We start from the raw sequence: 72,089 nt of genomic DNA, 5'->3' as shown, positions 1-72,089 counted from the left end.
GCTAATATACAACAGCAGGAAATCACTTCTTACAGAAAGAAATTATGTTTTAGTTCTTTACTTTTTGGCATTGTTGTCAAAGGGGGAGAAGACCTACCAAAGGGGGAGAAGACTAATATATGGGAGAAGACCTATCAGGGGAGAAAACTGAGCAGACTACAAATTGAAATGAAGACTAAAAACAAAAGAGAAGTCTAATGTATGGGGGAGAGCATTTCAGCATTTTAGAATCACAGCAATCTGAATCTTTTAAGGTCAAATCAATTGGTTTTGCCATCAATGCCAAAGGGGGAGATTGTTGGCAATATTGCATTATAACAGACAATGAAAGATTGTTGGCATTTCAATAAGGATATTGAGAAGGTTGTTGATGATTATGGATATAACTGATTAAAGATGTTTTACTATCTTGATATTATTATTTTGTCATTGATGTCAAGAGATTGATTTTCTAATTCAGTATGATGTTTCCATATCTTGAGAAGTATGATATGAAGATTATAAAGATGTCGGTGAAAGACACAGGAAAGAATATGATGAATAAGGTATTCAATGGGCAGCTACTACCGAGTTAGACAATGATGAGATCATGATGTTTTAGATTGTTTTAACATCATACATATGTTGTAAATTGTAAAGGTTAATACTATACTATACTATGTTATCAAGCAAAGAACCTAGTCAGTAAACCCTAAGGAACCTAGTCGGTAAACCCTAAGGTTATCAGTATCGGTTAATGAAGGCGGAATGTCTACCGAGTGAAGTTTAGTATTTACCGAGTTGTAACCGAGCTATAATAGAATGCATTAAATGTTTACATGCGGTATTTAATGAAGAAAGTTGATGAGCTGGAGCTGATTAAATGATTGGTGAGCCATGCATGAAGTTTGTTAACGAATCTAAGGCATTGGAAAGTCGGCATGAAGATCTACAGCTCATATTGAACCGCAATACCCTGGCACAAGTTCCAAGACTATTATGCAAGTTCCGAGGCAGGGTAAGACGTTTTCAGATCGAAAGATGCATTGAACCTAGACAAGATTGAAGATCTGATGGCTATGATTGATCATGGGAAATGTGATCAAGGAGATTATGCGGTTACCTAATTGTTTATAAATAGGAAACTATTGATAAACAATGCATGCGGGCAAGTGTATGCATAGGGATGCTACATAGTGATTACCGAGCACAGAAGCTTGAAGACCTGTTAGAATAACAGAGTATAGAAGCCCAACAGATAGACAAGATTAGTTCTATGTCTAGATTGTATTGAACAAATAGGAATCTGCTTTAGCATTTTAGATGTGAAGTTGCAGATAGATTTTTATTACTGTTATTTTGTGAAAGTGACAGAAAATCTCTTAACCGAGTGGACTTAACAGTCTTATATGTAAAACCCTCTAGCAAGGTGACATTCTGATTGAGTGTTTGAAATCCTTTGACAAGGTCACTTCTAACAAAGTGAAGATCCTAACAGATCTGAGGGAAATCCCTTAACTGGGTCACATCTAGCAATGTGTTTGTAATCTTTAACAGGATTTTCTTTTAACCGAGCATACTCTAGAAGAGTATATTTCTTAGTGGGTCTGAAATCCCACAGTGGTTTTTCCCTATTTGGGTTTCCACGTTAAATCTGGTGTTATGAGGTTTATGATGCTTTTGAGTTTGCATGTTTAACAGTTTTGGTTATATTACTGATATATATGTTACCGAGGTTGAATCTGATGCTTTTATGGAAGATTAAGTTTGTATGATTCACCCCCCCCCCTCTCATCTTGTTGGCTATTGGATCTGTACTTATATTAAGTATCAGTACTATCAACCCGCTCATATTGGAACAAATGTCGTGGTGAGCTATCAAATATGATCAGCCAAATAGGATGCCCTACTCTCTTCTTCACATTGAGTTCTGCAGATACAAAATAACCAGATTTACGACTATTTGTGAATGACATGTCGATCAAACTGCAAACTAGCAAAGATCACACAAACATCATTATCAATAACCCTCATATAACATCCCTATATTTGCATCAACGGTTCACAATATTTCGTGAAGAAGTAATAGATAAACTCATGTGTGCAAAAAATTATTGGTATAGATATGAATGGCAACATCGAGGATCTACACATATACGTGGATTCATTTGGCTTGACAATGCACCAGACATGGACAAACTCGACTAGGACAACCCTGTTGTTGTAGAAATAGCTAAGACATTCTTTGATAAATATGTTAGTGCATCCAATCCTTGTGCATCATTAGATAGAAATGACACAAGGCATCGATCTTGAGAAGAAGATCCTTGTTTGCTAAATACAAGTGAGAACTTCTCTAGAAATACACTTGTTGACTATGAAGACTTGATCAACCGTGTTCAAACGCACACAAAATGTACTGAGGCAACATGCCTACGCAAGCGAGGTTACCTTATAGAGTATCATTACAAATCTCCTTGGACCGAATGTGATATCTCTTCCCTGTCATGCGATGAATCAAGAAAAAAAATATATACCCCTGGATGAAATGATGATAGGTTGAATATACATTGCTCAAAAATAATTTCAATATGGAGAGATAATATGGATTGCCAACCAATTGTATCGAAATCACTTGTTCTTAAATATATTGTGAAATATGCATCCAAGGAAGAAAGAAAATAAGAGTCTTGTTTTGATATGTTAACATGAATTTGTAAAAAACAAGCAATTGAGGACCAAGCAATAGTAGCATATCACAGATTTATAGTTGAAAGCATTGCAAATTGTGATATAAGTGCATAAGAGACATGCCATATGCTTCAAAAACTAACGCTTGTTGTTTGCAATCGCTCATTTATGACACTAAATGTTGGAATCAAAAGAAACCAAAATGAAATTGCATTACAATTGAACTATCTACACTCCTACATATAATTCCCTCTTGAGATGGAAACAATAACATTGATTGATTCTGCTGGATCATTTTCATTTTTTGCCACTTGCAAAGGATTCAAATGGAAAAAAAGGAAATAAAATGCAATTGTCAATGTCTTTCCTCGATTCTATGCTATTCCAAATGAGGATTTTGAACATTTTGAAACATTTTGTTAGAGTGACCTACTTCTATACAAGCATTTTCATAACTTTTAAGTGGAAATAGGTCTCACCAAAGATGACATTGTTGCAAATTGGAAGCAAATTAATGTAAATAATTTTTTTGTGTGGCATGTTGATCGCATAGTTGATATAGAGGAAAACCATGAATAGGATGAGGACACTGATAATGAGATAAATCTACAAACCACTGTACATATGAATGAATGGGAGTTGCTATCACAAACGGGGCTTTGTATTGGTGGAAATGAAAATGTCCTTGAAATGCTTGGTAGAAGTGACTTTGACAATATGAACAAATGAAATGAATTTTTTGTTCTCCCACAATTACATGACACTGTTGAACATTTCATAAGCATAAACATGATGTATGAACAAGATGAAGAAACCACATTACAATTCAATGATTCACCATATCCACTATTATCCAAACAAGAACTTGAACTTACCATTATTCAAGAATATTATAATAAAAAATCCTTCAACCAACCCTTGCACATGATCATACAAGGAAATCCTACCTAATACATTGCATTAGACATGCACTTTCGAGTTTAGCATCAAAACATTATAACTTGCTCCTTGTTGTTGCTCCTATAGGAATTGCCTCATTCAACATACATGCCTCAACTATACATTTTGCCCTTAAGATTCCAATAAAAGAAATTCAACCACTAAGGGGCCAGTCACTATTAATATTTTAAGAACAGATGAGACACATAAAATACCTCCTTATTGATGAGATGAGCTTCATAGGACCAAAGCTACTATTGAAAACAGATAACAGACTGCATGAAGCTTTCCCCCAGCAACAAAACTTGTGCTTTGGTGGGACATCAATCATACTTGTTGGTGACCTAGCACAACTACCACCTGTTATGGACAAGCCTGTCTATGCATCACACTCCAATGCCAAGTTTTTATGGGAGCAATTCACTAATTGTGACACTTCAAACAATATTTCATCAACAGGATGATTCTCAAGATCAAATTGACTTCCATCGAATATTACAAATCATGTGTGATGCACAACCAACTGAACAAGATTGGGAATTACTAATGATCCGCACAAACAAACTACTATGTATTGATGAACAAATTTTTTTTGACAAAGAAATGCACCTATACTCTACTAATTATTTAGTTACAATGCACAACAAAAAAATGGTTAAGCTACTAAATCTCCCTGTTGCAATCAAAACACACATAAAACCAAATGTCGATAATGATGCTAACCAACTTCCCCATGAACTCCTGCTATGTAGAGGCCAATGAACAATGTTAACAACAAACCTATAGATACAAGCAGGCCTTGTCAATGGATCACTTGGAGAGGTGCTAGATATTGTATACACAATTGGTTCTAAGCCACCAGATTTACCTTTGTATGTAGTTGTTCGGTTTTTTTTATTACAATGGCCCACCTTGGAACCAAGATGACCTGAAAAGTATACCTATAACACCAATATCCCTAGGTAATCATAGACAAATTCCACTATCCATGGCCTAGGCGATTACCATACATAAATCCCAAGGATTAACATTACCAAAAGCTACAATTGATATAGGTAAAATAGAAAGACAAGGGTTAACTTTTACAGCTATATCAAGGGTTAAATCAATAAAGGACCGTCGTATAGAACCACCATTCTCTTTTGACCGATATTCAAGAATGAAGAATAATCCATACACAATTATCAGGAAAAAGGAGGAGTCTTGACTACAACAATTCTCATTGTAATGAGTAAAAGGTATGCAATTTCACTTTTATATTCTGTACAAAAAAAATTAAAATAAAATCTATTACGTGCTATTCCAAAATTTCTATATCAAATGCTTAATGCTTCCTTTCTTTGCTTCACAAACTTCCACATTTATATACTTTTAAATCGTCTATATAAAACCATGCATGCATTCCTCCTAAGAAACACTAACTACTTGTTTCACTGTGGAGAACAAAATCAAAGAAAAAAAGACAAAGCTAACCTCAAACTCATTATCCAAATGTATAAGATTGATAGTTTGTTTATGTCTCAACCAAGATTATATATAAATACTTTGATTATTTATCTTTCAAAATAAACTATTTTGTGCACAAATCACATATCAAAATAACCATCTAGAATTATAAGTTATTGTTTCCTATTGACTGAACCCTTACACCTCCTTAGGGTGAAGTGCTAGTTAATAATATCCTTTAAGACAAGGCGAATCATGCAAATATATAAGTTATTGTTTCCTATTTCTCTACAGTACGAAAAAGATGACACCGTCTTTATAAACTTTTACTCTGCACACAGTAACTGCCATTTGTCAGCAAGTGTAATTTGAGTAGATGCAGAACAAATGATAAAAGAAATTACAACGCCATTAAAAAGTTTCCATTTTAATCTGAATAGCTGACAAATGGGCAACCAAAAATAATGATCAATATGAAACGCTGGAAGGACGGATTGTGGAATGTGGATAAAATATGGGATTTATTTATGTAGTAATTAACCGTTGGCCTGTAGCAATTAAACGGCTTTGACGCGCTCACATATGAATAACGCTCTGCCAAAGGAAAGGGACAGCAAAAGGTGGAAGCTTGACTAGTCATACATATACAATGAAATATATATAAAAGCAATATATCATAATCTAATGATTTATGTGAGAAAACCTTCTTTAAATAAAAATCCCACATTCTAATGCAACTCAATTTATTATTCAACTAGCAATTGCACCTTGGTGTGCAATGGGTACACCGAAAAAGGTGTGAAAGGCCGATTAAAAAAAAGGGTCTATTTTTTTGTACATTTGTGTAATAAATGAGGTAAATTAATAGGTCATTTATAAAATGATATTATTATGAAAAAAGGGTCCTAATAGATGATTGTTAGATTCAAATAAAATATGCATCCACTAGCATGAATCCAAACACGACTAAAATAAAAAAAACTCTAAATCAGGAAGATAATGAGACTCAATTACCAATAGGATCATACTATGTTTACAATAGGGAGAGAGGGAGAGATCCAAAAATTAAATATTAATTCATATATATTCATTAATCCGCGGTTAATAAAATATACACAATTAATAATTAATAATACACAATAACCCAATTAAATATTAATCAATATATATTTATTAATATTCATTAATAAAATATATATTAATAATAATTAATATATTGCACAAATTTCAAACTAAATATTAATTAGTATATATATATATATATATTAATAATAATTAATAATTAATTAAAAACTTTATTAAAAAAAACTTTAAATTTAATAACTTTTTTTTAAAAAAAAACCCTAAAAAAACAAGGGGGCGGCGAAAAGGCAGCTAGGCCCACCTCCCTTTCACGGGGGTTAGGGGGCGGTCGTTCCCTAGCTGCGGGCGGTGCCACTGCGGTGGACGCAGGTCCTGTGGCGTCCACGCGGCCACCGCGGGGGACCCTACAGCCACCGTGGGGGTCGCAGTTAGCTGCAGCTGCCGCTGGTTGCAGACCCGCGCAGGGGGGGGAGGCGGCGGGTTGAGCCTCCGCTCCCCGCTCCTCCAATCCCCAAATAATTTTTTTTTTTTTCAAACAATATTAAATTTTGATTTTAAATAAAATCGATTTGTTATGCAAAAATATTTCTTTGTTTTATATTTTCTCTTTTCCTTAACAACAAACCCCATTTTGTTTAAAACAGTCTCATAATGAGACTTAGAATAAAAATTTCCAGCATGATAGAGGTTTACAAAATTGGAAGAATTTGTGGGATAACCATCCAAATAAATAATCTTTTTGGGCATAAGAAAGCTCATTTTCATGCAAGATACAAGCAATCAGCCAATCTTAACTAATTTCCACAATAGTTCTTAATCTTGGGGCAATCAATGGAGAATTTGAAACCAAAATTGCATGAAGAACATTCAAGCCCATTTTTTTTAAAAAAATTAAACAATAACTAAATTGATAAACAAAATTCCTACCTCAATAAGCATTCTTGGAAAAGATCTGATGGAGAGCCCCAACCTGCAGCTCAAGAAATCCTTCTCCTTCCAAAATCCCCAAATTTTCCATCCAAAAATATTTTTCCCAAAAAAATCCATCTCCCAAAATAATTTTCAAACCTAGGTTAAATGGGAGAAGTTTGACCAAAAATTTTATTTTTGGATTTAAAATTTTTATTTAAAATAAATCATCAAAAATCATTCTTTCAAACTATATCAATAAATTAACTTGCTTTTCAATTTAAAATTGATTTTTCCAAATAACTGAATTTAACCTTTCTATTTCCAAAATGCCAACAAGATAAAATTAATTTTATTTCAATTAAATCTAAATCTTTCTTTTCCAACAGCATAAACATATTAAGTTTAACATTAAAATAACTATCTTATTGAACTTGCTCCCAATTTAAATCGAGCAATTCAATTTAACGATAATCGCATAAAGAAGCCCTATTTAATTTAGTCTATTAATCTTTAATGCACAAACACATTTTTAATCAAATTAAATACTAAGGAGTAATTGCTCAATTTAACCATACGCACAAAACACGCAACCCAAGAACGCCAAACAAATAGACGACCCGCAACCCAACCAAAAGGAAAAATTGATGACGACTGATGACGCTCACTTGAGCATGACTATGGTCAAACGAGGGTCTTACGACCACCTAGTCCAAAATCTAAGAACCAAAGAGGTACACTCAAACCTGCAAATTCAGGCGGAGACAAAGCTCGCACCCATGCGGCACTATACCTGAAATCTCCTGCAACCAAGAGTCATACATGCATACATATATAAACTTAATGAAAGCGTTAGCTCGAGATAATAACACGAAATAGGACAATTAATAACCTGCATACAAATTGGTGCAAAAACCACATTAACAGCTATGCACTAAATCAAAACATCTAACTATAATCATTATATTATGATAAACTAACCAAGGTTAAACCAAGAATAGAAATTGATTAGGGCAGGGGTACTACATTCTTCCCCCCTAGGTTCCAACTTACTCCCGAAAGTCGCAAGACTAGATGGAGAACATGTCGCACACATTAGCCCTAAAACTCATTCAACAAAAATCAAATTGCACGTAGGAATCTTTCCATAAATAAATGAAATATTATTGCTAAATCCTTTACGAATGTCATTACCCATTGGCAAGATACATCTAAATCCATACATTTCTTATAACATTCTAGGAATTATCTACAATCATAGTAGAGATACAAGAATCTTCTCCCTTTCATTACACCAAGTTAAAGCATTAAAAGAGATAAGCAAATATTACCATACTCATCTATCAAACATGACAAGAAAACATGCCATCATGATCAATTTCTTTTACCAATACCTCTTTTTCACACAATTTTATCGCAAAGAACTAGCTTCAAATATCAATTTCTACAACCAAGTTAACTTTCAAGAATAAGAGCAACGTAAATAACTCAATTGTTTACACTTGCCAGGCATAAGAAAACCTTTCCAAAGACTATGTCCCATAACATAGTGACAAGTTAACACAATTTACTCCATTATACACATAATAACCATCCACAACTAGAATGCATAACTCAAAAGGCCACATATGAGCATGTCAAATGCCCGGTCAAAGATAATATGCACGATCAACATCTCTATGCCTGATCTCATAAAAACAATATGATCATAAATATCCAATATCTCACTCAAGGCTCGATGGTGCTAGGCACACCATAGCAGTGCTACCTTCCATACAAGACCTTCGTGAACATCCCTTGTTGAGTAAGGTGGTTAGCCTCCAAGAGCTCCAAGAGATAGTCACCACACATAGGTAGGTAGTGGATCCTAGCTGCATCACAGCCTCACATACCCCCATCCTCGAGGTTCCTTACGTCTACTTCCTCGTACACACTCTACTAAAACCATCTCATACGTCCTTGGAGAGGAATTTCACATTTCAACACAAGACCCACATACGAAAACAATAAGGATAAATCAGTTTAGCCACCAAAGTACATATGAATAAAGATAATAAATCATCAATTCCAACAGTAAGGCAAGAAAATAATCCAGAATTTGCAACACCAAATCAAGAATGCAAAAGATCACAAGATCGTGGCTAAACCTTCAAAGTCAAAGTAAAATAAATTGTTGTCCCCAAAGAAATATAAAGAATATCACATTTGCACATAACATCACTGTGTGACTAGCATCTAGCCACCAACGAGGAAGGAAGGAACAATCGTCTAGCCATTGCAGTAGCTCATCATGTGGTGTGACATAGTCACACTACCCACATGGCATGTCGGTGTGCACCTCGACATCACCCGCATCACATCATCACGCGGCATGGCAATACCCCAAGTGGAGAAGACATGCAATGGATATCCCGCATGGTAGTGTACCTCACGGAAACAAGCACGCGTAGGTCACATCCCGCATAGTGACGTATCTATAAGGATACTCGTCGTAAGCCAGAGGTATACATGACTAAGGTCCACCCACATGCCCACCAACACATACTAACTGGAAGCTCATGTGGATAAACCCACCTTTCATGAAGACAAGGCAAAGGATCCTCGAAAATACACTATCACTATGCTCAAGAAATGCCATCAAAATGCTCAAATAAAGGAAAGGAATAGGCTGCCACACATAAACCTATAAATAGATTCATCAAAAGGGAAAGTATTGAGTACACCTTTGATACAGTTTTATAGTATAACTATATCATTCCTCGAACTAGAGAAGCTAAAGTCGCTTCGCGCCGACATTACTTGTATGCCAATCCATACTATTCAAGGAATGGTGACTTCGAATACTACCCCTTAACATACTGAATTACCCATAGCCCAAGGTTTGGTACTCAATAGGGAAACAAATAAGCAACATCACATAAACAGTATGGTTTCCCATACTCATAAGCAACATATCCTCCATGGTTGATTACTTCACCAACCCATGGGGACATATAATAAGTACTGGTTTCTTACAATACACATGAATATACCAGTATTGGTTTAGTCACATTTACGGGGAGTACTTTTCAGTACGCTATCATCTACTCAAGGAAGATTTTAATTATGCTTTCCACATGAATAACTGAATAAAGCTTATTCTAGAAATAAGTACTGAAATTATTAACAATTCACAATTACAAAAGGAAATAACATCGTTCCTATATCTTTCTCGAATTTTAATAAGCATTCGTAACTAAATTACTAACTATGCAAATTTATTTATGAAGCTTAAGACTTTCATCTTTCCATAAGAAGTCCAAAAGCAAACATACAATTTCATATGCGTTATAAACATTCTATTTAAATCAATGCATTCTTCGTAGCATCTCTAAAAATCTTATAATCTAGGCACAGAGAACAAAAAGAGAGTTTGATAATCAAGCTGTTTCCTACAAAGACACAAGATCAATAAGATCACACTATGATACAAAATTTCTCACTATAAGCCTATCATTTTAAATGCACGGTTTTCATTTCGCTGTCATTTTTAGAAGAATGCCAATTGGACTACATGACATATCCAATTACTATGGTTGCAACAAAATGTTCTAGTTTTCCAAACAACAAAGATCAAAACACACAATCTTTTCGATAATACCAGACCTCTTGTGAACACTCACTACTTTAATACAATACAGACACGTATCATAATTTGCAACCTATCATTGAAAATCAAATTACGATCAAAAGGTAAGCGAGGAGCTATCACCAAAATAATACATATTAATGCATGCACATCAGACAAGCTTTTCATTCGCACTTTCTAAACATAATAAGGTAATTACATATACCCAAAAGCAAGTTCAATGGAACATTGCTAAAATAAATCCTCAATCAAGCTGGTTTAATGAAACACATAAAACAATCTTTCGTGGAACACATTAATACACTCTCGAAGCTACTATAACATGTTCCCTTTAATACTTCTTTTTACAAACAAGGTAGTTTCACATAACAACTATTCGCATATTAGTGCACATTGCTTAAGATATAATTTAATTATGTTACTCCTACAATACACATGGAGAATTCTTTAAATGTAAACATGCAGGTTTCTCCCAATAACCAATATGAATTTTCAACCCGAAGCCCTTTCATACTCTAGAAGCATAGAAGCATCACAGGTTCACACAAGGGTTCAAGAAGTCACAACCTTTCCCTCGCAAAAAGAAACCTCACATAAGAGATTATTATACATATCACAAATATTTAATTTCTAGAGAGAGATAGGAGGAAGGATTATAATCATTCAATTTGCCACTTAATAAGCATTCAATATCTACCATACTAGTCCTTCAAGTGGACAACACTAAGATAGATCATATTATTAAACAAGCACATTTCGTACTTTCAAATTCCAGACAAGCACTGACCAACCCAATTGGATTAGTCTAAAGAGTACAACAATCAATGAGGAAGGTACATACGACTCTCTTGCAGAATATGAGTAATCGTAGACCAAGACATCAATAAGCACATAAAGCACATATAATCACTCAAAACACCAACATCATGAAGGTGAAAACAAGGTGTGAACACACGCGTTACACACAAGTTAAGGTCTTCTCAATCACTCACATACAAAGAGGAGGACACGCATGCACATAAGGTCGATACATCTCACACCAACTAAGGGCACATGCGACACCAGAGATCCCAGTGTTTGCAACATGCGTTCTAATACCAAATGTAATGCCCCGCCAGGAAACCCTGAAGGGATTAAGCCATAACACCAGAATAGAGTGCAATAAACTTTTTTTTAAGGATAAACACAACATTAAGATACAACGAGATATCAAAAATTCAGATTACATAGCGGAAGACATCAACTAACACCTAAAGAGTTTCCCAACGTGATTACTTAATTACACATTTAACTTAACTCACACTAATAAATCCAATAAGTTGATTATCTTATAACGAGATAATTCTTAAACAAGAATAATTTCTTTCAGATAGATGAAAATATAAATCACAAAATAAGGTTCATCCATTAAGATTTATCTATACCCTTTGTTCAAACTTTTCATTAAAATATAAGCCATGCATCTAATTTAATAACACACTTTAATTTCATCATAAACTAATGAGTTCTTTCCATGCATATTTAATTTCATTAACAATAACTGAATGTATACCATTATACTAAGCTACATTCATTCACGATCCAATTTACTGCATCTAAGAGAGGACTGCATACATGCATTTAAAATTAATTTCATCTTATCCACTTATACATTCTATCAAAATGTCATTCATACATGCTAACACTAAACATGAAACATAAGAACAAAAGCATCACATAACACCAAGATGTTCTCGGAGTTCACCCCTAAAGGGCTACATCTCTAGTTCTGCTCAACTGCAAGACCCCTCTGATAATTAATAAAGTTAAGAATACATGAGGTTCTCATTATTTACAATCCTGCCATCAAAGCGAAACATAACCAATATACAAACGACCACATCGGTCAATAAATACATAAACGATCCCTGAAAAGGAAAGGATCCAGTTGAACCTAATCGAAGCTAATACAAAGGTCCACTAGAGCATCCACAGAACTAAGACATTGCAACCCAAGATCTAGCATGAAATCAGGTTCTCACAAGGGCATAAGCAACATGACGACTCCATAAAAGTGCTCCTATCCAGACAATACAACAACACACTAGCGAACATAGGGACAAGTGTCATCACACAACCTGGTATGGTTACCATGACATGTCTTCATAGGTTCCAGCCCCATACACTGGGTACCCTGGCAACCTAATCTGAACCTCCGGCCCATCCAAGCCTCATGTGGACCCACACATCCTTTTGCGAAGACAAGGATGATGGTTTGCCATTTCAGGCCTTCTCACAGCATGTCGAGTCTGTGTTAGCACTCGTCCCACGTGTGAGGCACAATTATCTTACTTAGAGATTAACATTCTAATCTACAATTAGGTTATCACTTATTAGACTCACTTTCGATGGGTTACCCAACAACCACTTTGGGCGTGACCACCAATCGAAAGCCACTTTCCCATACGACACTAGACTATACTCAGACAAACTCAAAAACCAAGGAATACTCATGGTCAAGCAAACGGAGTTCAAAATGGAGAGAACAACCATCTGGTCAAACACGACTCAAAGAGAGGTACACTTACAGACGGTACTCTAACCAGAGACCTAACCAACTATGGTCAACCACGAATCATCATTCGACACCCACATAAAGGATATGACCAATACAACACCACATCAAAATAACAGTCAACTCGAGACAAAGGACACAAACAGGTACCCAAATCAACCATACGGTAGGGTCCAATCAAACAAATCAAGGCTTGCCATCACATAAGCAAAAGCGAATACAGAAATGAAATTTGCATAGACAATAACCGGTAGATACAATCTTTTACCAAATTGCTTTAAACATTAAATGTCGATCAAGTTTTCTAAATGATCTAAGTTTCCATTATACACTAACAGGAAATCATCATTACAAGGTGAATACAATACCACAAATTGCAATAGTACCATTTGTCTATTTCTCAAAACAGAGGAAAAATATAATTAAACCATTTATTTTACTAAATAAAAATATCAGTAACTTAACAATTTTTCCAAAGGATACTTAATTACATTTCCAATAATGCCAATAGCATATCGTTTTAAATTCATAATGTCCAATGCTAAAATATCTCATTTTCAATTATTCAAATACTATATTATTTCATCTCTAACATTTGCAGATGACCTATTAATATTCAATTCTTCAAATAGAATATTCCTTAATAATATATTTTATCTTGAAAATGTTCCAATTAAAGTAATACTCTAACTTTTTCCAGAAAGATATTTTCCAATGATTACAGATCCAAAAATTAAATATTAATTCATATATATTCATTAATCCGCAGTTAATAAAATATACACAATTAATAATTAATAATACACATAACCCAGTTAAATATTATTAATCTTCATTAATATATATTTATTAATCTTCATTAATAAAATATATATTAATAATAATTAATATATTGCACAAATTTCAAACTAAATATTAATTAGTATATATATATATAAAATAATTAATAATTAATTATAAACTTTATTAAAAAAAAAACTTTAAATTTAATAACTTTATTTTTGTTTTTAAAAACCCTTAAAAAAACAATTAAAAAAAAACAAGGGGGCGGCGAAAAGGTAGCCAGGCCCACCTCCCTTTCACGGGGGTTAGGGGGTGGTCGTGCCCTAGCTGCGGGCGGCGCCACCGCGGTGGATGCAGGTCCTGCGATGCCCACGCGGCCACCGCAAGGGACCCTGCGGCCACCACGGGGGTCGCAACTAGCTGCAGCCGCAGCTGGTCGCAGACCCGCGCAGGGGGAGGAGGCGGCGGGTTGAGCCTCCGCTCCCCGCTCCTCCAATCCCCAAATATTTTTTTTTTCAAACAATATTAAATTTCGATTTTAAATAAAATCGATTTATTATGCAAAAATATTTCTTTGTTTTATATTTTCTCTTTTCCTTAACAACAAACCCCATTTTGTTTAAAACAGTCTCATAATGAGACTTAGAATAAAAATTTCTAGCATGATAGAGGTTTACAAAATTGGAAGAATTTGTGGGATAACCATCCAAATAAATAATCTTTTTGGGAATAAGAAAACTCATTTTTATGCAAGATACAAGCAATCAACCAATCTTAACTAATTTCCACAATAGTTCTTAATCTTGGGGCAATCAATGGAGAATTTGAAACCAAAATTGCATGAAGAACATTCAAGCCCATTTAAAAAAAAAAATTTAAACAACAACTAAATTGATAAACAAAATTCCTACCTCAATAAGCATTCTTGGAAAGGCTCTGATGGAGAGCCCCAACCTGCAGCTCAAGAAATCCTTCTCCTTCCAAAATCCCCAAATTTTCCATCCAAAAATATTTTTCCCAAAAAAATCCATCTCCCAAAATAATTTTCAAACCTAGGTTAAATGGGAGAAGTTTGACCAAAATTTTTATTTTTGGATTTAAAATTTTAATTTAAAATAAATCACCAAAAATCATTCTTTCAAACTATATCAATAAATTAACTTGCTTTTAAATTTAAAATTGATTTTTCCAAATAACTGAATTTAACCTTTCTATTTCCAAAATGCCAAGAAGATAAAATTAATTCTATTTCAATTAAATCTAAATCTTTTTTTTCCACCAACATAAACATATTAAGTTTAACATTAAAATAACTATCTCATTGAACTTGCTCCCAATTTAAATCGAGCAATTCAATTTAACGATAATCGCATAAAGAAGCCCTGTTTAATTTAGTCCATTAATCTTTAATGCACAAACACATTTTTAATCAAATTAAATACTAAGGACTAATTGCTCAATTTAACCATACACACAAAACACGCAACCCAAGAACGCCAAACAAACAGACGACCTGCAACCCAACCAAAAGGGAAAACTGACGACGATTGATGACGCTCACTTGAGCACGACTATGGTCAAACGAGGGTCTTACGACCACCTAGTCCAAAATCTAAGAACCAAAGAGGTACACTCAAACCTACAAATTCAGGCGGAGACGAAGCTCACACCCATGCGACACTGTACCTGAATTCTCCTGCAACCAAGAGTCATACATGCATACATATATAAACTTAATGAAAGCGTTAGCTCGAGATAATAACACGAAATAGGAGAATTAATAACCTGCATACAAATTGGTGCAAAAACCACATTAACAACTATGCACTAAATCAAAACATCTGACTATAATCATTATATTATGATAAACTAACCAAGGTTAAACCGAGATTAGAAATTGATTAGGGCAGGGGTACTACATTCAGTGTCATTGTTTGTTTCGTCTGGGAGGTTTTGAGCTCCAATAGCCAATATGTTGCTCAAATCATCTCATGCTACACATCTTGCACTAGAGGGGCCCAGGTTGCCTCTTGAGGCACCATCAAAGTTGAAATTTATCCATCCTTATCTCAGTTTTTTTTTCCATTCAATTGGTTCTGATTGTTTTGAAGACATATTAGGCCATAGAGGCCCATTAACAAGCAAATCTATATAGTTATTATCAATAACAAATAATTAAAATTAGATTGAACCAACACCTCAATTATTTTATATTAGATAATTAGAATTATCTATTAATTAGAAATATATAATATAATAATTTTTTTTGGGTACATAAATCATTGCTAAGGAGCAACACTCATATGTTACGAAAAAAATAAAGTTTATAATATAGTCCATTAGCATTCCACATTTTGCAGTTCTATTCTCCTAAACTTCTACCCTAGTTCATCATATACATGTGCATATATATATATATATATATATATATATATATATATATATATATATATATATATATATATATATATATATATATATATATATATATATATATATATATATCCCCCCTATATTAGCCTCCATGCCACAAAATTGGAGGCGTATAAACACATATTTCCATTACCAGTCACTGCAGACAAAATGGTGAAATATCTTCATCCTATCTTATTACAATATTAAACTATACTATAATTGAGTACTCAAAAAAAAAGTAGGGGAAGACATTGCCAAAATGATGAGGCAACAAACCAGAAGGAGGGAAACCTTGAACCAGTCAACCTCTAAGGCTCACAGACTCAACCGATAATCCCTAAATTCCAAAGATCCTTACACAACACCAAGTCAAGAAATGGTTCAAAGACACCAAACAACACCTTGGAAAACCTCAAGGATCCACTATGACCTCTTATAGAAACTAATACTTCTAAAGTTCTTGTGTGACTACACACACCTTTGCATTCATGAGTGGGCTACTACTAGGCTTTAGGGTTTGAATGGCCCATTTGACCAATTCAACACAATGATCCTTGAAGGAGTGTTATCAAAACATCTTAACACAAATGAAATAGGATTTCATGGTTTAGAGCCACCAGAACATCAGTTTTGACTCACTTGCCCACAACCAGAACCGGTTGCTATTAGGCCTCCATTTGAGGGATCAGGTGATAACTTTTGACACCTTGAGGTTCTAGGCAAAAAAATTATATTTTCAAATACCCTTTTGGGAGTTCTCAACAATATATCAATTTCCAGTAATAGGTCAACTTGCAGATATCCCAACCGATATTGCACTAACATACCTAATAGGGCTATTAGACCTATTTGACTGAACGCCTTCCACAAAATGGTTTGGTTCTCTCTAATGGGTGACCATCACTGACCATAAAATGTTATGTAAACCTCCAAAGTACTCTTCTACCACATTCAAACCCTTCTCTAGTGCTCTACCACTCAATCCTCATGCACTGCACTTATCAAACCAGTCTGTCACATAGAGATACCAAACCTAGGGCTAGTTTTCCATCCTCTTCACACTATTGTATCCTCTTAATGGATTTTGGTACTTACATATGATACAACGGCCTATCATCTCCTATAACTACAAAGTGTTTAGTTAAGGATTGATAGGCTAAAACCCATTATTGTAGACAAACCCTAGGGGTTTAGGGGTTTTAGGCTCCTCGGTAGAGATTTGCTTCTAGAATGGGGCAGAGATCACTTCAAGACTTCACACAGAAAGCAAGACAAAGGTAACAAAATCTAGTTATAAGAACTATGGCATGAGCATTCTTGCCAATCCACCTTCACTATGCAAACAATAGAAATTAGACGGTTTTCCCGAGTTTCCAACAGTTCTTGATGTTTCAATTTCTTTTTCAATCAACCAAAATACATCCTTCGGTGTTTGGGGCCTTTAAAGATATTTCCTAAGTGACCACAACCTCCTCCAACTATTTTCAAACTGAACTGACCATTGGAGAATCATAACTTACAAAAAATGCAAAATTGTCATGACAACAAATTGACAATATGACAACTTTTGCATAATTTGACCAACTTAGACTCTAGACTACCATAGTTGATTACATTGGACTCTAGAACATAAAAAAATGACTCAAATAGACTTGTGGTCACTTGATCTCTCAATTTAGACCATTGTGACCCTTATTGACTTAATTTGCTCTACTAGACCCTAGATGACAATTTGACCTAAACATGGACAAACTTGTCACACTCCTAGGACATTGAATTATAAAAAGTACCCATGGGGTCTTATCACATTCATTATATCTAATAGAAAATCATCTTATTCTTGGTTCATGTCTTCATAGGTAGGTGCTCCTGCACCATAAAAATTGATTCCACATGGCTTGACATGCTATTCTTCTTCCCTTAGTATTTTAATTGCTAAGGCTTTGGCCACCACAAGGCATTCTATCTTGCATGCATCATGGGCAGTAGTGCTTGACATCTTTAGGGGGACACACCTATCGTTCTCTACCCATTCGCCTTCTTGGATGAGAGTCCCAAAATCTAGGTCCACGTCTGGTTTCAACTCATTCTCTTTCAACAAACCTCCATCTCCATGTAAACCTTCATCCACCCTTCCTTTGTGATCATTCTCATCCTAGTCAACCTCTGTAGAAATATAATGTTTCTACCAACCTACTCCCACACCCTTCCAGAATACATTTGGCTCTAGGGTTTGAATAAGGGAAATTTCCTCACCTCACCGCCTTGGACATTTTGCATGTAGTAGTTCTATGGTAGCAGAATATTCAAAATTTCATCCACATTATTTAGCACTGCATTAATCTCTCCCAGGAAGGTATGCTTGAACACCTTCTGACACAACACCTTGCCCCCAGCTTTTGGTTCAGTGGTAGGTCGTAATGAATTCCTTCCCTAGAATGGCCTTTCATTGCGTGGATAACAAAATGATGGCTCGTGGCAAGTATAGCCATCAATTTTTTATCAGTTACCTCCCTTAAAAAGGACATTTGTTGCTTAGTCGACTCGAGTTGTATCGGCGTGCCTATTTTCTCACCTTATTGCTCGTAGAAAATGACACATGCTACTGCCTACTGCTCCCACCCTTTTATAATTGTTTGCCTTGTGTCATCATCAAGGCCTTTCAAATTAATGATATTTGCTGTCCAGGATGATCTTTCCAATCTAACACATAACCTTAATAGATTTGCAACCAAGTTGTACCACACAATTCCTCTTGTTTTTGTATTATCGATATTGATGGCTAACAGTATCATTAGATTGTTTGCCATGTCTTTACTCTTGGCACCTGTCATACATGCCCCCATACTTGCCTTAATCTCTTCCATCCTGTCATTTATTGAGGCTCTCCCACTCATAATTCCTCGCCTCACATCCACCATGTCACTTGCTAGCCATTCCTTTTTCGTTTTCACTCCCTAATCGCTACCCCTTGTTGCCTATATGTTGCTTTCTTGGAGATTTCATTTGCCAATGTGTTCCCTTCCCTATACATGTGTGAGCTTGAAATCCATAAATTTTCTTATCAATATTTTGATTAGCGCCAACCATCTATTGAATTTCCAAATTGACGCGAATAATATAATAAATAATATTATTTAATAATAAATATTTTAATTTTATAAAATTGAATAAAATATAATATTAATAAATATTATTTTGAAATATTAAATATTAATATGTTGAAAGATATCTCAAATGAAATTGGAACCTTTTTGAATAATGTTTGTAGGCAAATTTCTACGTCATAAACTCTTCAATTCTTTTATATCTCTTTATAAATTTTTAAAAATTTAGTATGGTACTTAAAGAGAAGTACGTATAAAAATGAATTAAGACATTTTATTAATAATTGTAAAAGAGAAGTACGTATACCAATAATTTAAGATATTTTATTAATAATATCCTTTAAGCCGCGGCGATTCGTGCAAATATATAAAGCTGGGGTTCCCTCAAACCGAAAGTTTATATCTGTACGGTACTAAAAAGATTACACCGTCTTTGTAAGCTTTCACCCTGCACACAGTAACTGCCATCTGTCGGCGAGTGTAATTTGAGGAAGTAGACGCAGAACAAAGGAGATTATTGCGCTGTGATAAAAGAAATTACAACGCCATTAAAAAGGTTTCCATTTTAATCTGAATACTTGACAAATGGGCATACCAGAAATAATGATCAATATGATATCCCCACCGACCTGGAGGGCCCTCTAGTAGGTACCCACATGACTAAATCCCAGATTTTATCCACACAATTCGTCCTTCCAGTTCCAGCGTTTCACCCGCGTTCGAATCGTATTGACCGTGGGCCTGTAGCAATTAAACGGCTTTGACGCGCTCACGTCATAATAACGTTCTGCCAAAGGAAAGGGACAGCAAAAGGTGGAAGCTTGATCGTTTAACTGTTCTACAAAATTGAGTATCGTTAGGTATCTGCAGAGAGCTTTACAGTGGAGTTTGGGAGATTGAAAGGGAGAACTGATTGATCTGATTAGGATGGCTAAGAAGGCTTTACTGGTTGGATGCAATTACTCGGGAACCAAGGCTGAATTGAAGGGATGTGTGAACGATGTGAAGAGAATGTACAGTTGCCTGACCGATCGATTTCGATTCCCAGAGGAAAACATAACAGTGATGATCGACACGGACGATAGGTTCAAGGAGCCCACAGGGGCCAACATTAGGAGAGCCCTGACGGCCCTGGTGGAAGGTGCAGAGTCCGGAGATGTGCTGTTTTTCCACTACAGTGGTCATGGTGTTCGCCTGCCTGCTGAGAGCGGCGATGAAGATGATACCGGCTATGATGAATGCATCGTTCCTACTGACATGAATCTTATCACAGGTTTGCTTTGTTTTCTCATTTCTTTATCATCTTTGATTGCATTTTTCACGTTTTAGCTTTTGGATTGGTTAGTTCTGCTGGTTAGATGTTCTTCAGCTTAGACGCCACAATTTAGAGGTATCTGATCTTGTTTGTTGGGGGAATATGCTACACCTACAAGCCTAGATGGCGCCATTGGGGGTATTTCTGTAGCCTGCCTCGATCTTGGGGTGTGTCTTGTACAAAGTTGGATGTACTTCTACATATTTCAACATTTAATATTTTTCAGTCTAGATGCCCCGACGAGGGGAGGGGTATCTCACCTTTTTTGTTGGATACACCAATTGGTTTAGATGCCACAACCCAAGGTATCATTTTAACCGTTTGTGTCCATTGGGCTATCTCACTCCCGGAAATGGATCCTGCAGTTTTGCTTATTTCAACATTCATTATTTTTTAGGTTTAGATGTCATGACCTAGGGGCATGTTGCCTTGTTTGTTGGCTATGCTACACCCATTGGTTTAGATCCCATGAGTGGGGTGTCTTCAGTCAGTCTCGTCCGTTGGGCTATGCCACGCAAAATTGGATGCATCAGTTTTACCTATTTCAAGATTCAATATTTTTTGATTTAGATACCATGACCTAGGGATATCTCACCTTGCTTGTTGGGGTATGCAACATTGGTTTGGATACTATGACTGGGGTATCTCTTCAGTAGGTCTTGTCCAGTGGGTTATCTCACACCCAAAATTGCATGCTGTAGTTTTACATATTTTAACATTTAATGTTATTCAGTTTAAATGTCACGATAGAGGGGCATCTTGCCTTGTCTGTTGGGGTATGCCACACCCATTGGTTAGATGCAACGATTGGTGTATCTCTTCTGCTATGTCACACCTAAAACTGGATGCTGTAGTCTTACCTAATTCAACATTCAATATTTTTTACATTTATTCTTGAGCTCATCTTATTTGACCTCTTATAAATTATAAATATGTTCATGTGCGTTGTCCTATAGGCTATATGCACGAGCTAAGCTAAATTGGGCAGCATATATAGTTTAATTGAAAATGATACAATGAATGTTTTAATTGTTATACTCGCGAAGTATCTTCTTTTGTCTTGGTTTATCACTGGGCATGTCATCCCACATTGTTTTCACCATTACAAATTGGGAATATGGGCTTCATCCCTTTAATAAACCATTTCAACGGGTGATCTAGGTGTTGATGCCCATGTCTTAAGCAGAAATAGATTCCAAATCCTTTTTAGAAATGCATGATAGCCTCTAGACTAGGTCTCGGTCAATGCTTCTTTTCTGATATGGATTAATAATTATCAATTTTGTGGGGGTACAAGTACCAATTTTGAGTAAAATGTTAAGGAGGACCATGTTTGCTCAAACCAGAAGACCTTTCTAATATTGTATGGAAATTCCCAAAACGGAACTAGGTTTGATTTTTGTCTAGAATTGTTTGATTAAATTGTGTTTGCCCAAGTTGTACATGGAACCTACTAGCAGCTCAGTTTATTAAGGATTGACAAAATAAGCAAGCAACCGTGAATAATTTAGAAGTGTGAGGTTAGAGCAGTTCTATCTTTTAGTCACACTCACCTTTAATAATTGAAATGATGAACATTCTCATTTATGGGAGATTGATTAGCTGCACTTGATTAGCAGGGCCTAGTATTTTTAGGAGATGCCTAGTAGAGTGTTTCTTAATCCTCTTTAAGTTTCTTTTTGTCTGTATCTCAGTATCCAGTCTCGATTTGCACAAGTGTTCCAATAATTTTAAACTGCTTATTTTAAGCTTTTTGTACAACCTTTCTGCCATCATTTGGTAGGTCAAGCAACATATGTGTTGAGTTTTTTCTAATTTCAAGTTCACAACCTTTGTATACAATGGAATTATGCCTTCAATCCAGTCTCGATTTGCACAAGTGTTCCAATAATTTTAAACTGCTTATTTTAAGCTTTTTGTACAACCTTTCTGCCATCGTTTGGTAGGTCAAGCAACATATGTGTTGAGTTTTTTCTAATTTCAAGTTCACAACCTTTGTATACAATGGAATTATGCCTCCAATCAAATTGGGAAATTAATTCTGCTAGTAAATGACAGTCTTTGATTGCTCTAGGCACTGTGATTGATGATTTTACTCCAACTAACATCAAGGAGAAGAATAACAGCACACAGATCCCAAGGTAGAAAGAAAAGGAGGATGATAAGAAAGGTCAGAGGGAGAAAAAGGATGACGACACCAAGCTAGAAGAGGTCAAAGGAAAGGTCCATCAAAGGCTTGCCAAGAAATCTATTTGGCAACGTGAGGGCAGCTATAAAGCAAAACTTTGAGAGTCGTCTGTGATTCTCACTCTCCACTTGAAGATACAGCAGCAAATGATGACGACGACACATAGCAATTAAATAGGTTGTCTGCCGTTCATAAGTAAGAGATTAAGCCAGTGATTCAGCAGTTTGTCTTCTTAGACTGGATTAGTAGAAGTGTCAAGTTGGATGAAAGCAAGCAAAAAGTGGACACAATGGTGGCAGCTGCAAGGCCTTAACACATCCTTCACACTTCACAATCTTTCAGAACCAATTGGTGGAAACCACTAACCTCACAATCTTTAAGAACCAACTGGTGGAAACCACTAACAAGATCCAACGGAATGCCTTTAAGTAGGGAGGCCGTAATGTAAACTTTTGAACATTTGGAATTGTTAATATTTTAGCAACACAGAAATCTGAAACAAAATACACTGAATTTATCCTGGGAAAACCCTCCATTTGAGGGTGAAAACCCAGCCCACTCAAAAATGAACTTTAATATATCTCTGAAAATGAATACAACTGTTGATAGTTTCAGATTACTATCAATCTCAATAAGATAAATTTGATTCTCCACAAATCAATCTTGACAATGAAGTCAAATGATACATTTCTTATACATTCTGTAAACCTTCGTAAGTCTGAAAATTCAGAACACAGAAAACATATAATATATCTGATCTGACAGACTACATACACAATATTCTCAACTTGCTACAGACAAACGAGAGAAGCCAGCAATATATATCTATCCATCTGCCGAAGAAGAAGAGCAATGAATATAAAGAATCGGAATTGCAAGTGATGAGACACCACGAAGGAAGAAGAAAAGACACCAACAGTTACATCTTCACCGACAGCCATATGGACATGAAGAGTCACCGACAGCCACAACTACACCATCAGCCACATAGACACGAAGAGTCACCGGCAGAGAAGTGAGGAGACTCCATGGTAGAGAGGAAGAGTCACCGACAGGAAAGTGAGAGACTCCACGGTGGAGAGGAGTTATATATTATCTTAGATCTCTATTGCAGCTATAAATCTTCAACAGGAATGCCTTCAAGTAGTGGATGTTGGTATGAAATAAGGTGTAATGTCCCCTACCAGTACAGGACCTTAAAATCTGCAATAGATGGCTTGATTGATGATAATCCTGCAATCACAAGGATGCACACAATACCTACAACCATATATATATATATATGTATATATTCTACAGATCAGCCTAAACTATCAGCACTAACATGCAGACAGAGAAAAAGTAAAAGTATCATAGGCTAAAAAGGACAGCAGGGGACTGCTTGTCTACCAAATCCAAGGGCTGGTTGCCTCTAACTCCCTTGCTAGATGAGTAGTCTCCCTATGCTTCTCTTCTAAACCTTAATACTTTCAAACACTCAAATAACTTCTCTGTCTTCAGAAGACTGGCAGGGAGACTGTAACTGGCTCCTTGACTTCATGGGTCTCTGACCACATGACAGCCCCTCGTTGCCACTGGTTGCCTTCTCCCGTGCTCTCCCCAAGATAGAGTTGAAAACACTATCCTAACATTTCTATATGGTATACAGAAATATGCCCAATAACTTAGCAGTATATTACACAGTTGCTAGCAAACATCAGTATGTACAAATATTCCATTTTATTATAGTTTAGAGTTGTAAATTTAATAACTTCCTTATCTTTTAATATCTTAATTCCCTTACTACAGATAAACCATAAGGAATTTGATGGTCGCTGTGACGGAAATGCTTAAACTTCTTACCTGTGCGTGGCTTGGCAAGACGTCCTTGGCAAATATTAAACACCCGATACGTTCTGGCCGTATTCTCTTCTTTTCTTTTCTCTGCTGTGTGGCTTCTCTGGAAATTCCCTCCTAATTCCTCTCTATTCCCCTCCCTTTAATATGCAACTAAAGGACATGACGTGAGAAGTGTGCATCTCCACATTCATGATCCTTGCAAACAAATTGAATTAGTTATATACCTTTCGCACCTCCCCTTTACTACTGACAAGGTCATTAGTTAATGGATTATCTTTAAGCAATCATCGGTCCTATTTAAGTGACGGACTTAATATCAAGGATCGTTGTCCTTGTATATTGATTTATTGATCTTCCTAATACGATCGCATCTCATGGTATTGTTGACCCTTAATGACTGTCACCTTAATATATATATCTCTGCAAATGGTAATAGCTACTCCTCAATATCATTAACTTGTATGCTTCTTCAATAATTCGAATCTTCATCACTGTCATCAATCGATACTTTCACATAATGAATTTCTGTCATCAATTTGATTTCCTATTTGATTTCATACCCTATAGCAAAGGAATTATCGATATGCCTGAAAGTGATTGATGCATGCCACGAAGAACACAGAGTTCTGATCTGATCGATAGTGTGGTCTCTGAATATTACCTCCAAATTATGCAACCGGAACATGCCAAATGCTGATGCTCCAATGAGCAGATCTAGTAAAGGATACAAAATAAGAGATAAAGGTTTCTGAATATGCCCCTAATTGTCTTTAATCGTGCCTCTTCACATTATAACCAAAGTGTCTATGTGCATATTGTATGGTTCGTATTTCACCTGGAAGGATTTTATATTGTTGCAAGGGAGACCATTCTGACGTGTGTCAGATCGGGTCTGCCACAAAGTTTACCATTTGATATGCTAGCAGCAGCAATCAAGCTCAAGGAACCAGTGAGTTAAAAACTTTTTATTTGTGTTTTGTCAATAATTTAATATTGTAGAATTTATATTATTATTTGATGAATATGAAATTAATATTAATATTTAATAAATATCAATAATATATTAAATCTTGTTTATTATTATTATTAAGATTTTATTTAGTTCATTCTATTTATTTATTTGGTTATATATATATATATATTTTAAACTAAGTTACCGGTTCGGGTTCGGGTACCGGTTCGGGTTCGAAGAACCCGGTACGCCGGTACGGCAAAATTTTGAAAAGGGGTTTGGGTTCGTTTGGGTTCGTTAGTACAAAAATATGTAAATTATATATATATGCAACCTATAAGCATGAATTAAGATTAGCATGTCACATAGCATCATATAAACAACAAAACCAACATAAACTTGTAATCGTAGCATCATGATCATACCATAACAGCATCATATACATCAAGTCTAATATCAAAATGATAAAATATTCAAGTATCATTGTTTCAACTTTCAACAATTTAAAGTTTGATCATTAAATGGATTCAAACTAAGAACATCCAAGTTTAATTTTTCAAACTAAGGACCTGGATTTTGCCGGCAACGCCCCCAACGGGGTCAAGGGGCAGCGCCCCTTGCGGGGGTCTGGGGGTAGCGCCCCCAGCAGGGTCAAGGGGCAGAGCCCCTTGCGGGGTCAAGGGGTAGCGCCCCTCGCAGGGTCCCGGGGCAGCGCCCAGGGCGCGCTCCCTATCGCGGTACAGGGCGGGGTCGAGGGGCAGCGCCCCCGCCGCCAACACCAAATCACAACCTTCAAACCCACACGAAACTCCATGGCGTGCATCAGTTTTCTGTTTTTTTAAGACGTCTAATTTTCTGCTTTTTAAGGTTACAACTTTCACTTTTTACAAGGCGGAATTGAAAAAAAAAAAAAATTTGCATTGTTTTTTGACTTTACGGGCCTCCTAGCCGCCCAGGTTCGACTGGGTCTGCCCGGGTTCGACCCCGGGTTCGACTGGGTTCGACCAGGGTCGAACCCACTCTGGGTTTTTCGAACCCAGGTCGAACCCAGGTCGAACCGGACCCGTACCACGGACCCGGTCGAACCCGGACTCGTACCAGGGGGGCACAGAGGCAAACCCGGTAACTTAGATTTTAAACTATGCCTGGTAAGCTTTTTAACGTGACCGGTGACGTTGGCATGACACGCCCTCCGGTTCCACGTGAACGCTTTTGACCTGGAGCTATGAACCGGTGAGGCCACAAACGGGGGACCTCATCCCCACACTTCACTTGTTCAAATCCGTGAGCACAATGGCCCAGCGAAGGCACAAGGCCTTGCGAGCACAATGGCCCAGCAGGGATTTGAACCTTGGTGGCCTCTTCACCAACTAAGTGTTTAAACCGCGACACTACATGTCCGAAGACATATATATTTTATATTTTAATTGTATTATTATTTATTATTAAATTCTATTTTAGAACGGCATTATCATGTTTTGATTGTTTAGATGGGGACATCACATAAGGATCTGCTTCCTATTGTGGGATTGAGGATCATCTAGAATAGTAATAAAACCCAAAATTATGTTGAGTGCAAGCATTTTGAGAAGTTAAGATAATGAATTTTCGTAATGAATTTTGGATTTTAAGGAATTGCATTATTGTGTTGATAATTAGACCAAGGAGAATCAACCCGGATGTTGCCATTTGCCAATAGCATCATCCAATCCCAAGTAGATGACCAAGGCTTCAACAAAGTCTAGTGAGACATAAAGGTGATTCACCAATTTCTTGATTTACTTTGGGAGAATGATTCATATCTTGTTTCCTCTTTTAGCAGATTAGTTAGGGGTTAGGACATTTCATTAATTGAAGCTACGTTGAGGATGATGCACGTTCGTTATGTTTGAGAGAAATGTTATTAAGATATTTCATTGCACTCTAAAGCATATAGAGCTATCATGGAGCATTTGGTCGAATTGCATGAAGAATAGGCATTCTTTCTATCAAGAAAATGATGTGACAATACTTGAAGACATTGAATCGGAAGGTGTGATGAATTGTTCAGTTTCAATATTTTCCTTGGTGTTTTGGAGATAGGGATGGCAATGGACGGTGAGATGTTTTTTGGGATGGTAGGATGTGTTTTTAAAAATTATTTGATTATGTTTTACTTGTTAGTTTAAAATACAGGATGTGTTCCTACCTCTCTGGTGGACGAGCTTGCTTGTCCTACCTCCATGTTGGTGGATGTGATCGTAGAGGCTCCTCCTAAGGTGGCTTTAGCTATTTCGTTGACCTCTGCACAGACTTCTTCAGAATCAGTTTAGGCTTCTCTTGTGTCGTTTGGCATCATTGCTTGACCGGTGGGTTATGGGGAGACCCTTGCCATTCTGTATCTTACATAAAATCATGGATGGTATCGAACAGTTCCACCCAAAAAACCTCCAACATATACAGAAAACTTAAGCCCTATTTAGCTATGAAGTATGAACTATATGACAAAAGAAGCTTTTGCAAACTTGTGGTTTTCTATTGCGTTCCTTTGCATTTCTTGGACCAGCTCCAGATTCTTCCACTACTATTAGTAGCTCCACCATCCTTGTTAGGTAGTTAATGACCTTTTTAGCCCCTGCAATTCATTCACAATTCGGATGAGGAGAGAGAGGACTCATTGGCGCTCAAAATTGATTCATATCCATTGGGATGAAATAAAAATTTACTTGCTTTAGACCCTTTTGCATCTGATCCACAGTGCCAACAAGAGACAAAAACCTTGCTTACAGTTAATGAAAAAGAGCCACAAAGACCAACCTGCAGAATTGAAAGGCAACAATGGGGAGTGATCTAGCCAAGAATGGTTCAGTTATCTCTAATGCTGTATCTGGACCCCCATTATATTTTTCCTTCACCAAGTTTTCAGTTAAAGTCTTTACCAAACCTTTATCATTAAGGAAATCGAGTAAATTAGAAACAAACATTGATGAAATATCACTGTTTACCTTACTTCTTCCGTTGGTCTCAAGATAATCTATTCTACTCACCTCATGGATGGTGTCCTCAGTTGTTCTAGATTGGATCATGAAAATACTGTATAGCCTTTTCTGAGAAACTAGCCCTTTAAATGCCATTTTTTGCTTTTTTGTTTCAAGATGGAAGTGTGGCTCTATGCTGGTAGCTGCAAAGAGAGACTAGAGAGGAAGAAATGACAAACATTTGATGTGAAATGAGGAGACAGTATTTCCTCCTTTTCAATGCCCTTGTCATGTGTTAATTGTATTATTGGAGAAATTAGCGGTGCCAAATTGTGATTTTACATTAAGGAAAGGTGTCATGATTAAGGAGACACATTCTTGCCTATAAAGAAAGCTTAGAGACCTTTGATGTGATCATTATTGGTGTTTATAGCCACTAACAAATTCTTAGAAATATCCTCTTTAATACTTAGACCAATCCATCTGGCTCTTGAATTATACACAATAAGAGTTTCTTGTAAATTTATGCCATAGTTTGCAAGAAAATCAGTGATCCCATTGGCTTAATGATAACAATATCTAATGGAACAGTAGTCCATTGTGTCCAATATTGACCAAGTTTCATGAAGGATACTGTTCAGTTTCCAACAATGAGGCCCTATATTGTGGATGATGCAAAAGATTACCATGGAATCTTTTTTTATGTGTAGAGATTTGGTTCCATATTGAGTGGAAATTGGAAGTTTTAATATAAGAGCATTTTCTGTTGATCCATGCTTAAATCTTTTTCTAGTAGCTTTGATTAATGTTCCTTAGTGATTCCTTATGATATGTACATCCCTTGAGGCTCTTGGGTTCCCTGGAGAAGTGCTATTCTAATTTAATTTGAATGATCCTGTGGGTGGGTGAATCCAATTGACATTCTTCCTACCAAAAGAACCAGATTTAGTTCTCGACAACCCTTGAACGGGACCATATAATGTTATTTAAGTGATTGTAAATAGTGTTGTGTGTTAGATTGTTAATGGGGGTGGGTGGTTCACGTGACAAATTATGCTGTAGCTTGTCTTAGAATCGCCTCTGTTTGTTGTAAGAGTCCACCTTTCAACCAAAAGAGTTGTCTTAATCCAAAACTCTAGCAAAGTAGTTATTGCTCCTATAAAACACGGCTCTATTTTTGCCCTATAGTCCAAAGCTGACAATGATACCACTTATAGCATACCTACAAACACAAGGCACAACTACAGAAAATATTAGAAATGTGGGGACACCTGCACACTGAAATTGCTAAATTGTACATGGAAATTCAGACTGATAAATAAATAGGGGGTAAACTGCTTATAATAAACTGTGACACTCTGGAAAATTTGACTTTGTTAGGGTGGTAGGTCCCCCCAGGCACTAGTGGACCCCTTGTTGGGAATGGGTGCTATGGATTTTTCCCTAAACTCTGATTTTATTTTCCAGTTAAAAAATTTCAACGTGACAAACAAAATGTTAGAAATAGGCTTTGCAGATGTTTATTTTCCCTTTAGCTAAGTGTGCACACAAAAACAAGGTTATATTTTGATCTAAGTCCTACAGAGCTGCACTGTAGTGCAATCAATCACAATCTGAACCAATTACATGATTCTCTGCTCATTTTCTCATGGGAATCTATATTTTATCTCATGATACAAATTTCATAAAAATCCATATACAAGCAATGAGGAATTGAAATTTAGTACAATAAGATTACAATGCTCATTGCCTCATATGGGAATTTATATTATATCTTATGGTATAAATTCACATACACAAATGAGAGGGATTCTTTGAAGTTCAATATTTGCTTTTGCTCAAATGGAAAAGAAGACAGATTTTCATGTTTACAAAGCTCCAAGCTTCATTGCCAACAAGGGTAAGGATACCGCCTGACCAATGAAATGCTCTTGTGCATTACCCTGCATGCTTAGGAAAGCAAGTATGGATCCACATACATAACTTACAAACGTCAATTTAGGCCACAGTCTTGGACTAAGAGTGTCGAGCACAACTTGCATCCTCCATGATGATAAATAAATTCAAGTTTTGTGTCCCATAAACAAGATCATCTCCATTGAGGAAAATGATTCATGCACTCTTGACTCCCACACATATGACAAACCTACTTGTTAAGGCAAGTCTTCATCTTCCCATGACAAGGCCTTCATCAGCAACTAAGATGAGCTTAAATCCCATGACAAAACTATCTTAACAAGTTCAAGAAAGCTTATAGACTTCAAGGAAATACATCCATCCTTGGAATTTAACGAACACAAAGACAAAAGATACACGGGGTTTCAACACATAGGGAAAACCATTCCTTTTTATGACAACATCCACAATAAGGAAACATAATCAGATAACTTATGGCTGCATCAATGGATGCCTTAAACTTCATTTTCAACAAAATGAAACACAGATGCAATATAATCCAATTTACAATTTCTGTGAGCACATAAGCATTCACATACAACAAGGAGGTTCAAGCAAGAAGAAATAGCATAACTAAAATAGATCCAACCTTTACCTAATCATAAGATCCCAAGAAGTTGTAGTAAAATGGCTTTCACACTCTTGCCAAGCTATTCCTAAAAGATCAAGCACTCTTCTAAGCTTCAAATCCTTCAAAGTATCTGAACACTAATTGCAATAATCAATTCATAGATCTCATCCCTCTTCTTAACCACCCTTCTTAGTTAAATAAAGCTTACTCAAGCTTACTCAAGTTTGTATAGCTTAATGTAATAATATAATGATGTGTCCCTTTCCATTAAGGAAGCTAAAATCCATAATTCAATTCATGAATAAAAATCCAACCCCAAATTCCAAAATTGAAATATTTTAAATGTGTTTCACGCTTAAAATATTCTCCTCTAATTTCCATTCAAACTCAACCCAAATTCATTTACACTTTAATTCAAATTAACCTTACCGTAAAATTACCTCAAATGCCATCCAAATTCACATAGGATTCCACAGAAATCGAGTATTCTCAACTCTACTTCAAAATCATTTAAAATTCAAATGGAAGTTAAATCCAAACTTAAACTTGCATTGGACTCCAAAGCAAATGAGATGATATTTTAAAAATTAGCAACTCGTCTCACATGCCAGAGTAGACTGTCTAGAGTCTTCTGGAAGTTGTCTTTTTGCATACTTGTCCATCCAAGAGCTAAAAAGTCAACACCAAATAACATCAAATCAACCTTTTTTGATGTCTAAAAGCTACCATTTACAGATTAATTTTTGCCAGAATTATTCATACAAATAAATGCATGCATGATTATTAATCATTTTTGAACACTTGGAACCATAGCAATAAAAATCATTTGGGGAAAAATTTTGTAAACCAAAAGATAAATGTTTTTCAAAGAGACAAGATTTAAGTGGGAAAAAATCAGATTTAAAAAAAAAAAGAAGAAGAAAAACATGAAAAAGAGAATTCCGCTGTTTTTTTAAAATTTAAAGACATTTTAATAGCCTATAGATATAGAGAGCAAATAAAAATGAGAGTTTAGCCCATAAATGGTGGAATATAGGCAAGTTAATGAGCCCATTTGATGAATAGGTTCGTACAAATGTAATTTAATATTACAGCATAGGTGTAGCTACAAATCTATAACAACCCAAGTTAAGGACTAATAACTGGTTTTTCAGATGAGCAAATCACATGGGGTGACTTATATGTCATTTAGATTACGTAATAATTAATAAAGGCTGATATAACATTGTTAAGGTTAATTGTTTGCTATTTCTGCAAATTTGGATCTGTTAGGTAGTTGTTATCTCAAGTGTTGTAGAGAACCTTTTATATAATGGAATTGGATCAAATTATGTATGCAGACTTTGATGACTTATTGCCTTGATTTTTTTCTGAAAGCATGTGCTAGAACATTCAAAATATGCATCGGCTTTACTCTCCAGCAAAATATTATAAACCATAATCAATTCTGAGCTGTAAGTAAATTAAGGAGTTATGAGCTGCCAAGTGAGATTGTAAACACGACGGCTTGCATATTTGAAAGTATAACTGTACTGGATCTGATAAAGGGATTTCCCAGTCTCTAAATATAGATTTTTGGCCTATCAATGATAGGTCACTGGTTTCGCATACTGTCCCAGGTGAAGTCCGACTACTTTGCCAGAGGTTAAAAGGAGAGTGCTAGATCCTCTTTCTGCCATGTTACTAAGCCACTAGCTCAGATACCAAAACAAAAGCCACCCTTAAAAGAAGCAGACACTGTTAAAGAACAAAACTGTTGTGGTTGGGGTTCACTCTACAGCAGAAATGAAAGGAGCCGAAATTGTTGAAGCCAGGCAGGATCCTGTGAAGTTGCTGAAGACATGGGCAAGAGACTGAAGTTGTTGAACCTGCAGAGTAAAACAAATGCAAAGATCGAGAAATAATATCAAAATGTGTCAAAAAAAAATTCAAACAAACACGTTGAGAACCCTAAGGTGCTAGTTCTGGTTTGATGTTTGGGTTGCTATATTGCAGATTTTTTTTCCCAAGCTCAGTATGGCTGGGTATGGCTACAAATGCTCATAGTTCACAGAAAACAAAGATATGATTAATTTTTATCTTCACTTTCTTATATAAAAAACTAAATATCTATAAATCTTATTCTATATTGTTTAATTTTTTATTTAAAAGAAAAATCATAAATCAAATATAATTACCATCTTATAAATTAGAACCTAGAATATGGTCGGTCAACTTTCCTTTAACTGTTTATTCTCTTACTATAAGCCGGTTTATTGGGATGTATAAAATATTGAAGTGAATGGAAATTAAGTGCGTGGTTTAAAATTTGAAGTGAATGAAAATAATATTTATGCTGTCTATATGAAGGGATAGAATACATTATTTGCACCATCAGGTTCAGATCTTTTATCATGGGAATAGCAGATCTGGTGATAAAGGTGATGGCAGTGGCAAATCCAGTAATGAATTCAACATCGTTGAGGCAACTTGAAACCATCTGCCCTTGGCATGACAACAATAGTGAGCCATATGGAACTTAGTGAACCTGGGTTGGACCTTGGGAAAACCTAGGGCTGTCCTGGACCTGTATCTAGAGTCTAGACCTAGCAAATATGAAGTGTCAAAGTGTAGAACCCAGTAACTAAGAATAAAACCTTTTCAGACCAAAAAATTGCTTGTCTAAGTCAAATATGTCCTCAAATGGTTGAGAATTAGCAAAATGTGTGATTATATGCGATTTGGACAATTAAATTGTTAGATTTTAGCAATTGTTTGGACAAAAAAGTGAAAAAACCATTGCAGGTGACTTTTTAAGAAACTTGTGATTTTTCTGGGAGGGGGGGAGTGGGAAACTTGGCTATAGTCAATGAGTCATCATACATCACCAATTGGCCAAAACCCAAATAAAATGAAATTTGAAAATTATATCAGAGCTGCTAGTTAAATCTCTTCACAGGGAGCTAGCCAAATCAATTGGATTATTCTGTTATCCCATCTCTTCATCCTTCATTTGAGTGTATTCAAAATATCTGAGGTGGGAGAAAAGCCATGATAATGTCAATGTTAGAACTTTACAGAAAAAAACGAATGATTTATCATTTAGTACAGTGAAGAGCCACCTTGTTGAGTAACTCTTTTCAGCGAAATGTTTAATGCCAATGATTTTTTTTATGGTATTGATAAAATCACGCAAACTGTAATTTGCACAAGTTTTGAGCAAGAGAGATCACAGGCCAATAATTTGGACCATCTTGTGCATGTCTATTTTTTAGTCGGTATAGTCAGGATCTGAGATGGCATTTTCAATTATTTTCTGAAGTATCTGTCCTGCCTAATGTCTTTCTGACATTACCTACAATAAAACAGGGTTGAGGGAGAGGTCTTCAAAACCGTCTCTGAAACTGACAACATCTAAAACTTTCTTCTTTTCTTACTTTGGAAAATCATTATGCCTCTCATCTATTCTCAGCCTTTCTGCTGACCTCATAAGAAGTAGGACAAGGTTTTGAAAATTCCTCTATTTGCATTGTGGGTCTCTAGTTTTCCTGGCCAACATGTGGATTTTATTGAGAATCTCTTGGTCCATGATCTCAACCATAAAAAAAAAGATAATAGATTGGAGGGAATACCATATAAAATTGGCCCAAATTGAAAAGGAGTAGCATGCAAACTGTCTGAACACATGAGAATTATGCCTTATTAGAGTCAGCTAACATGAGAATTATGCCTTATTAGAGTCAGCTATGGGTCATGCAAAATTAGGGGAAATACACATCAGTTGTAAGTAATCCAAATTTTATGAGATATTTGGATTGCTGGTTTTTACAGATATAACCAAATAGTTTTCGTTAGATTCAAACCTTTTAAGCACATGATTGAAGGAGAATGAGGGAAATTGCCTTCTCACTGAGCTTTCAAAATTGCCTCCAATAATAATTTAAGAAACAAAATTCAGAACGAAGATATGAAATACAAAATTGGGTTGAGGTTGGTGCAGTTAATAGCAAGTTCTTAACAATGAGAAGACGAACCAATCGGAGAAATGATCATTTTAAGTTCAAGGTTGAGTGAAATAACTCCTACGTGGTAAACAAATGCAATAAAAAAATAATTTCAAATGTTGGTATTATTAACAAATTCCAAGATAAATAGTTATTCCCCAAAATAGTAAATGTACTGATGTCAAGTTCCAATAGCTAAAATGATGGTCTGATCATTTGAGGAATAGATTTGTTTCCTAAACCCACTCCTGGCATTAAACTCAATAGCAAACTACCCAACCTTCTGATCTGCATAATGGATTTATCTAGTAAATGGAGTCCAGTGCCACTGGGCACAAGATTGAAGCCATATAGAAGAGCTTTGGCCTTAGCAAGATTATTTTTCAACTACCTGTACATTGACAACAATTATAAGTGATCTGCCTTGTTTATCTTTGAAAATGCCACAATCTCCTACATACCATGGGGTTCCCTTAAATTATCTTTGAAAATTAAATTTGGGTTATCAATTAGTGGAGGTCATTACTTGATCAAAGATGATTTTTCCTTACAAGAATCTTCCACTTTATCACAGATCTAGTTGAGAATTGGAGACTGAAATGTCCCTTTTTGGAATATACCTGTTTTTTACCCTAAAACAATAATTCCAACTTAATATGAGAAATGCAATATATTTATAAATGTAGCTTTATAATAAAATTACCAATTGTAATGCTCTTTATGGGCCATTCCTGGTTTAGGGCCTGCAAACAATATTAATTACTAGATATTGACATTAAAACATTAATATCAAGAATCCATGATAGCATCTAAATCCATATAAGCATCTTTCATATTTATATTAATATACCCTAATATCATTAATATCTAGTCCAAGGCACATTCCTATAGTCAACTGTATTAGGAATTCATTGGAAACGGTTGCAAACAGCAATCTCAAGATTGGTTGTCCTTATATTCCAAGACCATGGAAGGATTTCTGGTCCATTCCATCCCTCAATTCACTTTGGAGGCTGGCCATCCTCCTCAACCAAGCCTAAGAGCACGATAAGGATTTCTGGTCCATTTAGCCTCCTAGCCCACGAGCATGGGAAGATTTTTGGTTCATCCATCTCAGGGTGGTGTACTTGATGAGATGCATGAAGGATTCTGGTCGTCCTTCAGCTCTCATGAACTTGGAAGGCTGGCCGCCCTTCCTATTTGCAAGACATCTCCATAAATTCAAAATAGATTGCTAAGGGAATTTGCTTTATTAATTGCTAATAAATAACTTACCTCTTAGTGGAGATGCAACAGATTTACTTAGAAATGGCTGCAATAACTTGAGTTCTGCAATATAAATATATATATCTTCCTAATTTATATTCTAAGATTATTCTTTAATTTTTATCTCTAAATATTACTCTTTGTTGCAATTGATATTATATTACTCTTTGTTGCAATTGATATTAATATCAAATAGATATCTTAGGACTCAATTTCACTTGATGCCTTCACAAATGTATCGATCTCCTTTTTATATCCTTCATGGTGGGATGTGTAGTCACAACCTTTATTATCATCACACCCTTCACAAGGGATGTATCTCCTCTTAATCCAAGCATTGCTTTACTTAATGCTAAACCATAGAATCGAGACTTGGACTCGGCGCAGACTTGGTGAGGGTGATTCGACTCGGGACTTGGCAAAAAACCTCAGCACAAACTCGGCAAGTGAAAAACCAAAGTATACAATGATCACATAATTATAAACACAAACTATAGTTGAAGGAAATAGCACACTTAATATTTAAATATTGTCAAATGTACACAAAACTGATAAAATCTGAAATCCATGACATCAAATGTTCCAAACAAATATCAAAATAATAACTAGAAGTCTATGGCTCAAAGGAGCTTGCATCCCTCCTTCAAAGGCATCTAAGGTATGTCCCACTAAGTAGAGGGGGTTTGGGAGTGGAGACCTAATGGGTTTGAGGGGTAGAAATGATAAGCTACACAAGGTGTTAGATGTGAGAAAAACCCAAAGAGAGAGTGAAGAGAGTAAAATGATCTTCGTATTGGGTGAAATGATGCTTTTAGTGACATTTTAGGGTTTTTGGATGCAATTTGTTTTTGAAAAAAATGTGGAAAAATGTATATTTTTGTTATTTTTTGAGATTTAAAAAAAATTGTTTGGTTGAGTCCAAGCATCAGGACTTGCCCAAGGTCCCCCGGCTCGGGACTCGTCGAGTCCAGACGAGTCCGGGAACTATGTGCTAAAATACATGCCAATTAATCATCCTTGTTTAGGAATCTTAGGAATCACTATTAAATTATTAATTAATATTGATCAAACATATAAATGGATTGCTGGCCCTTTTATTTCTTTCACCTAAGTTTAGAGGAAGCTATTGGAGTTTTATAATGTTGCAATTTGTTTTGTGAGAGTATTGTCCTTATGATTGGGGCATGATAGTCCGCTCTTCCCGAGATTGCTTTTCCACAAGCAATTTGAGATTAGGATGATCAAAAATTTCTTCTCCTTCCCAACTAGTGTCTTCCATAGGCAAATTCTTCTGTTTAACAAGATATGTTGGAATAACCTTATTCCTTAAGTTCTTCTCTTGCATATCAAGGATGGCCTTTGGTGCCAAAATTAATTTTCTTTTTCATCAAGCGGGGGTAACTTTTGACATGGTGTATCATACCGACCTAACACCTTGAGGTGAGATACATGGAAGACTATGAATTCAATTGTTCGTAGGTAACTCCAATTTATAAGCAACATCATCGATCTTTCATATATACTTATATGGTCCAGAGAATTGTGGCTTTTTGGTGCAGTCACCGGCTAGGAGGGACCTCAAAGAGATCATTCCAGACCGGTCAGCAAAAGTAAACACAACGGAAACACAAGGACATGATGGAGGCAATGCAGAATAGACTGAATAATATCATGAAAACAAGAACCAGTTGGATAGCTTTCAGAAACAGGGGGTCTCTCGCCAAAAACATGTTTTCGAGCCTCTTCACAGGAACAAGACCCCAGAACGCAGGCATCAACTTAGAGGATTTGAGAGTAAAATTAGCTTCCATATTGGAAGCCTCACCAAACAGTTGAGCTCTGCAGAAAATTCGTAATCCCCCCCACCAAACATGCTCAACTGCCACATTGAATGAGCATACATTCCATTTTTAGTTAGTAAAGAGGCACCCACAACCGTCGCCATTGTAGAAGCATTCGACATTAATTGCCCGTAAAGCACGATCCAGACTTAGCTCATAAAATTAGGTGCAAGCCGCATGTCGCACATATCAAGTATGCGATGGTACTATCCTTGGCAGGTCATCTTAACTCCATACAATGCTACTATCGTTACCATCCCACCACCTCACCTCACCTTTGGACAACTCACAAGCCACGTTAGATAAGCCGTCAGCAACAATATTTCCACTTCTCCTTACATGGGAAATACAAAAGTCTTAGAATTTTTTTAATTTTGCACATATAATGGTGATGAACTTATTCAATTTCCAGCACGGGGTGTCTCCTTTCATAAGAGCATTAACCACCACTTGGGAATCCCCCTCCAAATGGACTTTCAAAGCCTTCATGTTCACTGCCAAATCAGTAGCTAGCAAAGCCGCTTGCACCTCAACTTCATTATTAGTTCCATCTTGTAATCTTTTTACACCTTTGAAGAGAACCTTCCCTTCATCATCACAGGCCACGCACCCCTCTCCTGAGATGCCTGGATTCCCCCTCGAAGCCCCATCGAAATTAATCTTAACCCAACCCCGCTCAGGTTTTGACCAACTCACCTCTACAATATCAAGATTATTGCACAAAGGATTAGCCCTAGGGAACCCATGAACGGGTCCTATAGTTGAATTAATTATCTAATTAACTCAATTATTTTCCTCTACTTTTCCACATTTATTAAATACTTTTGAACTATTTAATATAAATACCGTTTACCATTTTCTTCTAGATAATTAAATAAAGTTAATTATTTATTTAATTATTTTCATATCCATTTATTAAATAATTCTTGAAACTATTTAATTAAAAATCTATCCGAAATCTTTCCTCAAATTTGAAAATAGAAACTAATATCTTCATTTGTTTTATTAATGTTTGAAAAATGACAACTTTATCAACTTACTTTCTTTCCAATTTTGAGAATTGAAACAAGTATCTTTATTTGTTTTTATTGATTTGCAAAATTAATCCTTTGGAAACTTATCTTCTTTTCTCAATTTCAAAATAGAAAATAAGGTGTACAAATCTAAATTAGAAACTTTCTATTTTTCTTCTTCGGTGAAAATTGCTATTTTCTATCTCTCTTATCTTCATCTCCTCTTATCTGATCTTGGCCATTCATCCTTCTGGGATGAAGTAAATCCTTGCCATTGATCAATCATGGATCCTCTATTTAAACACATCTCTTCTCATTTCTACTCACCACATCTTTGACTATTATATTACACTTTCAAATTTGCTTTGTGCATGTTTAATTTCGAAGAGCATTTGGAAGAAATAAGAACAATGGAGGCTTGGAGGACTCAATGCAAATTGGATTTTGGTTTGCACCATGTTTATTGCAATTTGAATTCATTTTTCCTTCATTGTGTAGATTGGGATTTTGTGTAAAATTCTAGTTGGTGGTTACTCTTAAATTTTATGCAATTGGGATGGTTTCTGATCTCATAGCTTGAGATTCTCAGCTCCACTCCCCTTTATAGAAGATTGTTTATAGGGTTGCTATCTTAGGAAGACTAATTCTCCTACTTCAAATGTTCTCCAGATCTTCAATGATCAACATACATCTTTTGTTGATTTTGTGCCTGATGCAAGTTGTCTCTAAGTGCGATTAAAATATCTATACTTGTTGCACCAAGTATCTTGCTCCCAGTTTTCAACTTTTGGTAAGAATTAAATCTCTAGATCATGCTGCCTCATACCCATACAATGCTTTGAAATAACTCGTCCCTATTGACATGTGATGAGTGGTATTGTAACAATACTCCCCAAGATGTAGCCATTCAATCCATGTGGTTTGGTGCATTGTGACATAATTTCATAAATATTCCTCAGTCCATTTATTGGCAATTTTAGTTTGACCATTAGTTTGTGGGTCTTAAGTGGTCTTTGTAGGTTTTGCTATAAATCAATATGTCTTCGAAGGACACCAAGAAGAATTGCCTTAATTGTTTGTTAAATAAGTGGTTCGCATAGGATTCAAAAGTACTAGGGGCATTGGTTAGTTCAAATGGTAAGACTAGAAATTCAAAATGCCCAAAATGACATCTAAAGGCTGTTTTGAGAACATCTTTCCTCATCCTAATTTGATGATACCCAAACGTAGCTCTATTTTTGAGAAGTATCTCCCCATGAAGTTCATCTATTAACTCATCTACCTTATGGATGGGCAAATGGTTCTTAATGGTTTTTATTATTTTTTAGGGCTCTACAATCTATACACATCCTCATAGTGCCATCCTTATTTTTAACTAACACTACAGAGGGAGCAAAAGGGCTAGGACTAGGTTGAATATACCCCATTTCAAGCAATTCCTCAATGGTTTTCTCAATTTCTTCTTTATATTTTTTTGGGTGGTGGTAGGATTTGGTAATAATGGGCTTTGTGTCTTCTAGTTAAATAGTATGTTCAAAACCCCTCTTAGGAGGCAGCCTTGGTGTAATTTATTTAAAGACCTTATGTTTGTTTAGGATAGATTGAATTTCAACATGTATAGTCTTTCCTTCACTAGGCAAAGATCTACAAGTATCATACATTGTGCTGCCCACTCCACTTGTCCATGCCTAAAAGTTCTTTCCATTCTTTTGGACGATACCATCCTTGGGGTCCCTTCTGATAGGCCTTGTAGAATTACTTCTTGGCCATTGTGTTGGAAACAAGTTCCATCCTTTGAAACTCTTGGTAATTTCTTCCTAAGGAATGCAACCATTGGATGCCCAATACAACATCCGTGTCACCCATGTTAACCATATAGAAGTCTTCCTTTATTTGATGTCTCCCTAATGTGATGCTTAGATGTTGGATTTTTTTGTGTGCATGGAGTAGTGAATCCATCTGCCACAACCACTTTGAAACCTTCAAAAATTCAGTTTCTAATTTCATTCTCGACCTTCATCAATGAAATTATGGGTGGCACCACTATCCACTAGGGCAGTCACTGTCTATCCTTGTAGAACACTACAAATTCTAAAGGGGTGATGTTTGGGTGCTCCCAAAAGTGTGGCCAATGTACCACTTGCACATCCTATTTCCCTTTTCTTCCTTTGTATTTCAAATTCTTCACTCATTTCTTTGTTCGATATTGCTTCTAAGTTGTGTGCTTGTCCCCTTTTTGAACATTTATATCTGAATGCCCATTTCTCCTTACAACGAAAACACAACCCTTCATTTCAAAGCTTTTTCTTGTCTTCCTTTGTATTGAGGGATTGAGGAGGCAATGTCTTTAATTGCCAATTTTCATTACAGGAGGGTTGGGTGTGCACCCTTGAAGGCCATAGTCTTTGAATAGCTCTTGTCCTTTGTTTTTGTGACTTCTAACCTCGATGCCTTTTAGATTGCATCTTGAAGTGATGTAGGATCAAGAGTGCCTAAGTTGTGTGCTTGTCCCCTTTTTGAACACTTATGTCTGAATGCCCATTTTTCCTTACAATGAAAACACAACCCTTCATTTTCAAAGCTTTTTCTTGTCTTCCTTTGTATTGAGGGATCGAGGAGGCAATATCTTTAATTGCCAATTTTTCGTTATAGGAGCGTTGGGTGTGCACCCATGAAGGTCATAGTCTTTGAATAGCTCTTGTCGTTTGTTTTTGTGACTTCTAATCTCGATACCTTTTAGATTGCATCTTGAAGTGATGTAGGATCAAGAGCTCCTACCAAGCCACATATTAACTCTTTTAATCCCTCAATAAACAGGTATATGAGCCTTCCCTTTGTAACATTGGGCACCATATCTAAAATTCTTTGAAATTCTACCACATAATTCTCTACTGGACCTTGTTGCTTTAATTCAGTCAACTCTTTGAAATGTTTTTCGGGATGCTTTTGATCAGATTGATCGAATTTTTTTTATGTAAACTCATCATAGATTGTCATGTTTCAATGTCCTTGGGTGGCAATTCTATGATGCCACCAATTGTGTGCCCCTTTAACTACAAGAATGATAAATTCAATTGCATCTCCTTCCATCATGGGGCTAAGAGAAAAATGTGTTTAGTTTTTGAATCCATGCTTGTGCAGTAATTTTACCTGATCCATCAAAACTGGGAAGAATCATTTTCTCACTCTTGTTATAAATCTTTGTTGGATTCCTTTCTTTCTCTTGTAGAGGTGTTTCTTGTCCTTGCATCACAATATTCTCTAAATGGGATATATATCTTCTTAGGTCAAGATCAATTCTTGAATATGCTTCTACACATTTGTCAAGGTCATTTGTAGTCATGTTGGGTTCTTCTTCTTCTCTTGGTTGCTTTTCCCTAAGTAAGAAGGGAGGTATTGGATCGTAGTGGAGTTCTATTATTTTTGGAATAGTTGGAATTGGCATCTCTCCCATTGGTTAGTGAGGCCTAGTATTGATTGAATTGTTGATGCTACGGAGTGTTTGGAGGAGCAATTGTTTTGTTTTCTCCTGTTGCTCCATGAAATCTCTCAATTCATTTCTCAGGTTGCCCTCAATATCACCCATTTTATTACCTTTAATTGGGTTTCTACTTGCCTCTAATTTTCTCCTCTCTTTCCAAGGTTCTTTGAGCACTTTGGCTTGACTGCATATGCTTCTCTTCTTGATCCTCAGGCTGGTAGGATCAAGACTCTGATACCAATTGAAATGTCCACTTTTGGAATATTCCTGATATTTTTTCTAAAATAGTAATTCCAACTTAAGATGAGAAATGCAATATATTTAAATATAACTTTATAATAAAATTACTAATTGTATTGCCCTTTATGAGCTATTCCTGGTTTAGTGCTTGCAAATATTAATCCATATAAACATCTTTAATATTTAAACCAATGTACACTAATATCATTAATATTTACTATTTAGTCCAAGGCATATTCCTATGGTCAACCATATTAGGAATTCTTTGGAAACGGTTGGTGCCTGCAAATATTAATCCATATAAACATCTTTAATATTTAAACCAATGTACACTAATATCATTAATATTTACTATTTAGTCCAAGGCATATTCCTATGGTCAACCATATTAGGAATTCTTTGGAAACGGTTGCAAACAGCAATCTCAGGGATGGTTGTCCTTGTATCGTGATAGCATGGAAGGATTTCTGTCCCATTCCATCCATCAGTCCACCTTGACGATAGATCGTTCTCCTTGACCAAGTCCAAGAACATGAAAAGGATTTTTGGTCCATCCACCTGGGGGTGGCATACTTGATAAGATGCATGAAGGATTTCTGGTCCTTAAGCCCTAGTGAACTCGGGAGGCCGGGGATCCTTTTTATTTGCAAGACATCTCTGTAAATTCAAAATAGATTGCTAAGGGAACTTTCTCTATTAATTGCTAATAAATACATCTTAGTGGAGATTAGATTTACTTACAAATGGCTGGAATAACTTGATTTCTGCAATATAAATATTTAGCTGTTCCTAATTTATATTTTAAAATTACTCTTTAAATTTATCTCTAAATATTACTCTTTGTTGCAGTTGATATTTATCTGCAATAGATATCTTATGTCTCAATTTCACTTGATGCCTTCACACATGAATCAATCTCCTTTTTATATCCTTCATGGTGGGATGAATAGTCACAACCTTTATTATCATCACACCCTTCACAAGGGATGCATCTCCTCTTAATCCAATTAATCATTCATGTTTAGGTATCGCTATCAATTAATATTGATCAAACATATTAATGGATCACTGGCCCTTTTATTTCCTTTGCCCAAGTTTAAAGGCAGCAATTGGAGTTTTATAGTGGTGCAATTTGTTTTGTGAGAGTAATGTCTTCATGGGTGGGGCTTGACAGAGACCAAAGAGTTCTCATCATGCAGGGTCATAGAAACTTTGGCAGGTTTGATTCTCCTAAAGATCAATCTGTGAGGCCTTAATCCTGATTGTGCTTCTTTCTGTAGGCAAAACAAAGTTCTGGCAAACTCTTTGGTTTCTCTCCGAGCAAAATTTCAAGCAAATCAGGGAAGGACTTACCATTCAGATAATTTTATAGAAACTGAGCTGAATAGGAGTTCATCTAGGAAAGCAAATCCATTGAACTGACCCAAGATTAAGGTTGAATCAAGTCAAAGAACATATAGTTTCAGAATAGAGGAAAACATCAAAAGCTAAGGACCTACCTTTTCTCCATAACTACCACAGTGAAAACCCTGAAAAGGGACAGATATAGTCTTTCTGACCAGAGTATTCTGAGTCAAAATCTGCATTTATGCAAGAAGTTATGAAATAACATGGTGTTGGGGAGCCCTTCTTTCATCCAAAAGTCTTTTAGCTAGGAAGGTGAAAGTAGTGTCCTAGGATTTTTATAACACTCTAACAGTGTAGTTTCCAGAGCATTGGTCTTTCAGTACTTGAAAGCACTTTGTTCAAAAGCTTCCCCAGGATCTTTTTTATGGCATAATCAACATAGTAATGTGCATCACAAATCAACCTTATATGATCCAAGAGGATTCACCAAATAGAGCACTTGCAGTAACACCCAACCTATCCTCATGGCTCATGGTAGCTGTAGGGTTACTTCATGTGTTTGTGGTACACCAGATCGCCTCCAAGATGCTTTTAGGAAACACAAAGATCCTTACTCACACTCTAGCGAATGCTGCACATCTACAATGGACCTTGGGTCTCCACTACACGATCCTTTTTAAATTATACATACTAGTGTCACAAGATTCACCAGGACTTGCCTAGACTCATCAAGCCTTGAGATGAGCAAGTTGAAATGAGGCCCAAGGACTTGTGACCCATGTGCTTGGCAAGTCTAGCTAGACTCATTGAGTATTGATGGATAGACCCAACCAAGTCTATGAAAACCAAGGAGAAAGGCATAAAAATTGAAAATGCTTAAACGTAAAAGCATGAAATTGTGTTTTTTGAAGGGTTAGGAGGATTTTTGGAGAATGGTTAAAAACTTAAAAGTGATAAAATTATGAAAAATGGCATGCACTATGACATTTTGTGTGGTCTCAAAGGCTGCCCCTTGACCCTGTTGGGATATTGCCCCTTAACCTGTTGGGTGTGCTGCCCCATGATCCCATTGGAAGGGCTACTCCCAAATCTCTGCTCCAGTTTTAAGAAACATAAAAATGAACATCGTTTTGGATCATGTTGGATGCAAAAGAAATTATTTTTCTTTTTCTTGACTTTTTCCCTATCAAATTCTTAGCAATTAAATTACATTTATACTTTCTAGTTTACCAAGTCAAACCTTATCCCAGGTAATGCTCCTAAGCTGCAACAACATTTCCAGACTTGTGTACGAAACAAGCCCATGAATCCACATAAGCTACTAATGTTGGGTTGAGGGATACAAGCTCCTTTCTACCATAAATTGATGATTCCATTTTGTGATTTTTGTTTTTGATGACATTGATATCATAATCCATGAGTTTTGTGCACCTAAAACACTCGACAATGTTTATGTATTTAAAATGTTGTTTCCTTTAGCTAAAATTCACTTTTATACTCACGTGATCAATAAATGTTTTTTTATGTAGTCAAACTGTCAAAGTAGCTTCTATTTTATTTGAGTTTTTTACTGCGTCTTTAAAAGTTATTTATTGAAGGGTGCACAATACAAGTTTTAAATCTTAAAAATCTCTACATTTCATGGTTTTTTCAATCTGCTGAGCCTTTGCTTAGTCTGAGCATCGAGTCCAAGTCTGGGTCAAAAATTAATTTTGTCGAGTCTGCGCTGAGTCTGAGTCTTATAACTGTATGAGTCTGTAACATAGTTTAGGTGTCACAGGAATCAGTGCAATAATAAGAATAGTCAGAAATAAACAATCACACACCTTTCCCAAGGGTGTGTTATTTGTTGAACAGTCTCTGTTTAGTTTATATCCGTCTCTGTTCAATTTGATTGTCTATCAAGCTTCTGCACATGCTACAACTCAGCTGGAAGCTTGTCCTCTGGGATCATTGGATCACCATCCTTATGCCTCGTGCCTGCTGGCAGATTATAGGCTATTTTGTTTCCGGTAAAAACAAAACCTGATATCCAAGGCATGCATAATATTTCCACTAATTGAGTGTGCATATTGTGTGAATTAATTGTTTTTCTTTTAACTGGTATCAAGCATTAAATATTTCAGGCATGCTAAACATTAAGTATTGATCAACTGATCACAAACAAATGAAAGCCATTGAACACCGATAATTATTTACACTTGCAACCTAGCTTATTTGTGTAGTATTATTCTCCAGTTAAGTTTCAGGGTTTTGTACTAATTCCATTCATTCCTAATCTTCAGAAAGTAGCTCTTTTGAATCTTGAGATTTTCTAAGGTATGGTCAAGTGTCAAGACAAGTTCAAGCCAATTCCTCATCTCAGAGAAAATATCTGGGATGATCTAATGACCCTGAATCACACAATAATCCTGTTTGCTTTTCTGTTTGTTCCTCATCACAGAATGCAAATTGTGGTCAGTCTCAAAAGCTAATTTACTTAAGTGGTTTATTATTGGTTCATTCATGCATAATTGAAACAATTTACAAACATTACGAATTAGTTTAATTATTTCAGTTCATTAATACGTTGAATTTTGATTGTTACTTTATTCATCTCTATCATGGCCCTTATGAATTATCAATAATATGTATATAATTTTAATTATGTCCAATTCATATAAAAATATTTCTAAATATAATTGGTACATATTTGAGCTCAAAGATGTAATTGTAGACAGTTAAGATGACAATGTGAAGTTGAGGCCTGAAATGTTTAATGCAGATGATGATTTCAGTGAGTTCATTGAGAAGGTCCCAAGTGACTGTATCTTTACAATAGTTTCTGATTCTTGCCACAGTGGGGGTCTAATTGAGAAGTCAAAGGAACAAATTGGAGAGAGTTCTATGAATAGGAATGAGGAGAGGGAAGTCGAATTTGGCGGGGAGCAGAAGAAAGAAGGCAGATTTGGCTTCAGAGACTTATTATCTGAAACTGTGCATGATGCCTTTGAGTCTCGAGGCATTCGTCTACCTTCCCGACATGGGCACCAGCACCAGAGTGAATATAATGAAGAAAAAACAGAGGAGGTGCTGAACTATAGGGGAGGAAAAACTAAAAATCGTTCTCTTCCTCTGTCTACATTGATAGAAATTCTGAAACAAAAAACTGGTCGACAAGATATCGATGTTGGGAAAATCAGGCCAACTCTTTTTGACATGTTTGGAGAGGATGCAAGCCCCAAAGTAAAGAAGTTTGTGAAGGTTCTTTTTACTAAACTGCAGTCAAATGATGATGAAGGTGGGTTCCTTGGGACCATTGGAAATTTGGCTCAGCAGTTTCTGAAGCAAAAGTTGGATAGCGATGATAGTTCTGAGTATGTAAAGCCAGCAATGCAGACAAATGTTTCAAGCACCCATGAAGTGTATGCTGGATCTACTAAGAAAGGGATTCCACATACGGGAGTTTTGGTCAGTGGCTGCCAATCTGATCAAACTTCTGCAGACGCAAATCCTACTGGAAACCCTGATAATGCATATGGAGCTTTAAGTAATGCAATTCAAACAATTCTTTCTGAGCATGATGGTCCCGTGGCAAACCGTGAGCTAGTGATAAAAGCTCGGGAAATTCTGAAGAAGCAAGGTTTTACACAGCGCCCAGGTCTCTACTGTACTGATTGGCATGCAGATGCTCCCTTTATTTGTGATTAGAAAATCATGACTTAATCAGTTGGCCATATGAAGTTATAAACTATAGTTTCTGTATGAGTGTGATGTTGCAATGGAGTGTTCTGACAATAGTTACATAAGTAGTAAATCACGATGGGTCCATGGGGACAACTTCTAAGGTGTTTTCTGGGTTCTAAGGTGTTTTTTGGGTTCCTGTGGATTAAATGCTTTTGCAGTCCTTGAAAGGCAATGTAAATACAATTCCATTTACTGCATATTAAGTTCAATTCCTGACTTATTATCTGGGCTAGTCTTTAGTCTTTGGAAAAACTCATTGTTGTGTTAAAAAATGACCTTTTCCGAAGGGATTGCAATTACTGAAAATGTGTTCATGATTACTGAAATTTCTTCTTATTATTCCACACTACTGTTATTTGTCTTAGGCTTGTAGTAATGCTTCCCATGTATATAAATCCTAAGACACAATTTAATTGGAAATAGTAAACAATATTATCAAATCAAGGTTTTCTTATCTGATTTTTTTAACATATCTAAACCTTATGAGTACTTGCCAAAAGTAAATATAGAAAGCCAGTCTAAACTCAAATGAAACTCTTTTGGCATGATCAACCTAAAGAGGTTTGTTTTCTTAGAATTATTGTGATCCTAACTATTCAAAATATTTTAACATTAAATTGTCAGAGACACTAATACCAAGGTGGTTGTTTACATTATCAAGGTTAGGTTGCAACAAATTTCTTTTTTGATGCTGACAAAGTGATAATTTGAAACTTCAACTTGACACTGGTCATTAAGTTTTAATCACAAGCAGGTAGGATAGTGACAATTTTATAATCAAGTGGGAAGTAGGAGTATATACATGACAGTATATAAACATTATGGTAACGGAAGCAAAATTGTTCCTATCAGAAAGATAAAGTTCAACTTGGAATGCAGAAAAATATGAACTGTAGCAATATTTTATATCAAAATTTAGATTTTTTTGGTTATATTTAGATTTTCTACATAGCAAGCTTAATACTTTGTAAGCTGGTGAAACTCACTGCTTAAATGCATGTGCTGCACTTTTTAGGGAACTACATTCCATTTAGGCTCATCATATGCACGGAGGTTCAGAAGGTCTGCAAGGAGTGTAATAGCAGTACACCAAGCTTTAGACATATATAGCATAGCATTCCATGTATGTAAAATAGGTATTAGGCAAACTGATACATGCCTTGAGAGAAGTCATGCCTTAGTCTTGTGGGCTTATCTTAATCCCTTATGAAGCAGGCCTCATGTATTTTGTCTTTGATGATCCAGATAGATTTCAGCAGCAACTGTCCCATTGAAAGGGAATATTCCTCGTGCTATGATTTTCCAGTGAAACTTGTACCTATAATCTTTCAAATTCTCAACTCAAAGCCATCGATGTTTTTAATTCCCTCATCCACGTACACACAAAATCAAGAAAAAATTACTTGAACAACGGTAGCTAAAATTGTGGCCCAAATAGTTGCCTCCTTCTGTACTAGCAGGTCTTTATTATCTAATGGACAATTTTTTAACACTCTCTTTTTCTGTTTTACAAACCGACTAAACTAGTTATCGATGAGAACATTTCAATATCATTATGGTCTTTTGAGATGTAAGATTCTATTTCAAAAGCATTTTCTATTACTCTATCCAGAGCTATTTTATTCAAGATCTATTAAGTTGAACTTTACATTTGCTTCCTTCTTCATATAATTTATTAATTTGAAATTTCCCTTTCACACTCTTAATATAGTTGTCTTTTACACTGTTCTAGAAATTGCAAGTACTGTTAAGACTTAAATCACAAATATGAACCAGTTGATTCCCTTTGTAATTTACTATGTTTGCTCAGCAAAGGAAAACTGTCTGTTTAATGACAGTTAGTTATAAAATGTTGCCTATAATTCATCTTCTACTACTATAGAAAACAAAGAATTTACATCAGTTGAGTATTATGATTAGAAGGAAAATCTCTTCTTACAGAGGCAAGGAAACAAGCAGCTGGGCCTGCACCCTAATGGCTAATAAAATTCTTGAACGTTTAAAGTATCTGATGCCCAAAATTTTTTGGATGGTAGATGTCAGTAAATAAATGTCTTTTCATGTGCCAAAGGGATGTTTAGAAAAATCCCTATTGAAAATAGCAAACAACCAAATTAAATTTCTGTTTTAATTGTATTACTCAAATGCAGTTCAAGATGTTTGAATGTAGCTCAATTGAAGGAATAAAATGGTAAAATAAGTTAAAATTAAAATTAGAACACCATCTTTTTTTTATCGTGGAAAACCCTGAGGTGGAAAAACCCAGTTTTGTAGAATAATTGCATGCATACTGAATCTTATTAGATTTGAAAGCTTACAACAATTGGCTTTTCATATGCTCCTTTTCAAGTTGCCATCCTTTCTTACAGCTGAATTCTTGTCAATTTGATCTCAGCAACACTCTCTCCAGCATCGATTCTATCCAAGCACAGGAAGGCTCTGCAGAATGTGAATTGGAAGAGACCCTGTTGTACTGGTCATTTCCTTCCACCCCCACAATTATTTTGTACAAAATTGCCTCTTTGAGGAAGTAATGGTATTGTACACACTGATTTCTGTAAGGGACAGTCACAAAATTACCCCTTGATACAAGAGGTGGTTTCACACTGGCTGAAACAAACAGGTTCTTTTTGTTATTGGTTACTTCTTGACAACTTCGTGCTGTTGGATATTGTTCTTCTTTAGATCAATATGGATCATTTGAATTACACTAGTTAGGGTCATTTGGTAAGAATCGAAGGTCAATCATACTTATTAAGTCTGGATGACTTTAACTGATAAGATAGGGCAAAAAAAAATAGGTTAACAGTTATGGGTAGTACCAATTAGATAGTGAGGAGATCTACCTGAAAATTTATGACCAAGGATAGATATAGGGTTGGAAGGGTATATTTCCAATCAAAAAACAACATTCTTGCTAATCTATGTTCAACACGATAGCAACAACCATAATTTAACCACAAGCTATCATATTTTGCTTCTTGCATGAACAAATACAAATAAATGCAGCATAACAATACAAAGCCCTATTGTCCTCCCTCAATTTTGAAGAGTTGAAATTAAGCCTAAGATTTTCTCAAGCATTTTGTGGAAGTATGGAGTCCTCTTGCAATCTCACAGGTATTGCTCACTTGCTCAATTGCACTGCAACCCCACAAGCTTATAAATAAAATGTTGTGGAACTCTGCTGCGAACTCTGTTGCGAACTCTGTTGCCCTCGTGCAAGTTTCATAAAAGTTGAAAATTGCATGTGCTCCCACAACTTGTGTCTCCGCAAATCAGCATTAACATTGGAGTCAAGGCCGTTTGGTGCACAGGCATAACTTGCAAATTTGCCTTGCACTTTTGTGCCTATTCCCCACAACTGCTCACCCTTAAGCACTTGTGAACTTAACACAAATGAGCAGACTTGCTAATTTCGCATATGAGAAAACTTGCTAACTTGCTACAACCTCCCATGACCTGACAACACAGTATACTAGATTAGCTTGAGCTGCACTTTGCAAGCTTCATAAGCATGATGTCATTCCTTGCAAAAGGTGGGTGGGGCAAAAAACCAAGAGAATTTATTGCATGCTTGTGAGAATGGTCTTATTGGAATTTATTTTCCTTCACATTTTCAAGAGCCATTGAGGCCCTCTTACCAACAACAAAATGAATTTCATTTCTGTGGGTGTGCACGGTGAAGTTTTTTTTCCTTTCAAAAAGACCTCTGCAAAGGTATTCACACCCACATGAGCCACAACATCCCGAAGTTCTTCTACCCAACTGCTCTGTTTGGGTTACAATCCATAGATACTTATTGCAAGAATTTTGTCCATCCCATTTTGCTTTCATAAGCAAGTGGATGCATTCTCAATTAAGGCTTCAAATTGTGGTCTGGTTTAGGATCTCTCTCCATGAGTACAAAACACAAAACTTAGAGCGTTCCATTCTCAGAAACTTACTTTGGGATTTTTTGACTTCGGGTTTTGTTGAGATTTGCATGTGCCTTTATTTCTTATAAAGCCTTCATTTTGCACTTCATCCTAGTATCTTTTGTAGTCCTCCAGCTATCCTCGATTGAGGTTGTGAAAATTCATCCTTTAAAATATTTTTGTTATTATAGCTCACATCTTTTCAAAATTTCACATTCACCCTGGTGGAATTGTAGAAATTGCATGCATACCCACAAAACTTGTACGCTACTCAATTGGTCCACAACCCACTAGATATGTGTTGCAGACTCTCGAAACCTCCCAACACCCCAACAACTAGGCAAATTGCAACTTGTACACTTGCTCCTGCATTCTGCAATTTGACAATACTTGCAGTTTGCGAACTTGCAGACCTTGTCTGTATCTAAGCAAATCTCTTATTGCTCCACTCTTGCATTCCGCATCTTTGCAGTCTTGCTACATAGCACACTAACTTCCTTAGTGCTCTCATATGACATCACCCAAAGTCAAAGAGATGAAATATGAATTCAAGGTGTACCCCCATCCAAAATTATGTTCATTCAGAGGCATATCAGCTTCTAATTTGAGGATTGTGAACTTAGAAGATTTCTTGTAGAGAGCCTATGCTGATGACATAACAACTTGTGCAAGGTGTATTGTAGCTAGCGGAATAATTCACGTTGCAGTGTTTGCTACATCTATACAATCTCTTATTTGTGTAAACCACTGTGATCCATAGACTAAGAAAATCATATATCTTGCAAATGAAGTATATTTAGACATCACTCTAGAAATTATTAAGTAGGCTTAGATTCCTCATCATGCATAGTGTGTTCTAATTGTTGATGAAGGTACATAGTTTTATAAGTTGGACCCCAATTATGCTCAAAAGTTGTTAAAATTAACTGCTTGACAAAGCAAAGGGTTACTTCCTCGATGTTGCCTAAGATGCTTTATAAGAGCGATTTTATGTGAGGTCAGCGATTCAGTTATCCTATTAAATAGAGTAGTGGGGAACAAAAGTGCCAAAGAATTTAAAAATTGGATGTTTTGATTTATTGTTGTTATTCTTGAAAATAGACAGAGAGTAGATTAGACAACTCTAATTTGTGACATACTTATAGAAACAAGAAGTTCAAGTTGTAAAAATATTTTATGACTTGGGGTATCTTATGGCAAGAGGAGCCATATTCTTTTGATTGTTGACAATTGGAACAATTATTCTGCGACGATTTAAAAAAAAAAACACCCTTAGTTGGAATTTAAAGAAAGTTAAAAACATTTTAAGATGGCAATAATGCATTTTTGTTTTATTTATTTAGATCAATGGAAGATAGCGTTCCACGAGGACATGTCCTCCCCCCCCAAAAAATCACGTCCCCTATAGGGGGACGTTTTCTAGGCTTGAAGACTTAGAGGAAACGTCCCTCCACAACACCACCACTTCCACCATCTCTATCAAGGACATCGCTAGGTCGCTTGCTATTACTGGGGCTTCACTTAGTGAACCTGGGTTATATCATGCGTGTTCATTATAGGATCCCCCTATTTTCAAAAAATATTGCCCTAAACTCCTTTTTTTTTCACCTCCTCCTAATACACAATCTGAATTAAAAACCCCAATATTTTCACCAGATATTGTATTTTTTCATAGCCCAAATTAAAAACCCCCCTATTTTCACCTATAGGCAATATATTGTACCCTCATTTTTGGGATATTAAACCCCTCAATATGAATGCACACGATATAATATTGCCTAGACAGTGAAGCCCCCTTGCTTGCTATATGACACATGCCATTAGATATTGATTGCAACTTTTAACTTCGTAAAAACTAGTTGACCTTTCATGGGGCACTCATAGAGATGTTATATACAGATTTTACCTTGAAGGTTTCAATTCACCTCTATTTTTATATCAGCACCGCCCCCCACCATCGCTTCATGGTCGTCCCCTCGTTCGCTTACTGTCCCCAAATTAGGGCCCTTTGTTCCCTCAGTAGTCGAAACTCGTCCTTGTGTCTCCCCATCCTGCCATGAGGAAATTCCATGGAACAATAATGGAAAACAATAAAATAAATTCTTGTCTCTTGATGCTATTGCTATTATTGTGCCATGAGGAAATTGGTTCATCCAATTTCCAACTTTTACATATATTAGAGCGGGTGGTTTTATAAGTACATCGTATAGGTTACCTAAATACATAAGTGATAAGTTCACACTTTTAGAGCTTAGTAGACAACTATGTGAAGTACATATTTGTTATCTAACAATCACAAATTCAATATCTATTTTCCCACAAACATTAGCACTTATACTTGCCCTTCTCTTCTTCATGCCAAAAGTTTCAAAAAAGAATTGTTTAAATTTAATCTAGATATGTTTGTGATAAAAGACAATATTTGACCCAAAAGGTAATGCCAAGAAACTTAAAGTTGCATACAAATGCATGTTTAGCCTAGATAATTTTTGGGTTGACTATGATGATGAGCATGGCATAAGAAAGAGGAAGTACTCAAGGCACACTTCTTTAGAAGGGCTTTTGGAATTGTATTTGTCCCCAAGAATATTTCTATTGGTGGGAATGTTTTAGATGAGGTCTACACCATGAGACATTTTCAATTTGCCTATTCCTAAAATAAATTGGGTGATTGAAGAATAAAATTCATTGAAAGCCTCAAGAAAAGTCATTATAGTAAGTTGAATGATATTGACCTTGCCATGAAGTGCAAGCAAAACATAGTAAGGTGTCAAAGCATCCTTCAGATTGAAAGAAGAAAGTTGAAAGTAATAAGAAAGTTGAAAGTGATAAAAGACAATAGTGAAGAGCTCCAAGAGCTCCAAATTTGAGTATCTTCGATCTTGACTAAGAAGCATAGCCACAAGTTTTGTGGAAGAAAACCAAATATACTTTCAAAGTTGGAGATTAGTCTAGGAAGAATGCCGAAGAAGTTGGAGAACAATCTAGGAAGAATGTTGAAGCTGTTTTTGATGCTTCTATCCTTCTAGATCAATCTTTGCCCCACTTGCTCCTTTGTTTGCACCTAGGTCACCTCTTGCCACTTTTGTGTTTGGAGAGCATTTCTACTCTAACCCACTCGTTGAGAAATTTGCTATACCCAAATGGGTATAAGCTATAGTGAATATATGATTTTTGAGCCCAATAAGAAATGTCAAAAGGAGTCTTACATCACTTGATATCGAGAAAACAAAGAGTCTTACATTGCTTGATATCTTCTCCATTTATGTTGATGATCAAGGACCAAATATAGTAGAAATGACTACTTCAACTATCAAGGATGAGACGGATCAACCTTTACACTATCAACTATATAAGGTGAATTTGGGGGTACAAACAAGACAATTGGGAATTGAGAATTATAAGTTTTCTATCACAACCATTGTGTCTAGAAAACTTATAATTTCTTATGTTGAGCACTTAGTTGGATCTCTCGTCTTCTTTTGTACTAGTAACTATGCTTGCTACAATTTTGCATGAAGACGCCTTGGTAATTGATAAACACAATTTATTTTTAATGCAACAAAGTAATGCTTGAAAGACTTGTTGCACTATGGATCTAAAATCATTAAAAAGATATGAATTTACATGAAAGTGTTAGTGAAGATCTTGACTTCATTAAAACATTGTTGGCTCAATTTGGTGAAGAATTACAAATGCACATGACTATTGTGCCTCGGATTAAGGAAATGCTTAAAGTTGATAATAAAATTCTTACATCATAAAGCCTTTTTTATAGAGTAGATTAAGTTATTTTAATGGAGTGGTTAGAAATAGTAAAGTCGAGAATTGATTTGTTTGAAGAGAAAAATAAGAATTTGGAGGATATTGGTCTCATGATTGTGATCTAACCATGGATGTTCATAATTTAGTTAATAATATAGTAGGGCATTTTTACAATTACAATCAAACAATTCTATTGACACTCTTATGGGCCACTTGATTGAAGTTATTCAAGGGTGGATTTAACCACTTTTGCATCTCTAGACAAGTTAATGAAATTGAAATTTACCTTTAAAAAATTAAAAAAAAAAGACAGAAAAGAAGCACATACAAGCTAATCAAGTTGTGAAAACTTATTCCTTTTATTATTTTCATTTCAATTATAGTTAGTAATGCAGATGTAATCAATAAAGACATTGAAGGAATTCAAACAATACCAATAGATGATATCCAAGTAGGCAAAGGAAAACAAAATCATCGTTGAAGATATGAACATAGGAGAAGATTCAAGCGAGTTAGTTGCATAAATGCACATGACATCTCTTTGACAATAATTAAAGTTGAACATGTAAATATTTTTCTTATTCTTTTGATTAGGTAAATTGATCTCGAAGGGACTAAAAAACCTTGTACATTAGGTAGAGCAACTCAAAACATACATAACAAAGTTTATGATTTTGATTAAATATTTGTCTTATTTTTTTAATAAGGGAAATGGGTTTTGGCTTACATTTTTTTATTAAGGTAAGACAGGATTTTGAAAGGTCCCCGACCTTTGTACAAAATGAATATCAAGCATTAAGCACACCAAGATAGCAAAGGCAAACAAGAGGAACAACAATGACACAACAAAAAGCAAGATACAACAAACCCTTACAAACTACCAACCCAAAGTCAGGGTTGTTTGATTGCTTAACCATAGAGAGGATTATTTTTCCCTAAGCTTCTCTTTTTGGAACAATGAAGATTCATAAGTTCACAAGCATATCCATCATCCAATACTGAAACCTTGCAAGAGGTATCCATTACCACACTTTCAATAGGAAATTCCCATTATTTTCCTTTGTTTGTGTGTATTTAATGGTGGTAGTGCACTCGTCAACATCAACATGCATTTGTTCCTTTTAACTCCAAATAGAATAGTTTTTCTTATTGCTTGGGAAACTAACCATAACATAGCCCACTTTACAATAACACATGCAAACTATTAAAGAGTATGAATTCATATTGTCACATCTAATTGCCAAATTTGAAAAATAAGGTAATCCTAGTAGGGAGCACCTTGTTTTTCTCAATTTAACACTAAAAAATCTAGCAAACAACAAAGACTTTTGAATTTTGTGATTATATTAGTAGCAAAGTACTATCCAAAAGAATTAGCAATAACCATAAAATCTCTTCCTCCTAATTACTCCAATGACAATCTTAACAGTCTAATCCAAACAATAAATTTGATGAAGTCCATCATTCATTGGCTTAAATCCCAAAGTTCAATTTTTAAGACAAAGACCACCTTTCCCAAAAAATCAAGGAACTTTTGGTAGAGTCCTCAAGCAATCATCCAGATTGGAAAATGAAAATAAGAAAAAAAATATTCAACATAGGGACTACCTCAATTTGACCTCTTAATTTTCATTTTGAAGCAACTATTTTTTGACAACATCAATGTTGGGACGATTGCTATAGATTCTCCTAACAAGTGAATTATTAAACCAAGCAATCATCTTAGTAGTAAGAGAGTTAGGGATCACAATTTGTATCTGCCCCTCTACCTTGGCTAAGGTAGGGATAAAACCATTTGAATTGTCTTCACAAAGCAACTCCACACCCAAAGTGGAGGAGTGGGATTCTTTACCAATAGTTGCAATGAACACACTAGGGCATTGTAGACTAGAAAAAAACTAGGGCATTCACGCTCACCAACACTTCCAACGACCACATTGTTGATGTAAATAGTTTGGGCAACCTAATTAGGCCTACTACCCTTCAAAGATGAGACTTAAAGGGTACCTTGAAGTCCCAAGATCACCACAACCAAGAGAGTGAGGTCACCAAAGAGGAAAAATAGAGCCTCGCGGATGCATCCTTATCTTTCTGATCCCAATCCACAGTAGAACTTCCCAACCTACCATGACTCTCAAACTTGTCCTTAGAAATCATGTGATTCTTATCACTAGGATGATCAACTTAGGAAGAATATGGATTATAGAAGGAGAAATGGTCGCAGGGGAAAGAAAGCCCCTATTTAGTCCCAAAGAAGATCCACCCTATGAAGCTCTCTTTTTAAGAGCCTTCCTAGAAATAACAAACTCATAGATCTTGCGTAACAAAATAGTGGTCACTCCATGTACCTCCATGAGTCACTATGCCTATGTCTGAAATGCCCTTGTTGTCCTTTTTATCACTGTTTGAATGGAAATGACTATCCAGCCCCTAGGAAGCACCAAATGCATAAGCTATGGTATATGAGGGGTATGAATGCATTGGTGCATTCAAAGGGTTGTATAGCTATTTCTTGTTTGAATCATCCTCACCGTCTTCAACGCCATCACTTGAAACTTAAAAATTCCTTCTATCGTCACAAATTTATCCTATTGTTGCTCACCATCGTTCATATTGTAAATTGTATGGTCTATCTTATATTATAATGTTTAAACTTTATGATTTTGAAGTGACTTTGAAGTTCATGAGATACTTTGAAATGTTATTTTATTATTTACAGTTGCTTAGCAACTATCAATACCAAATTATAATTGTGTCTGGGTAAAGGATGATGGTATTGAACTTGCAACAAATTTTGCAAAGTTGTATTGGAAAATAGAAGACTTTGGCGTTTCGGGGATTTTCAAAGAGATAAACTTCTTATAGATTTTTTTGTCTTATGTAATGTTATGATTGTATACTTTCTTGTGTAATTGTTGTTCCATCTTTTGTTATGTTAGAACTAACTATTATTTTCTAAATTCCTTCTATATAATTTTTATTTGTTGTGGGTTTAATCATTTCTTTATCTAATGATTCCTTGTGTGAGGATTTGATCAACTTTAATTTCTGTTTGGTAAAATCTACACACTTTATCTCTCATAACAATTTTCATCGTGTTGATTTGTTAAACTTAGATTTTCTATTAGATCTGCATTTTTATTTTATCTCCATAAAAGTTTTTTTTTTCTTTCATAAAAATCACTACATATAAACCATCCTAAAATATTAATTGTAAAATATACAGTTGTCTTTGTTTTGAATTTCGGTTTTCAATAAAGGTAGCCTCACTGTCTAGAGGAGGTGTTTTTACCCCAATAAGTATTGGGATTCAACACTGAAAATCCATTTACTAATATCTCCAATTAATCATATTGAAGTGGTTAAGTGAGAGTTTGGTGTCTTTTGTTCATTCATTTAATTGCCATTGTTGAAGATAAGAAACATATTGTTTAAAGTGACTAAATAGAATCTTGGAGTCAAATTCTAAATAATTCTAGCAAGATGTAAATTTTTAGCTTCTAGAAAGGCTTGATAGATGGCCATAGTTCCAACATAATCATTAGAGGCCATTCATGAACTACTCATAAACTAGAGTAAAATTGAACCATCATGGTTGTAATGAATGCTTCCCATGCCTACGTCCTTGAGATTACCTCACAAGGTACCATCCATATTGAGTTTTCAATCCAACCTAGGGGAGGATATTCCCATGTAAGGAGATGATCCTTTTTAATATTTGAATGACTAGGAGGGAGGGAGGGAGGGAGGATATATAGTGATGTCAATTTTGTTAAGAACTATAAGCTCTACAAAGATATAGCCCGAATATTATTGAGCCAAACCAAATAACAAATCTCTTTCATATTGGCCATTATTTGTCCCTAGACTTAAATAGCATGTTTGCTTGTATCATTGAAGATTCCCTAATTGCACTTTAACTAGATATTCCACGAAATCAAACTTGGGCAAATTTTGTGCATAGTTTAAGAGCTTTCAAAGAAAGCATGTTTTGATTACTAAAAATGTTTGTAACACTATCATTAGTTTTCCATGGAAACCAATTAGATCAAACCATAATCAATAGAGAAAGGTGGCAAAGGAATAGGATTACCCTCGTTATTTTCCTTAAGACGAAGCACATACCTTTTTGGGCCTTCAAAACTTAATTTTAAAGTTTGAGTGTAAAGACGAAGCACATACCCTCGTTATTTTCCTTAAGACGAAGCACATACCTTCTTGGGCCTTGAAAACTACAAAACAATCATATTGGGCATTGAGTGTAAAGAAGATTATGTGGGGTGCCTAAAAGGATTCAAGGAAACTAAAGAGTACAACATATCCATTTTGTTTATCATTTTTACTAATAAAACTTGCCTAAACTTTAGGTTACGTGTTGTCATATGAAGTGCCTACATGATTCATCACAACTTGAGAGGGTTATGTGTCTATTTTGTTCTTTATTTTCACTAAGAAATCTTGCATGTCAATGTAAGTCAGCAATGATTTTAATGATGTATATGGCGTATCTATTCTATTTTATTGAGTGGTTAGAGCTTACCAACGGTCTTAAGTACATTTTGTCTTGTCTTTTTAATAAAACCCATTTTTCTATAGTGGAGAGATGGATAATACCTTCTCAAACATTTTTACTAAGTTTTTTGTTTGATATAATTTACTTTATAACATTCATTGGTTGAATTTAAGCTTATTCTTTGATTTCAAGGTTAATAGTTTAAATTTCATGCATTTGTTATGGTTCTTTAATCATATCCTTATGTTAAACATGTAATTTATTTTTCATTACAAGTCTTTTTAATATAAACTTTTACAAATACTAAGGTTTTGTAGTAGAATTAAACCTTCCACCATGATGGTGCACATTTTTAAATTTATGTATCTTAAGACATTAATGATTTCTTAGACTTCATATATTTAAACATTATGTATATTTTCTCATTAAAATTGTTTATACATATGTCAACCTCTAATATAGGATTTGACAATAATACAAACTCAAAAGTACAATATGCCATCAATGATACGCATATAGTTCACATAAGAAAGCATGGCATCATGTTAATGAGATGATCAATTTATGTAATAAATGCATTGTCTTAGGAGCTCAAGAGTGGATAGTTGTAGTCACAAGATCATATTAGCTCATTACATCAACCCAAATTACATGTTATACAAAATGGAGCATATAAATATAATTACAACATGAATTGAAATTAAATAAATTTGTCAGTTGTATCTTTTGCCAAGTTTACCAAACGTTGACATCATGTCAATGCCATTGATAGGAGGAGAGAGAATATCATGGAGACAATTTTCCACCAACTATGGAGCCCACATGATTCCCTTATGTATCACAAATACTAGGAGACATTGTACCTTCACTAATAGGTCATATAAGAAAAGCAAATGGGGTAGTATTAAGGTTATCAATGCAATGGACTTATCACGACTAACATCATGTCATATTTACAATACCTCAATGAAAGATAACAATGGCACACATGTACCACACAAGGAAAATAAATACCCCAAAATAGGAGCATTTCCCAAGGTATGAATGCTAACAAAAGTATGAAACTTATGGTATCTAGTACAAGACAAATATACCAAGTGTCTAGTATGAGATAGACACACACTATCTAGAGATGACACTAGTCCATGCAAACATTCAAACTATATTTATGTCATCTTAAAAAACAATACCAATAACATGCTACCAATATATATAATTCTTTTTCTCACCATGATATATTGTATCATCCATTGTGTATATATTCATGTAAGGACCCTTGCAAATTTAAGAATGATACCAACCAATTATACATATACACAAATGTGATCCAAATAGCATCAACAAGCCATTGACAATATCATTAGGCCTATATTTGTAGAATATAAACACATTCTCTATTGACATGTAACACAAAATTCAATGTAATTTTAAAAAAATACTTTTCAATTCAAGACATATTTAAGTTACACTTGTAATAGCTCATTGTGTCACACTCTAACATATTACTATCACCACTCTTAATTCAACATAATTGACTATATTGCAAGAAAATCCAACATTTGTTATCACATTATATCAAATTACTATATCAAGTTTTGTAGTACAGTTCTTGGGCAATATTGCTAAGCAAGAGGACTTTGTCCACATTTCCATGAAAAGGACCATATTATTAATATTGAAACATTTTACTTTATACAAATTTCTCATAGATTATGGTATATGATTAGTTTGAATATAATCAAAGCTTTGTTTGGAATCATTATGAGATTCTGTCTATATACATATATGTAGAAAATCTTACATATAGGATTGAATGAAGTTTTTTTTCTTCAAAATATCAAGAGTATATGATAATTTATGGATATGGTTACTCATTGTTGCACCTAATTCCTCCATTAGTGTGATGACTTAAGCTCTTTGGACATATTTCTATCATTATTGATCATGGAGTGCTGATATCTTTTTCTATTGTGAGCCATCCATATCAACATTATGGTCATTATAGGTGGATATTTTCATAAGTTGTTTCTTTGAGGTATCTAATTATGTTGTATTTTTTTCATTAATTGCCAGCTATCTTAGCGAGTATTGGTAAAATGTGTTGATCTATTGTAGGCCACCTCCAAGTTCTCGATCTCTAGTAAAAAATATCACATCCTTTCCACCATTCTTCTCTTCATATTTCTCGTATGTTGATTCTCATATCCTTGAATACCTTGTTGTTAGTTTGTGCTTCTATTCTTTTCAAATGAGTCCAAATGAGTACTTAACTACTTCCTTCAATTACTCTTCTATATTTAATGTAGGATCACGTGTCACGTGAGGTTGTGCTATTATTACTTTTGTGAGTATCTCATTCATGCTTTCTTTTGGGTGAACTCAAAATAATGGTTCCCACTTTTTTGCCACTTTTGACATTGAGATGAACAATTTTAAAATAATCTTCAACTTTCGACAACTATAACTTTTAAACTAATAAGAATTTGAAGATGATGTAAATTAGTGATTTGTAGAATTTTGTCTTTAGATTCTATATATATTTTTTTCAAATTTTTTTGAAGATTTTTTTAAAATTTTTTTCATCTCCCTCGAAAAGTAGTTTTTTACAACAAGCTACATTTTTAAGAGTGATGTGCCTCCTGAAACGCATAATTTTTTTTTATAAATGATAAAAACTCAATTCTTTCGAATTTTGGTTTGTAACATCAATATCTAGGGCTTGCAGTTGGTTTGATAGTGATATGTTGAATATTTTTCATTTTATTAAGTTTTGAAGTCCGACTAATTATATTTTAGACATAGGTCTATGTTTGAACACATAACTTGTTCTATATATATCGAAATTCATTTTTTTTTTGGTTAGAAAGAAGACATCAATATCTAGGACAAAGATATTTTTTAGAATTTTTTTGAATTAGCTTACTATTTTTCCCAGTGCAAATTCTTGTTTGGTGGAAAACCTATGTTTGGTAAAATTAAAAAAACAAGTTCATAATAAACTCAATATCTAATAAAATTATAGTCATTGGAAAGCTTGCTTCGAGGACTACAATAGTACATTTTGGGTTGTCAAGATCATTCCATTTGAGCCTTCAACTAGAGGTTTGAAGGCCAAAAATTTGCAAAAAAATGTAGAAAGCTTCTGGAAAGTGTTAAAAAAGGGGTTCGAACGAAGGGGGGTTCAAGCGAACCCCCCATTTTTAGGGGGGTTCGAATGAAGGGGGGCTCGATCGAACCCCCCCAATATAATTGAAAAACGACATAAACAAGCATTAGAGGTGCTTTGCTCGAAAGAGGGGGTTCGAGCGAAGTGGGGGCTTCACTCGAACCCCAAAGGGTAGTTCGTTCAAACACCCCCACTTTGCTCGAACCCCCTCCGATTTGTTTTTCCTCCCACCTTGTTTTTCCTTCATGGGTGAAAGTGGGAACCATTATTGTGAGCTTACCCTTTTATATTTACACATTTATCCATGTAATATTTTCTTGTCCTTTTTTCTAATATATCCATTAAATGATAATTTTGTAGAGAAGTTGGTTTTTCCAAACCCATATTGTATTCTTGAGAAATAGATGTGGTTACGCTTGGTGTGATAGTAACTACTTGGAGTTGCTACTTTTGTTGAGCTAGACACTCCTTAATTTTGTTAAGAGTATCCCATGCAATCACTTGGGAAAATTCAATCCTGGTTTTCTTTCCAAATTGTGTTCACCATCTTTAGTTTTCTCCCTTTCCTCCACATTGTATTTCTCCTTGGTAGCCTCTTGATTTAATGATTTTTCCCACAATTTCTTTCCTTGATTATCATATTCTTGTATTGTGTTTTCCCTTCTATTTTCTCTTTTATTTTCTCATCTACTTAGCCCTCAAAAGATTTTTTTTGGATGAGGCTAATTTTGTTTTTCCTAATCATCAATGTCATCATTGTGTACCCTTATATCATTACTATGATTTGTTCTCTTCATGATATATTGTTTCTATTATAGAAAACTTATTCATGTTGAGTTTCTATTTCTTCTTTTGTGAGCTCATTTTCTCCTTTCAATTCCTTTTTAGCAAGATTTCAACTTTTTTCCTCCTTGACATCCTCTTCTTTATCCATTTTCTTCCCTTCTATTGTTTCACTTTCTTTTGGATCTTCAAATTGTTCAACTATTGTAAATGTTACTAATTTCATTTTTTTTAACATCTACATTTTGTGCCTATATTGTGACCTTTCTATCTACCATCTTTTGATAATGTTTAAATGAATCGATACATGTTGCTTCATATTGCTGAATAGTGATTCGCAATGCACATGCAAATGATTTTGTTTTAAACCACTATGTTTATATGAGCTCATTTTTATAAATGTTTGTATATGTTAGAGTTATGATGAGATTCTAGGCTAACTACATGGTTTTGACCTAGTGGATGCAGGCAATTCACCATCCTCTAAGAAGGGAGGGAAAGTATCATCAGGAATGAGAGGTAATAGATGAAGGACCTAATGCTATCTAGAACCCTAATCCTGTAAGTTTTAGATTTGTTATGTTGAGTTAGGATTAGGATGCAGTATCCTCAACTTAGTGTTTATCCTGGTGAACCCTAGACAGTCAGTCTAGGGGTAAGGTTTGTTGCATCCTTGCCATACACTATGGCATTCCATTTAAGCAAAATTATAAAAAATGGAATCACTTGAATAAGTAATTATGAACTTATTTTAACCCTTAATGATTCATGTGATAAAAGAACAAATACATACATGATTATGTGTAAATATAATGGAAATGTATGTGTGTGTGAGTCATGCTATATGATAGTTAGCACGCACGCGTACACCTAGACACGCACGCACGTGCACCTAGGCACACATGCACATGCGCCTAAACACACACATGCGCTCGTGCACACATACATATACACTTCTATATAAAAAGATAGGATTATAATCATGTATGTATAATAAAATGAACAGGTCCACGACTTGAGTGTACCTTGCTTTAGGTATGTGAGTTCTGGATCATAACAACATCGCAAACTTTGTAAAGAAATTTATGTGCAGGTCTAATAAAAGAACCATCGGCTTTTAGTCGATGTGAATGAATGAAAACTGCATTCTCTTAAACCGCATTTGATATCACCGCCCTTCAAATAATAAGGGAACAGATTTACTGCATAAAGGAATGAGGATCCGAGGTAAAGAAGTGAAAATCAATGTTAATGAAATGTGAATTGGCTTGAAACCAAACGAAATGTTGATAACTGATTGCTATCTATCGAATTGGGAGCAATTTGAAATCTGTATGATATATACGGAAATGGATTAGTCTTTCTAAACACAGTTTTCTAATACAATAAAAAGATAAGCTCTGGATTTATCTTTGTAGAAGAACAATGAAAAGCTCAAGTGCATAGCAAGTAGAGGAGGGAAGGAGGCATAACTTCCCAGTCAAACAAAAGAGTTCTTCACACTGTATTTGCCAAACAATCTCTTGCCAGGTTACGTATTTTGGTAGTGTTATGATTTGTAAGAATTTTTAACGATGTTGTATAGTAATTGCAAGAAAAGTTTTCCCTTCTACTTAGTCGATAATGCATTATGAGCTCATTCAATGCTTAAATTAGCTTAAAGCATGAGATAGAAGTCTGAATGAATGTAGCTATGCAATAAGCTAGACGGTATAGCAAATGGTTTCATAACTTGTTCAGAAATTCGATAATTATACTTGAATATAAAGGAAGCATAATGATTTGAGTATTGATCATTATCATGAAATGGAACAAATACCTTATTAAATCTATAAAGGGAAACATAGAATACCGTCTTGCTAAATAAAATGCTGCGGCTCATTGTGGAAACTAGAGCAGAATTTTGCAAGGATAGACTTGGAAAAATTAGCCACAGTTAAAACCAAGGTTATACTCGACAAATTTGGTTCTTAGAACAGTTCAATAATAGCCAAATTTCAGCTACGAATCCTTTAAAAAAACAAAACAGCATAGGTTTATATTACTGATGCAAATTGTAAATAGCCTGACTTGATGAGGAATTTGGAACATAATTATGAGGAAGAGATATTTCAACATAGTTTCCAGACTGAGATTTCATACCTGTGAATCTGAGTGAGCAGAATGCTAGCTCATGAGCACAAGTATGGAATCAACAAATAATATCAACAAAGTAATTAAATATATGAAAGGTGTTTCAAAAAGGATGAGTAATAACAATGTGCTTATTATGACCAGTATGCTTTCTTTTAAAATTAGAAACATATGCTTAGAGCTAAGTAAGCCTTAAATTAGCATACGAGACAATCCCGATGGTTGAGAAATCTATCACTTGTTTTGGTCTAGTTGAGTAGGGTGATGAACAATGACTACACGCATTAGCATGTTGCAAATTTATAAAAATCTTTGGTCAAGGTGATGCTACAATGAGTATGTGTCAGTCAGTTCATTTGGTCCAGATTTGCAACCCAGTCAGAGGTCATACTAGTTAAAATCTGCCTATGGTGTGTGATTGACTAAGGTTGTGTAGGGTCAAACATCGGTCTTAGATGACATTAGATATAACATCTATTTATACCCTGCGAAGGGTCAGGTCTTTCCAATTGGAAGTGGCACGAGGGACTATTAAGTTTGTGGTTGGGCAGAAAATCGCCCTGATGATACTTTCACTCTTATCAAAGTTGCTATGATTATTTAAAAGATCATAATAGAAACCAAGAATTTGTAAAACCCTAAACTTCTCTTAAGTAATTTGTTCTATAGAATCATTTCCTTTTATTTCAAAAGAAAAGTTGATGTTAATTTCTCAAAGTTTAAATTTTAGTTAATTTGTTTTATTTTTAGTTGCTTAAGATTTAGCATGTTACACTTTGGTTATCTTTTTTTCTTCATTTTGGAGCCTTAGGGTTACCTCCTTAATATCTCTATGCCCTACTTTAGTGATAACATCTATTCTTTGTTTCTTCCTCATTATTTTTTCTTGTATTTTCTAAAGTTATTTATTTGTGGAAGTTGAGAATTTTAGTTCTGAAGTCAAGTCTTTGCAGTGCTTCTTTTCTTATGGAGGCTTCCAATTCTTTTGTTGCCTCTTCCTCTTTCTTTTTCTATACTATTTTCATGTAGGATATGTGAGAATTTTTTATTAAGTTCCCTTTATAAATGGGCTACTTTCAATGCAACAGATCATCACTTTATCATCATTTTATCGACAATGGTGGTAGGGGGATATTTGTTGACCAATTGAAGGGCCTCAATGTGTATGTACATGGCTTATATAACCTTTTGACATTGGGTTCTACTTCCTCTTTTTTCTTCTTTTTTGTTCCCTTTTCTATTTGACATTGGGTTCTACTTTCAAGTTATGATTTTAGTCATACGGTTTTTGTTGCTATTTCTAACATTTAAAGGAAGTTTAGGCCTAATGAAAATGCATGTATTGATATCTTCTATAAATCCTATGAGGTTGGTTTAAGATAAACACCAAAAGAGATCAAGCCCACAATTTTTAGAGTAAGCCCATGACTTGGTTGACTCCCTTGAGAAGATGATGGAAAAATACATAATGAGATTGTTGTCATCAAATATGGATATTGCAAAGAAATAAATGGATAAGTAGTGAGGATGTTGATGAGAACTGTTTTATTGATGTATTTTTATAGGAAATTGAGTTATTTGGCTCTTCACTTCATGAAAATTGTATGGATAATGAAGATGGTTTGTGCACTTACATTCAACTTGATTAGTGTACCTTTGAAGACAAAGATGTTGGCAATTATTTAATAAGGCCCATACCACCAAAGTTATGTAGAAGGCAACAAAATTCTTAGGCAACTTGATGAAACCCTTTATTTTACTTTGAGGAGGCGTAAAGAAAATCCTTGAGCAATTATCTAGATTTTCATAAGAGGTCATTAGGAATAATAATACATATAAGTGGCCCCAAGAAATCTAGAACAAATATAGAATTTTTGAGCTAGGGAAAGGGACCCAATAATCATGTACTTTTTATCAATTTGATTGAGAACAACTTGCTAAAGAGTTGCAAAAGAGGATTTGAAAGAAAAGTGAATGTCTAAGAATTCAGAAATTTCCTCTTGGTCAATTCATTTCTAACTAATCATGTCCAACTAAGAGGGCCTGGAAAAAGAGAAAGCTTGATATTAGCATTGATTTTTTTGTTACTAAATATTGGAGCCATAAGCAAGGAAAAAAAGTGTTCAAACATTGCAAAGCATGATCTAAGAGAGTGAGGATGGATTCATCATTGAAATGACAATTGACAAGTTGAAGAATGGAGATAGGAAAGGAGATGCCTTTAATCCTCTACAAGATAACAACATTGGTCAAGAAATATCCAAATCATTTAGCTAAAAGAACATATAAAGCTCGAGGAAGAGGAAAACGTTGACAAATAGAGTAGAAAAGCCCAAAAGAAGAAGACTTTCAACTATTATGGTGAGACAAGTCAATGCATCTAGAAAGAGCAATCAAACTTGCCAAAGAAAATTGAGGCCAAACCCAAGGGATTGAAGCAATCATGGATATAATAAATAACCATTCAATGCCTTAATATGATTTATCAAAGTCTAGTTTGATGAAAATAACTTCTTGTTAAGAAGGGTCAATCCCATACCTTCCAAAACATCAATAATATTGTGTTGGATATATCTAATTTTGATTGAGCCAATTTGTTTAGGCTCAACAATAACCAAAAGCAAGTCATGAATGCAAAGTGCAAAGGCATTGTTTGTGATCTTATGGGAAGTAGTCAACAAAATATTCAATTGCCAACTATAGATTTTGTAAGGAAGTTAAGTAGCGGAAACAACTTCCTACACTAACCTTGAGAGGAGGGTAATGCAAAACTTTTTCAGATCATTACAACAGTTACAGAAAATAGAAATAGATATAATAGCATTCATACCACAACACAATGATTTACGTGGGGAAAACCCTTTCGGGAGAAAAACCCCACCCTCCAAAAGCAGCTCAATATTTTATTCAGCAATCAAAAACAGATTACAAAATACTCGCAGAGCAAGCTCTTCGCAGGAGTACCACTAATCAGAGATTCAGAGGCAACTCAATAGCCATAGGACTCTTACACACAACCTCTATCTCACACACCTTATAAATAGGAGATACAATACAAGAAACCGTCAAACGGTATTACAAAACCATGGGCTAAAACCACCCAATAAGGTGTAGCCGACCTTATCTCCCTTCTATGACATGTTAAAGCACACATCAACACATGTCGCTCCCTTTTACAGCTCATTTATGTATCCGATACAAATTATTTTTCCTATTTCAGGAGTACAAACTTCCGGAGGCCATAACTTGAGAACCGGGTGTCCGATTGACGAACCGTTTGAAGCGCCGGAAAGCTCGCGAAGTGCTCTATCACATTGTAACCCGCTTCGCCGGTTACAGCCACTTTTCAGGGCGTTTCGGAGCCTCTAAAGTCCCCAAATTTAAGTTTAAACATTTTATTGCACCCCTCCAAGACGAAAACTTTAATATCTTCAAAACTAGCTGTGACCTTGCGACGCAACTTTACCGGAATGCTTATCTAGCCAACCAGAAGCTTCAAGGAGAGTTTCGCACCATTTCGTGCTCAAATGAAAACTTACTATAAATAGTAACCTCACATAAATGCAAGGTTGAGACACCATTTTTCCCAACAGATTTCATCAAAAATTGTTGAACTTTCCATTTTTTAAATTTCCATTTATCAATTTAATTTCTAAAAATAGGGGGTGATTTGTCTAAATAGATGTATTTTTTTTTCCCTTCAAGATGAGGAGATTGAAAACATTCTTTTAGCCCACTCCCTTGCCATATTTATTCACTACTTATAGTTTGATTTCTTGGGAATTTCAAGGAATAATTATGATTTTGTCCTAGACTTTGACATTTTTTAAAAGTTGAAAGCCCCAAATATGGTGCACGATATTGGTCATTGTTTGATTTGTTGAAATATCTAGAAGGAACACACTCAAATGATTTTCAATGGTATAACTATGCATATCAATTAGTTTTGAGAAAGGATTATGACCAATCTAAAAGAAACATGTTAAGTTTGGACTCAATATGATCAAAGAAATTCTTGGTGCAAATTTAGAGTTTTGATAAGATTTGTGGTTTTTTCCTCTTCTATCTCTTTCGATAACCCTTAAGGAAATTCAACTTACTAAATGAGCACACCGTTCTTTAAGTTTGGTTAAAACCAATATTGATAGAGCTTCAAAAGACAATCTTAAAAATCTTGGCTTTTGTGAAGTGTTTGTCATGAGCATATTGGGAGGGCTAATTTCTAGCTCATTAGTGGTCTTGGTGTTTGTTCTAATAATATCATTGAGACTATGGCCATTTGCCAAGCTCTTTTAGAAGCAAAGCTTGAACGTTTTACTATTATTATTATGAAATTTGACTTTAAAATCTTGATCAATCATTGCCAAAAGAGTTGTTCTTCTCAATTCTGGTAGTGGCAATTGAATGAATATAAGAAAGACATCAACATCCTCATTCTTGGTTTCAATATTGTTAGATGGAATCATACTAAAAGATTAGGAAATCAAGCATAATTTATTGGCTAAATCAATTTTGAACTAGAATGAAATCAATGTTGAAAATTGAAAATAATTAAGATTTTGTTGTCTCATACTTTAATAGATAATTTAATGTACTTGTGGATGCCGATTATATTACTTCTTTGGATTCTTGATTTTTGCTAGTGTGCTTCTTACTGGTACGATTGTTTCTTGTGTCTTCCAATTTATTCTCCTACAATTAATTTTATTATTACTATTTATTTTGAGTGGCTTTCTTGCTGCTCCCCTTTTTTATAACATGAAGACAAACATTACTTCTAACACTTCAAGCATGTACAATCTTTAGGGAAGCAAGTATTTATGCCATGTTAATGAGATTTGGTGACTTCCTCCTCTTTTATCGATTGTGTATTTTCAATCCAACTTAAATTTTTTATTTTTAAAAATTAATATGCCATGAATATTTTTAAGACTAACCAACCTACTTTACAATCTATTATCATTTGAATATAAACTTTTTATATGTTAAAAATAATAATTGTTTAATGTGTCACTTTTCCTTTACCTAAAACAGCAACTACTTAATTTAAAGTAAAATTATTTGTAAAAAATCCCTGAAACAGGCTATCCTGGTTTCTATGGCTGGACAAGAGATCATGTACCCGCATTATATGATGATAAGGTGGTAATTAATAAACAATGGGAGCCTCACCCTTTGTCAGCGTCATGTCGCAGTGTGCTGCATAAACTAGGAATTTCCAGCAAGTTTAAAACTAAAATATTCCTGGAAGTCACATAAATATTGGTTTCTGTCACTTTTCGCATGAACTCAGTTGGTAACTAATTGATGGTTTGCTTCGCTTTCGCCTGAATCTTTGTCAAGACTTGATCGTGACACTAGTCCAAATTAATGGTCTGTGACATTTTTTATATGTTATCAAATCAATTTTGGAGTTGGATGATATATGACATTGAAATGTGGATGGTATATCTCTTGATATTCAATAAGTTTTAATTTTTTAGTACGAAAGGGATGAGGTTGAGATCTTGTCATAGATGATTTTGACGAAATAGGTACCTTTTAATTTTTATTTCTAATAGAAGAAATATCAGCATAACCTCATCTCCTATTGAAAATCAAAA

General features: G+C 35.2%; 1 protein-coding gene across 1 annotated transcript; it reads left to right on the top strand.

Annotated features, from left to right (window-relative positions):
• The first annotated feature begins 20,020 nt into the window (after nucleotides 1–20,020).
• On the top strand, nucleotides 20,021–48,573 carry LOC131033403 (metacaspase-5). Its single transcript, XM_057964638.2, has 2 exons — nucleotides 20,021–20,807; nucleotides 47,248–48,573. Exons 1-2 carry the CDS (start codon nucleotides 20,462–20,464, stop codon nucleotides 48,171–48,173), a joined length of 1,272 nt encoding a protein of 423 aa, XP_057820621.2. The 5' UTR covers nucleotides 20,021–20,461; the 3' UTR covers nucleotides 48,174–48,573.
• The last annotated feature ends 23,516 nt before the right edge of the window (nucleotides 48,574–72,089 follow it).

The sequence above is a fragment of the Cryptomeria japonica genome, chromosome 7 (assembly GCF_030272615.1).
Source record: "Cryptomeria japonica chromosome 7, Sugi_1.0, whole genome shotgun sequence".
Lineage (NCBI taxonomy): Eukaryota > Viridiplantae > Streptophyta > Pinopsida > Cupressales > Cupressaceae > Cryptomeria > Cryptomeria japonica.
This window is presented reverse-complemented; position numbering and strand designations above follow the sequence as displayed.

Coding starts and splice junctions, on each gene's coding strand:
- LOC131033403 (XM_057964638.2), top strand. CDS start 20,462: ATGGCTAAGAAGGCTTTACTGGTTGGATGCAATTACTCGGGAACCAAG. Junction 20,808..47,247: donor TGACATGAATCTTATCACAG/GTTTGCTTTGTT, acceptor TGTTTAATGCAG/ATGATGATTTCAGTGAGTTC.